General features: G+C 39.7%; 1 protein-coding gene across 1 annotated transcript; it reads right to left on the bottom strand.

Annotated features, from left to right (window-relative positions):
- Positions 1-53,281: 53,281 nt before the first annotated feature.
- On the bottom strand, positions 53,282-56,922 carry FOXI3 (forkhead box I3). The gene is made up of 2 exons (XM_090271779.1): positions 56,208-56,922; positions 53,282-53,904 (listed from the first exon to the last, which is right to left on the bottom strand). The coding sequence occupies exons 1-2, from the start codon at positions 56,920-56,922 to the stop codon at positions 53,282-53,284; spliced, it is 1,338 nt and encodes a 445-aa protein (XP_090127905.1).
- Between the last annotated feature and the right edge of the window lie 15,167 nt (positions 56,923-72,089).

Genomic DNA, 72,089 nt, shown 5'->3' with positions numbered 1-72,089 from the left:
GACCTCTATAATGTATTATAAATTTTTGTCTCGTTAACAACACATAAAAACCAGGAGGTTTTAAATAAAAATCAAAATGTCTAGCTTCTTCTAAAAATCTGGCAATGCTGGCCCCATATTCTGGCATGTAACTGTCAGGTGGGTTGGAATGGTGACTGCTCTTACTCACCAACTGCAAGAATGGTCAAGGACCTCCATGACTCACTGGGATTGATGATACGGAAGATGAGCTCGAGGCCTTTACTACACTATACTCTCTGTTTTGTATTTTTAAATGCTCATAATAAAAAGTTAAAAGCACACAAACACTGGACAGTACATATTCTCGAATTAGCCACAGTCCCTACTCTGCTTTATCATCATTGAGACAAAATAGTATTCACTGGGTTTGAGCTTTCCTAGCAGTAATAAAAGTTAACTGAACTGTTTCTCATGCCTCACCTCTTTGCCTCATCTTTGTTATCTGTGCAAGGATCCTCTGCCACTTGTGTACAGTCTGTAAAAGAAATCCAAAGGGCACAGCCCGGTGGCCGATGGCTAAACTTGGCCCACAGATAGGTTTGGCCCAGAGAATGGTTTCCTTTTTTAAAAAAAATATTTTATTTATTTAGTTTTAGAGAGAGGGGAAGGGCAGGAGAGAGGGAGAGAAACATCAATGTGTGGTTGCCTCTTGTGCATCCCCAACTGGGGACCTGGCCTGCAACCCAGGCATGTGCCCTGACTGGGAATCAAACCAGTGACCCTCTAATTTGCAGCCTGTTGCTCAATCCACTGAGCCACACCGGCCATGGAAGAATGACTTCCTTAACAAATGTTCAGTACTAAAGATGGGCATCCTTCATGGAATTGTGCTGATGATGAAGGATATATATAGATAGAATTTATATCGTCCTTGCATTGTTCCAAAAGAAATTGAACTGATTATCATCTTTCAATGAGAACATTCTCGAGAGCAGATCTCCACATTTATGTTTTACCCTGTGAAAATTATCAAATATTTACCAGTAAGTAGTACTTATTTGTTTAAAAAACCTAAGTAGTGGTTAAATTATAAAATGCATCTTTTTTTTCTCCACTTTCTTCTTCTTTGTTTATAATGAGATATCCCTGCCCAATTCATCAGTTGAAATGGTAATACATTTATCTAAGACAGTGAAAAGGAAGACGTAAGCATTACTGTACCCAATGTCAAAGTTATTGATGAGAGATCCAGATTTTGAACCCTGCTTTTTGAACTTAAAGCACATAAGAATTTCCCTCTCCTGCATTTTATTAATGGACTAGTAGGCTCATTAAAGAGTGCTGATGGCAAAGGCATGAGGGAACAGTGAGTTCTGCCACTGGCAGATGAATGCCAAAGAAAGGTCTCAGAACACTACAGAGAAGAGGCGACATTTGAACTGTGTCCTGGATAAGTGGCAGTGTGTCAATAAGACCAAAGAAAGGGGTGATTTAAGTAGAGGAAATAGCCTGGGCAAAGGCACAGGAATCTGGCATTTGGGAAGTGGTAATGCAGAAAGTAAGCAGGTTTGGAACAACAGGTTTTATTACAAAAAAAATTGCTGAACACCCCCACTCTTCCCCCTTTAATACATTAATACTAGTACCCAGGAATACCAATCTGTGATAAAAGTAATATAAACAAATATACCAAAGCTTGAATCATAGCACCCCCAACATGTAAAACAACTACAAAAATCTCTTTAGAAAAAGCTAAGAGTTCACTACCACCAAACCAGTATTATATGAAATGTTAAAGTGTCTTCTTTTAGATGAAGATCAAAAATATGAAGAACAAAATGACAACAAATACATACCATTTGCATCTAAAAAATAATGTAAATGGACAAGCAAAACAGAAACAGAACAGAACAAATGAGCAAGATAGAACCAGAGGCATGGAAACAAGGAACAGACTGACTGTGACCAAAGAGGAGGGGCAGAGGGATAAGGGGGGAAAGAAGGGGGAAAATCTAGTCAAAGAACAGGTATAAATGATACATGAACATGGACAACAAGGCGGGGGGCGGGGATTGGCTATGAGAGAGGGGTGGGCGGGGCAGGGGAGCGTAATGGAAGAAAATTGGGACCACTGTAATAGAATAACAATAAAAACAACAGAACATTTTTTAAAAATCTCTTTATTTGTTCTTTAATTATTTATAAGTGTATGTCTTGTCAGCCCAACCCAACTGTACACAGACTTCTAGGAAAGAGTGAATAGTGCTGCCATAGTTTCTGCAGTGCATAACCTACACAGTGTTCCCGCCCATCCTAATGATGGTGAGTGCTGTATGTGGAGGCTCTGAGATGCTCTGCTGTAAAATTTGTGATGAAGTTCTCTAGTGTTTCTTTTCACTTTTCAGAACAATCTGAAGTTATCCTAATGACACTTCAAGTAGACTACTATTGATTATTTAATTCATTAAGTAATTCATTTAATAAACACTATTTGAGTAACTACAGTCATGTGCCACATAATGATGTTTTCATCAATGACAAATTGCATATATGAAGTTGGTCCCATAAGATTATAAGGGAACTGAACATTTCTATCACCTAGTGACATTGAACCATCCTAACACTGTGGAACAGCACATTTCTCACCAGTTTATGGAGATGCTAATGTAAACAAACCTGCTGCACTGACAGTTGTAATATAGTATAGCATATACATAAACTGGTACAACCATTATGAAAAACAGCATGGGGATTCCTCAAAATATTAAAAATAAACCTGCCAAATGACCCAACAATTCCATTTCTGGGTATTTTTTCAAAACAAATGCAATAATTCAAAAAGACGTATGCATTCCTATATTAGTTGCAGCATTATCTACAATAGCTAATATATGGAAGCAACCTAAGTGTGCACTGATAGACAAATGAATAAAGAAAACTGTGTGTGTGTGTGTCTGTACACACAGAGACTATATATATAGTTTGTCCAGAAGGTATCCAGCCCTGTAATATTAAAAATAGAGACATTTATTGAAGAAAATACAAGATACAAGAAATATTGTATATAGAACAATGATGCCTCAGTTCTCTTCAAGGTAGGTACCTTGGGACCTCACACAGTTCTCCCAATCACCATCAGCTGCCCCGTCATATTTTCCTGAATCTCAATGATGGTCTGAAATCTGTCCCTTTCAAAGGTGATTTTAGTTTTGGGAAAATCCAAAAGTCACAGAGCACCAAATCCAGGCTGTAGTGGGGCTGAGTCACCCAGGTGATTTAATGTTTCACAAAAAAAACTCTGCACAGGACTTGATGCATGAGCAGGTGCATTGTCATGATGAAGCTGCCAATCACCAGTTGCCCATAGATGTGACCTTCTGAATCATCTGAACAGTTCCCAGAGAGAAATGTCCAAACTTAATGCAAAATTTGGTGCACGTTCATTGCTCTATTTGCTCATTTTCTTTTCTTTTCTTTTTTTAAGTATATTTTATTGATTATGTTGTTACAGTTGTCCAAATTTCTTTTCCCTTTGCTCCCTTCTTCCCAGTACCCACTTCCCCTCCAGCAATCCCACCCTCCTTACTTCAGTCCATGGATCATGCATATAAGTTCTTTGGCTTCACCCTTTCCTATATTATTCTTAACTTCCCCCTGTCTATTTTGTACCAACCAATTATGCTTCTTAGTCCCTGTGCCATTTCCCCATTTCCCTCCCTGTCCCCTCCCAGCTGGTAGCCTTCCAAATGACCCCCATACCTATGATTCTGTTCCTATTCTGGATGTTTGCTTAGTTTGTTTTGATTTTATTTTTTAGATTCTGTTGTTGATAGTTGTGAGTTTGTTGTCATTTTAATGTTCATAGCGTTGATCTTCTTTTTCTTAAATAAGTTCCTTTAACGTTTCATATAATAATGGCTTGGTGATGATGAATTCCTTTAGCTTTACCTTGTCTGGGAAGCACTTTATCTGCCCTCCCCTCCTAAATGATAGCTTTGCTGGATAGAGTAGTCTTGGTTGTAGGTCCTCGCTTTTCATCACATTGAATACTTCCTGCCAGTTCCTTCTTGCCTGCAAAGATATTTTGAGAAATCCGCTGATGGTTTGATAGGCAGCCCTTTGTAGGTAAGTTTCTGCTTTTCTCTTGCTGCTTTTAAGATTCTCTCTTTATCTATCACCTTTGGCATTTTAACTATGATGTATCTTGGTGTGGTCCTCTTTGGGTCTAGCTTGTTTGGGACTCTCTGTACTTCCTGGACTTCTTTGTCTATTTCCTTCACCAAATTTGGAAAGTTTTCCTTCATTATTTTTCACATAAGCTTTCGATTTCTTGCTCTTCCTCTTCTCCTTCTGGCACCCCTTCGATTCATATGTTGACACATTTAAAGTTATCCCAGAGGTCCCTAAGCCTCTCCTCGCTTATTTCAGTTCTTGTTTCCTCATTCTGTACTAGTTGACTGTTTATTTCTTTCTTATGTTCTAAATCACCAATCTGAACCCTAGTTTCTTTCCCTTCATCATTGGTTTTGTGTGGATTTTCCTTCATTTAATTTAGCATAACCTTCACTTCTTGCCTTATGCTTTTGCCATACTTAAGCATATCTGTCAAGTCTGTGAGCATCTTTATCACCAGTGTGTTGAACTCTACATCCGTTAGGTTGGTTATCTCCTCGTTTGTTAGGTTGGCTATTTCCTCGTCACTTGGTTCTTTCACTGAAACCTTGATTTGTTTCCTCCTTTGGGCCACACTTCTCTGTCTCCTCATCTTGACAGGCTCCTGTGTTTGTTTGCCTCTGTGTCTTAGGTAGAGCTGTTACACCTGTTACATTGTAAGGAATAGAGACTTAGGTATTTGTTAATACAGGTGATCCACTTTACCACATTGTGGTGCTGTATGTGGGGGAGGAGTCTGAGAGGGAACAATGCCTCTTGCTTAGCACTCGCCCCTTTTCCAGGCACTTCTCCCACTTCCGTATGGGACTGGCACCTCTCTGGCTGTTGCCCTGGCTGTCATTCCCAGAGTGGGTGGGTTTGCAGATGTTCTAGAACCATGGGGGCCCTTTAAACAAATGGACTCTATTGAGAGATCAGCAGTTTCTTTCTCTGCCCCAGCCCCAACTGGTTTACACAGTCAGAAGCAATGGGGCTTTATTTTCCCTGGTGCTGGAACAGTGAGCTGTGCGGTCTGGTCTGGTGCTGGGAATACTCCCCAGGTCTCCCTCTCTACTTTTTAAAATATGTGACTGTGCTTTCAGCCAGCCTGTTGCTGCTGACTGCTGCCACCACCACACCGTGTCCTCGCCACCCCAGCTCCACCCCTCCTACCTGTCTGGATGAATATTTCTCTATATCTTTTTTTGTTGGACTTCCATGTAGCTTGATTTTCTGGAACTTCTGGTTGTCTCTAGTTTTGTGGTAGTTGAATTCCTTCTTAGTTGTGGAGGGAGATGCAGCATGTCTATATAGACCTCCATCTTGGCCAGGAGTGCTTAGTCATTTTCAATGTGAGGGTCACACAGTGCTCATTCAACAGCGTCTACCACCCCCACTGACTAGTATAGTGAAGAGTTCATTGTTCATGCATGCACATTCCAGTCCACTCTCTTTGTCTGCTTGATGTCACACAAACCATTCTCACATTATATTAACAATGGATGGACTTTTTCCAGATAGACCTCATACAAATGCAGTGGAATACTACTCAGCTATGAGAATAATGGAATCTTGCCAATTGCAACAACATGAATGGATCTAGAGAGTATTATGCTAAGTGGAAGAAGTCAGACAGAGAAAGATTAAGTACCATATGATTTCACTTATATACCAAACCAAAACAAAATGAACAAACAAAACAGAAACAGACCCATAGATAGAGGGAACAAGTTGATGGTTGCTAAAGTAAAAGGGTAAGGAAATGAGTTAAAAGGAAAAAAAATGGTGAAAAGGAAAAAAACAACTCCACCTTACAGATTTACATACACATTCACTTAGAAAAAGGTTTGAAAAAGAGTTTTTACCTTTGGCTAACTTTGGGTTTCCAAAACATATAAGTCCATAGAATCATTATTTTTATAGATTTTCTAATAATAATTAGGTAATATAGTTCTCAAAGTATGATCAAGCCATAGACATTCTACATTGAGATCACATGGGGATACATTATCAAGATCTTGCAAAGGGACTTTCAAGGGTTTAAGTTATATTTTAGATCATTAATGCATTAAGGGAAATAGTGAGTGAGTGACCAACAGAACTCTTAGCTAATCAACAGAAATGAACAGTGTTCACTGTGGGCACTACTCTAGGACAATTTGGGTTGGTAATAATAGGACTGAATTAGGGGTGCAACACTTACAGCTTGAACTGAATCCTGAACTGCACATAAATGGTTTAATATACACTAAAATTTTCAGAAATGTAACTGCATTGTGAATCAAGAGAATATTGCACTTTATATATTCAGAAATTTACCAAGAACTGGACTGCTATTTTTGGAAAATCATATCACCAATGATACACATATGTTTTAATTAAATTACCATATTCATGCTGACTATGTATGGGCTCAAGCACCTGATTACTTAATTAGGCCATCTAGAGCAGGGGTCTCCAACCTCAGGCCGCAGACTGGTACGGGTCTGGACCTGGGTTAGGAACCCAGCCACACAGCAGGAGGTGAGCTTGAATATAATGAACTTGAATCATTCCCACAAACCCATCTGTAGATAAATTGTCTTCCATGAAACTGGTCCCTGGTGCTAAAAATGTTGGGGACCACTGGTCTAGAACATTACTATTTGAAATTTCATTGTATTATGAGACAAAAAAATTGTGCCAGAATATATATCAATATCTTGTTTCTTTCATTAGGAAAGTGTTGCTGTGAAGAAAAACGTCAATTAAACTAAATAATGTGCTTAGTAGTAGAGTTGATTTTCACTTCTGTTATAAGCTCTTTATTTCATTGCACATCACTAATAGTTTATGGCATATGACCTTTTTATAGTCATGTATATTAAGGGCTTTGTTATTAATGTATTTCATTTCAGTGAAAGAAAGGGGACATAATTATTGATTATAAAAAAAGAATATTTAGTCCAACATATTTGATGATCTTTGGGTCAAATGATGAGCAAGGGCAATGTTGGGTAATAAGCTTTAGTTTGCCCATAGTATCATCAGCTCCCTAACCCAGTTTTCTGATAAGAATTGAAGACTTCTTAATCTTGCAATTGCCACGTTGGCACACCTCTTTGAACCAGAATACAGTCCCTAAGTCCTACATATGTAGGAAGTCTGGAGCACACTGCTAATGTTCTCTAAGGTCTTTTTCAGACTTTTTTTTCTTAAGCTTATTACTATATCTTTCAAGCTCTGTCACCCTGTGCCTTGACACAACTGTATAGCTGCCCAAGTCACAGAATTGATGCTGCTCTATCTAGGGAGCAATTCAATGCCTTCTCTCCTGCAAAAGAGGACAATTACCTCCTTCACTGCTCTGTACCCTAAATATGTACTAGGTAACTGATGAAAGTAAAACTTCTTTGCTTCACACAGTTAATGCAATGCAGTCCAGCAGGGGTTAAAGTTGGCTTCTTTTCTCTGCTGGGGAGCCAGGCAGATGGGGTTCCTCCTGTAATGGGCACAGATGCCACCATGCTTTGTTGATTATAATCTCCCACACCAAGGAAGCTTTGACTAGGTTTGACATAATCGGCTCACAGCCTCTGCCTGCACTCTTTCAAAAACAGGCCATTTTCACATCTTTTTCATGGAATCTGACAGGCGGAAAAATAATTAATGTTACCTCAGCTCAACATTGACCCTGGCTCTGATTCAAAAAGAAGGCATGTTGCATAAACTGCCTTTTAATTAAGGGTTGGGGGCAGACCCCACATACTCCTGTATCAATTCTGCCTCCCTGGCCAAGGCTGATTAAGGCTTTCCTAAAATTGAGGACCCATTGTCACTGAGTACTACTAAGTTTCAGGTTCAAAGAGCTTCTATGAAAGAATTCTGTTCATGGTATTTAGCAAGCACAGACCTGCATGTCTGGCAGAGAATTCCAAATGGAACTCCTGGTTATTCCCATTTTATTGATAAAGAAAAAGGGACTTTCTCTTTGCAGAAAACACAAATTTAGGACCCGCACTTATTTTTCATTATGTTTCTTTTCTTTCTTTGAAAAAAATGTAAATGTATTTTTTAAGTGTATTTTATTGATTATATTGTTACATTAGTTCCAATTTTTTCCCCTTTGCTCCCCTCAACCCAGCACTCCCCCTCTCCCAACAATGACCCCCCCCAAGTCCATGCCCATGGGTCATACATACAAGCTCTCCTGCCTCACCCTTTCATATATTCTTCTTCTTTTTTAAAATAATTAATTAATTATTTTAACAATAAAAAATAACAATCCCTCCCTCTCCGACTTAAGACCCTTTATAATCTTATAAAGGACAATGGGCAAAGGTCTTGAGCTCCTCTAGCTGCTTCAAGCTGGACATGGTCATCGTCCTACGTACCCTTGGGTCCAGAAATCCCTAATAAGAGTGGGGGTGTGGAGGCAGGGGTGGCCTTCCCACATGGGGAAGGATCGTGCCGGCTCCAGGTCAGTTTGCTGTTCCTGGACAATGGCGTGCTTGGTTTAACAGGCTGGCATCCTTTTTGTATTGTGGAGACAACAGATTTGGCAACAGGGTTAAAGGACATCATTCAATTCATAACTACTAGATGACAAAAGACAGGTATTAATTTTTCAATGTCCCACATTAGGGGAAAAAAGGGCTTCTTTGGAGGAAAGTGTGCCAGGTTCATCTCACCTGTCCAAAACCCTTTTCCCCATTATACTTAGTTTGGGCTGAGGGAAATATTTTAGGTTTCCCCACTCTCAGGCCTCTGGGCTCTTTCTGCTCAAGCCTTTAGGACAGAAAAGAGAAACCAGTTTTAAAGTGAAGACAACAGACCACCCCATTCTTCACCAACCCAGCCACTTAGTTCAGTCAAACCATTGAGTCTCAGGAGGCAGCAATGCAGACAGGATTAAGTGAGGCCTATACATACAGACGATCACTCAGGTAATGAGATCATAGGCTTATGCCCTTTGAAAATAGAAAACACATGTTAATTTATGAAACATAACCCACATACAAGTCTCTAAATCTGTAGGACTGTCTTATCGGAAAGACATCCAGTTGCAAGGCACTTGACATTCTTCTTGCCTGTAAATTAAACATCCTTGATAATGCCACAGACATAGTTTAACTTTCAAATGAAAACAAATTTTAAATGAAAAGAAACCTTAAAGATGGTTAGCTGCACTACTTTACAGTCCACCACTGAGCATTGTGATTTTCCTTGAATCGCAATTTTTCTCCCTAGGATTACCCTCCTTGTCATTAAAGGGACTGCATTAAGTCCATTTTTAATTTACCCTGTTCATTTGCATAAACACAACAAGAACAGAAAATGATCAGTTATGATCTTTATTTCCACTTTGCTGGAACTTACACAAGGAACATTTAGGGTAACCTTCAGTCTTCCCTTCAAGGCCCAGAAGCAGAACCACATACCTGGCATTCAGCCTTGCCTGTACACACCTGTCTTTTCCAAGTCCTTCTGGTTTCCATTGTGCCTTAAGGTCCCATCTAGCTATCTTTCAGGAAAACAACCTTCATTCCTTCCCTGGAAAGATTGCCATGGACCGCACATCCATCCAAGGTACCAGGCCTTTTATCTCATGGAATTTTATTACCTTTGAAAGTCAATCCCAGTTCCTCAGGGCTTTTTGATAAACAACCAGAGCCCAAGCATGTCTCCTTTAGGCATGACATTCAGTCAAAGTCTTAGTTTAAAAAAAAAGAAACCTCTATTAACAACTGGTCTTATTAGTTTTATGCAAAGAAACCTATGTCATTACTTACTTCTCTAGAATGACAAACTCTGGAGGGATCAGATAGGGAGAAAAATATACAGCGTGAAGGAAAATCCTTGTCCTTCTAATATTCACTGAACTTGCATTTCCATTCTTTATATTTTCATTTTTCCCCCACTAAAAATATTTTTTTGTTTTTATTTTTCCATTACAGTTGTCCCACTTTTTCCCCCTCTTGCTTCCCTGCACCCTGCCCCCCCTTCTCCCACATTCAGTCCCCACCCAGTTGTCCATGTCCATGGGTCATTTATACATGTTCTTTGACTAGACCCTTCCCCTTCTTACCCCCTTCTCTCCCTCCCATCTCCCCCTTTGTTACTGTTAGTTTATTCCTTGTTTATATACCTCTGGTTCAATTTTGCTCATTTGTTTGTGTTGCTCATTAATTTCCTCTAATAGGTGATAGCACAAGGTATTTTTCTTTCGTTGCCTGGCTTATTTCCCTAAGCATAATTCTCTCTAGCTCCACCCATGTTGTTGCAAATGATAGAAGTTCCTTCTTTCTTTCAGTACTTATTCATTGTCATTTTCCCCCCTTGTACTCGTGTTCCTCTCTGTTTCTTCATATCCTTAAAGCAGACCGTTTAGCATCTCTTGCAATGCTGGTTTGGTGGAGATGTATTCTTTTAGCCTTCTTTTGTCTTGGAAACTCCTTATTTCACCTTCCATTTTGAATGAGAGCCTTGCTGAGTAGAGTATTCTTGGTTGTAGGCCTTTGTTTTTCATTGCTTGGAATATGTTTTGCCATTCCCTTCTGGCTTGTAGTGTTTCTGCTGAGAAATCTGATGATAGCCTTATTGGAGCTCCCTTGTATGTTATTAGTTGTTTCTCTCTTGCTGCTTTTAGGATTCTCTCTTTGTCTTTGAATGTTGCCGTTTTAATTATGATGTGTCTTGAAGTGGGCCTGTTGGGGTTCATCTTCATTGGGACCCTCTGTGCTTCCTGGACTTGCGTGACTCTCTCCTCATGTGAGGAAAGTTTTCTGTCATTAGTTTTTCAAAGAGGTTTTCTAACCCTTGCTCTTCTTCTTCTCCTTCTGGAATTCCTATGATACAGATATTATTACGTTTCATGTTGTCCTGCAGCTGTCTTAGAGCCTCTTCAGTCTTGTTCAGTCTTTTTTCAATTTGTTGCACTGTCTGGGAATTTTTTGTCTACATTGTCTTCCAGCTCACTGATCTGATCTTCTGCTTCCTCTAGCCTGCTTTTAATTCCTTCTACTGTGTTCTTCAATTCAGAGATCATATTCTTCATTTCCTCCTGGCTCTTATTGATAGCTTCTATGTCCTTTTTTATGCTGGTGTAATTCTCAGTAAGTGCCTTGTAGTTTTTCTGGAGTTCCTTGTAGTTTCCGCTGAGCTCATTGAGCTTCTCCATAATCCATGTTTTGAATTCCATATCTGATAGTTTGCTCCCCTCTATTTCACTTAGCACTCTTTCTGGGGATTCTACCTTTCCTTTCAATGGGGGGGTTGTTTCTCTGTCTCCCCATTTTTGTGACTCCTATTGTTTGTTGGTGCTTCTTAGAATGATCTGCACTTCCTGGATCTGCCTCTGGTGGCATCAGATCCTTTACCAGTCTGGGCCTAGGCAGCCTGTTGGAGACTTCCAGGGATCTACTGCCTTTGTCTGACTTCTTTAGTTGTTAATCTACTCAATCTGTGATTAGCCATCAGGCTTAAGGACCATGGGTGTGGCAGCTTAATTCCTGTAGGCTGGACTTTTGCTTCCCCTCTGGCTGTCGCCACTTGGAGGGGCGGTGGGGGGAGAATGGTCTGTCTGCAGCACTGGGTATGAGTCAGCACTGGGACCCAGTCGGCTGCTCCCCCAGTTCACACCTCAAAGCCACCACACCAAACTCTCCCCAAGTGTCTCCAGTCCTCTCTGCCTTCTCTCTGCTCAAGGCCAGGGTAAGTGGGGGCCAAAATATTTTTGTATGTGATCCGCTTAAGAGCTCTTTTTCTCCAGCTGTTTCTCTCCAGCTAGCAAGAAACCCTGTGGCTTTTCACTTTTCTCAGCTGGATACTATTTTACTTTCCACTCTGTTGCTGTAGGCTGGGAAGCTCAGCTGGGGGTTTAGACCCTGCCCTTCTCAGGGGGAATCCCCGGCTGCTGAGCTGTTTCTCAGTCCCTTCAGCTGCCACCCGTGTGAGCCCAGCCAGCCCTTCCGCGTTTCTGCACTCCCCACCGGTCACGTTGTGATGTAGCGGCCTTTTCTGTCTCTCCGTGGTTATAAGACTTCTCTCCAGCTAGTGTTCAGTTGGTTATTCCAGATGATTTCTCCAAAATTAAGTTGTAAATCCGGACTAGTCCTTGGAGGAGGTTAGTGTAGATTCCACTTACTCCTCCGCCATCTTGTTTCTCCCCACAAATGTATTTTATTATAGAAGTTTACATGGTCATTTATAGAGTTGTTGTGAATGGTACAGCCATTTTGAAAAATAATCTGGTCATTCATCAAATGGTTGTATATAAAATTACCTTTTGACCCAGTAATTCCACTCCTAGGAATCCTTCCAAGAGAATTCAAAACATATGTACACACAAAAACTTATACACAGCATGCATAGAGACATTATTAATAATAGACAGAAAGTGGAAACAACCCAAATATCTCTCAGCTGATAGATGGATAAACAAAAAAGGTATGTCTGTACAATGAAATATTATTCAGTCATAAAAAAGAATGAAGTATACACTGAGAATGAAGATACATCATGGATAAATCTTGAAAACATCATGCTATTGCCCTGGCTACTGTAGCTCAGTGGATTGAGTGTCGGCCTGTAAGCCAAGTGTCACTGGTTCGATTCCCAGTCAGGGCACATGACTAGGTTTCACGTCAGGTCCCCAGTTGGGGGCACGAGTGAGAGGCAACCACACAGTGATGTTTCTCTCCCTCTCTTTCTTCTTTCCCCTCTCTTTACAAATAAATAAATAAACAAACAAACAAATAAATTTAAAAAAACATCATGCTATCAAACTAGTCACAAACAAACAAACAAAAACACATGATTTCATTTACATTAGTGTCCAGAATGGGCGAATATAAAGAGATAAAAAGTATATTAGGGATTGCTCAGAGTTGAAGAGAATGAAGAGCTGGGAGGTAGATAGCCTAGGGTGCAGAGTTTCTTTTTGAGATGATTAAATAGTCTAAAATTGAGTGTGATGTTGGTTGTACAACTCTATAAATATGCTAAAAATCATTGAATTGTAAACTTTGTTTTAAGTTTATTTATTGATTTTTAGTGAAAGATGAAGTGAGGAGAGGGCAAGAGAAAAGTATTAATTTATTGTTTTACTTATTTATGTATTCATTGGTTGACTCCTATATGTGGCCTGACCAGAGAATGAAGCCATAACTTTTGGTGTGTTGGGATGACACTCTAACCAACTGAGTTACCCAGAGAGGGCAAACTGTACACTTTTTTATAAAGTGTGTAGTACACATAACATCTCTCCAGAAAAATGATTGTCAGTTGTGGGCCAAGGGCCCTAGAAATTCCCAAGATCTTTTTGGGGTGTCTGTGAGTCCTTACCTTTCCAACTATATATAAAATTCAGTAAAACAATATAATGAAACAGGCTAGAAAGCAGGCACAAGAATTTATTTTTGATCAATCCATAAAAAATTTTTTTTTCTTTAGGACAACTGTAATAGCATAAACAATAAAACATTTAAACTAAAAAAAAATTTTTTAGTATGTCAGGTTTTTAAAAATATTTTATTTATTTACCTTTAGAGAGAGGAGAAGGGAGAGAGAAAGTGATGGAGCAAAATATAGATGTATGAAAAGAAACATCAATCAGTTGTCCTTCACACACGCTCCAGCCAGGGACTGGCCTGCAACCCAGGCATGTGCCCTGACTGGGAATTCAACCAGCAACATTTTGTTTTGTGGGACAATGCCCAACCAACTGAGCCACACTGGTTCCAGGCTGTCAGGTTTTTCTTTTCTTTTCTTTCCTTTTCCTCAAGTTTTTTATTGTTGACACTATTACAGATGTCCCTCAATCCCCCCAATATTTTCAAAAATGTTATAAAAATAAAAGTCTACACAGTCACTTTAGAAAATTAGAAAAATTTGTGTGGCTCAGTAGACTGAGCACTGGCCTGCAAACTGAAAGGTCGCCAGTTTGAGTCCCAGTCAGGGCACATGCCTGGGTTATGGCCCAGGTCCCCAGCTGGGGGCATGTGAGAGGCAATATATCTCTCACACATTAATGTTTCTCTCCCTCTCTTTCTCCTTCCCTTACCCTCTCTCTAAAAAATAAATAAATAAAAATTTTTTTTAATTAGGAAAATTAAAAAGTAGAAGAAAGACAGCAAATATATTCCATGATCTGACCAACTACAGGTAACTGCTGCTGGTCTTTTAAAACATTTCCATCTGGTCTTTTCTCTGACTCCATGAGTTCTATAACTTTTGAACTGATGAAACTCAGAAAAGAGTCCCAGCTTTGTTGAATAAGCCCCTTCCCTCTGTTGTTCTTGATTCTCTTGGAAATAAAATGGCCAATACCCACCTTGCAGGGGGGGGTATCCAACTATACCTTCCCTAGTCCATGTTTACTTAACTGATTACAAAAGTAGCACATGATTATTATTTTAAAAATTGTGTGAATGCACATGTGTCTGTGTATCATAAATATAGAGCAGAAAATAAGATGATCTGGGACATGGACCAATGTGTCAGATAAGAATACACATTTTAAACTCTCCAACCCCATATTTCCTAAAATAACATAAAAGTGACTTAAATAAAAAATAAATTTATCATAGAATATGAGATCAGATACCACCAGCACACAAGAAATCATAAAGAATTCTCAGAAGACAGAAAAGCAGAAAGAGATGAGATGAGTAAAAGGAGAAACTCCAAATGTACTGTGGTCAAAATTACAGAGGAGAAAAAACAAATTCAAAGAAACACCAAACTATAAGTAAAATAATAAAGATTCACAATCTCATATCTGCAATCCAAAATCCAAAAATTTCTCAAAACAGAAAGTTTGTCCTAAGTTTGACACAAATTCACTTGCAGCAAAATCTAACCAAAACTGATGTGAAGCTATTTAGACTTTATCTCACTTAGTGTGAATGAATACGCATTCATTTATTTGAAAAAAAAAAATCAATGTATCTGATTACAGGGTACTGCCCAGATTCGCGAAGTCTGTTATGAAAAATTCATCAAGTACAACAAATTAACTTTCTCAAGCTCCAAAGATTTAGACTCCCAAACACAGCTGACCTCTAGGGATTTGGATGAAGAGTGTGGACTTGTACTGATGTCAGAAGAAGTACTTGTGATAAAGCAAGAGCTGGGTTCCCATCAAAAGGAGAATAAGTAAGGTGGGGCATATTCCATGAATGAAAAGAAAATTAAATGCATACAGGTTAAAAAGAAAGAAATAATCTGTTCCTATTTGCAGAGGTCATGATTGTCTAGGAAATCCCAAAGAATCTACTCACCCCACAAAAAAGACCTAAGACTAATAAATGAGTTTAGCAGATTCTCAAGATTCAAAATCAACGCACCAAGAGCACCTATGCTAATAAGTAGTGCTGGCAATAAAAAGTTGAAAACAGAAATTAAAAGCACAATCCTATTATAATTGCTATAAAAAAAAGAAAATGCTGGGTATAAACCTAACAAAACATGTATAGTTTTATATGCTAAAAACTACAAATTGGGCCTGCTCTCCCACCAAGGAGCTGGCCTGGGCCTTTCCCCTTCCCCTCTTCTTCCCCCTAGACAGATACCTTTATCTTTCTCTCTCCAAGGCTCCAAGGACCCTTTTTTAGCCTCTGTAACTTTCTAAGTAAACTTTATTCTAGAAAAATTATAATAAATAAATATAAATAAATACTACAAAATGATGAAAAAAACCTTAAATAAAGGTTTACTATGTAAAGATATATTATGTCCATTAATTAAAAGACCCAACAGAGTAAAAATATCAATTATTCCTAAACAGATCTATCCAAGTTACAGCAGGACTTTCTGTAAATGTACACAAACTGATTCTGAAATTTATATAGGAAGCAAAGTAACTAGAATAGTCAAAACAATTTTGGAAAAAGAAAAAAAAAAGCTGAATTTTGAAACTTACTTACACAGCTATAGTCATTAAGAGAGTGTGGTGTGGCAGAGGGATGGGCACTTAGATCACACCATGCAAGAGAGTCCAGAAATAAACCTATACAAAGTTTTTCCAACTGATTTTTCACTAAGGTACAAAAGCAATTCAGTAGAGGAAGAATAATCTTTCTAACAAATGGTGTTGAAAATATTAGATATTCATAGGTGAAAAAGAACCTTCACTAAAAACTCACACCTTATATAAAACTTAACTCAAAATAGATCATAGAACTAAAAGCCAAACTTGAAACTATAAAACTCTTAAAAGAAAAAAGGAGAAAGTCTTCTTTATCTAGGTTTAGGTTAAGATTTCTTAGACAACAACAAAAACATGATCCACAGGAGAAAAATATTAATAGGTTGGTCTTCATCAAAATTTAAAACTGTTGTTCTGTGAAAGATTATTAAGAGGATGAAAAGACAAGTCATAGACTATAATAAAATGTTTGAAAATTACAGATCCAAGAAAGAACTTGTATTCAGAATATGTAATGAACTCAGCAAGCTCAACAGTAAGGGGGAAAAATCTAATTAGAAAACAGGCAAAACATTTGAAAAGATACTTTACTGAAGAGTATATATGGATGGCAAAATTAGCATACAAAAAGATGTTTAACATTCTTACCAATTAGGGGAATGCAAATTAAGTCTATGATATTAATATACACTTAGTAGTATGGTTTACAAGAAAAAATACTGATTATACTAAGTGCTGATGAGGATGTGGAGCAGCTGGATCTCTTATACATTGCTAGTGGGAATGGGAAATGGTTCAACCACTCCAAAAAACAGTTTATCTGTCTCCAGTAAAGTAAACATATACTTACCTTGCTCAGCAATGGCAGACCGAGGTATTTATTTCAGAGAAATTAAAATTTACATCATATGCACACAAAAGGAATAAACTATTAATACATGCAACAACTTGGATGGATCTCAAGGGCATTATACTAAATTTAAAATGTCAATCTCAAAGGGTTATGCACTGCATGATTCCATTTAAATAACGTTCTTGAGATAACACAATTACAATGATGGGGAAAATGCCAGTGGTTGATAGAGTTGCAGTGATGGAACAGTTCTGTCTCATGGTTGTGCTGATGGCCACTGTAATATACATAGGATAAAAGTTCATATAACTATTAACACATGCATACAAAAGGGGACTTACTAAATTGGTGAAATCCAAATAAGGTCTGTACCTGAATTTATTTTATTACACCAACCTTAACTTTCTGGTTTTGGCAATGTACTGTGCCTATGTAAGATGAGGGGAAGATAGATGCATGGTACACTGAAACTCTCTGTACTATTTTTATATTTTCTTCTGGGTCTTAAACTACTTTAAAACTTTTTTAAGTTATTAAAACAAAAACAATAAAATCATCATTGCAAAAATTGAAAAAATGGTTACCTAAGGAGAGATACAGAAGAATGGAGTAGATAAAAGAACAGACTGAAACAGTAACCAAAAAAAATAAGCAAATAAAATAAGAATCAGGGATGGAATAGGGAGACAATTTCATAAATGGCAGTCAGGCCTTATCCTCACCAGTTATCCCCTCTCCTAACCCTGAATGTTCACATCTTCTCTCCTCAAAAGATTAATAGATTAAACCAACAAAATCTCTTGAATTGTATGATCATTCAGTCTAAATTTTTCCTTAATTCACTGCCCTACAGTTATCTGTTCCTGACCTCAGTGCTCCCTAGTTCTTGTAGTAATGTCAACAAATAGTCATAGTAGAGTGTGCTAACTGCTATAGCAGAGGAACATACAAAGTACAATGATAGGACAAAGAGACCTACGAAATCAACAATTTTGGTGGCAGTGAGTTGGAAAAGGCATCTTCCAGGAAATACTTGTACTAGATCTGGAAGGCTGAGTAGGAATTTTTAGGGGGGGAAAGAAAAATAAAGTTTTGAGTCCCAGACCCTGGCCAGGTAACTCCATTGGTTAGAGCATTGTCCCAATATACCAAGTTTGCAGGTTTGATCCCCAATCATGGCACATCAAGACTCAATGTAGAACAACAGACTGATCTCTCTCTCTCTCTCTCTCTCTCTCTCTCTCTCTCTCTCCCAATTCTTTCTTTCCTCTCTCTTTCTCTAAAATCAATAAATAAAAAAGTTTTTAAAGAATTTTTTAAAAAAGCAGACTGGCAGCTGTCAGAGAAGAAGGGGTTGGGGGACTGGGTAAAAAAGGTGAAGGCGTTACACAAATTATAAACAAACACATAGACACAGACAACAGTATGGTGATTACCATAAAAAAAGGGGGGTTGGAGGGAGGTTAAATGAGTGATGAAAGAAGACTTGACTTTGGGTGGTGAACACACAATACAATAACAGATGATGTATTAGAGAACTGTATCCCTAAAACCTATATAATTTTAATAACCAATGTAGCTCCAGTAAGTTCAATAGTAGATATAAGTTACTAGTTATGTTGTTGGTCTGAGTTCGCTGGTGCATTCATGGTTATTTATTGTCTTACAATGCTTTCTACAGATAGATATGGATGTAGATATTGATAGAGATGTGGATGTAGGCATAGATGTAGACATAGACGTAGCCATAGACCTGAATGTAGACATAGACATGGCTGTAGATTTAGATAACAGAGAGACAGATCTCACACATAAACATTCCTGCACATGAAAACAATATTTTAGTAGTTGATGAAGGAAAAGAATGTTAATTTTAATAGAAAGTTTTAAAATAGTATGTGTAATAGAAGCCCATTCAGATTTAAAGGGAAAATAAAAGCTCCCTTTAGATATGTACATATATGTGTACAAATGCACAGAAGAAGAAAAAAAGAGCAAATACAAGTCCAAAGATTAATAGTCAAAAAGCCCTGATGAGAGTATTGAGATTGTGCATAAACAAGGGAAGGGGAAAAGTAAGGGAGGAGAGTGAATTGAGATTTTTCCCTTTTACTCTCTATATTTTGTATTTAAATTTTTAATTTTATTGCATCACTGCCATTATATATTCTTTCTGAAATAGACACTTATTCTGTATATGGGTGTGCCTTCCTGGCCACAATGCTTCTGCTGAAACCATCACCTGTAGACTTAAGAGTGCCTCATTCACCTTTATTCACATAACGTTGCTTCTGACCAAAGAATATGTTTTACAGCAAATGAAGACCAAAATAGGCTTATGATCACAGAATTTACTTATCTTATGTTTCCTATCATTCTACATGAGAGGCTTCATACAATAGATGATGGAATTTTGAGGGCTCAGTTGTGTCATCAGCTAATTGACAACAGCCGACAGGGCTAGAGCAACATGTGCTCTAATCAGTGACCCCTGTGCTGCTGTGCCTCCCTGGGCCAGGATTGCACAGGCTGAGTGAGGGTCAAGGAAAGGACATAGGAGTAGCTCCTCCCACTATTGTCCCTGGATCCCTCTCCAGCATCTTGCTTCCCGCCCCCACAACTTTGGGCTCTGCTGGTCAAGAGGTCTTAGTCCCCAGCTGGGAACATTTCCACATTGAGAACAGCAGAGTTCCACTGAAATGGAAGATGTGACTGCCACCTGGCACCCTTGGCTCCTCTCTCCAGTGAATCAACAGGCAAAGGGGTCACTGTACTGTTTGGGGTGATTGATCCTGCCTCTCAGGAGGAAATCAGGCTGCAAGCACACAGTGGAGATCAGGATGAATATGTCTGGAATGCAAGGACTTCCTCAGGACCCCCATGTGCTGTGATAAAATTCAGTGGAAAGCCGCAATAGCCCAATTCAACCAGGTTTGCTAATGGCCGAGATTCTTCAGGAAGAAAGGTTCAGGTCACCCACCAGGTGAGGAACCAGGCCAGCCAAGGTGCATGCTGAGGGCAAATGGAATATGGGGTGGGCAGCAGATAAACTGGTACACTACCTGACACAAGATTAAGAGAAGCTGGAGGAGATCTGGAGGGAGCTGATCCAGCTGTGGGCCCTGATGCTGCCAAGTTCTTTTGGAAAAAGGAAACAATGAAACCCACTAGGAGAGTGGTTCTCAAATTTTGACATGCATCCAAAAATCACTGGAAGAAGCTGTATTAAAATTCTGGGTCTAGAGACCTTTCCTAGGCCTCCTGCTCAAAGCCTTCCAGGTAAGGTCAGGACATCTTGTATGAAGTGCTCAGACATTTCTAAAACACATCAACAGCCAAAACCATTGTGTTGAAAGGTGGGTACTTAGGGAACCATTCCTGTATGGCCGACTTGTTTCCCATGAATATATATAATGAATATATATACATATTCATTATATATGCCAAATGAATAGTTTCCCATAAAGCATAAATGCATAGATGATAACATATACTAGTTTCCCCTTATCCCCAGGAAATAGGTTCCAAGCCCTCCCAGTGGATGATTGAAATTACTGATAGTACTGAATCTTGTATATACTGTTTTTTCTTATACACATATACCTATGATAAAGTTGAATTTATAAACTAGACACATTAAAGATTTACACTAGTAATAAATTAGAACAATTATAATAACATGCTATAATAAAAGTTATGTGAATATGGTCTTTAAGCAAACTATCATGAATTTCTTTTTTCTTCTTTACAATTTTACAGATAGAAGACTCATTCTTAGCAGATTCAGGATGCAATTTTTTATTTCTTTGTTAAGTTAGGAACTTTCACCTTTTCATTTAAATGAAGCAACTGACAGCTTCTCTTTGGCATATCCAAATTGCCAGCTTCACTGCTCTTGGGCTTTGGGGCCATTATTAAGTAAAGTTACGCTGACTTGAACCCACGCACTGTAATACTATACAGTCAATCTGATAACTAGGGGGGATACCAAGGCACTAACTGCACAGGGAGTGCTTACTGCACTGAGACACTGAGCAAAGGACAGATCTACATCCGGGGCAAGATTTCGTCATCCCACATAGAACGGTGTACAGTTTAAAACTTATGAATTGTTTATTTCTGGAATTTTTCATTTAATATTTTTGGACCTCAGTTGACTGTGAGTAACTGAAACCATGGAAAGAGAAACCACAGATAAGAGGGGTAACTACTGTGTGGTACCCCAAAACTTTGGAACTCATGAATTCCTCCAATTCAGGTCTCATGAATTTTGCATCAATTAGCAAAATTAAAAAATAAATTTTAATTGTAAGAAATAGTTTCTAGGAGGAAAGGTACTTTTATCCCACTTCTGATATTAAAGCTTTAAATAACATTAAACTATCTCCTTACTTTGGCTGACTGGTTTATCTCTAGGGAGACTCACTGAGAAAATAAGAGATCTCTGCCACAGATGTGCAGATTGAGATGTGAGTAAGAGGGTCACATGAGAAAAGTTATTCTGTTTGTGCTCAAAAGCTAGCTCCAAGGCCTGGATGTCATGTGCTGTATCCTATCAAGGCCCATTGGGTGAGATCCACTGCCGGAGGCAGGAGGCTGGGTCTCTCCTGAAAGGTAGAATCCTTTCTGCAAAAGGAGGCTGCTGAAAAGTTGAGTCCTTTTATGAAAAGGTATCATTACTCCAAAGTTAGTGAGCTTATTTTGTTAAAGTCTTTCTTCCAGTACCACTACGATAAATTTGTGACCACAGTTGGCCTTACAAAGAGGCAAGTCTTGTTAATGCTGCTTTCCCATGGGACAAATTTTCACCCGTCCAATTTTCTCCCCTGTGTCTTCCAATGTCTAGAAAGTTTCCTCTGTTTTGTCAAAATTGACTACACTATTGAAATTTCCCAGGACCTGACTCTCCACCTTGCATGCAAGGTAGTCACTTGGCTGATAATTAAACCCTATTTATGTAGTAATGAATGCTAAATTAATGCTAACAGTTAATGTACAAAGTACAGTGCTTCCTGTGACATTAATGTTAATCCTCACAGCATTGTCTCCATTTTAAAGATGAGAAAACTGAGAACAAAGGGACCACAAAATGTGAAAGCAAAAAAACAAACAAACAAAAGAACAGGATTAAAACAAAGGACTGTCTGATCCCAAGTCCTCTCTTGTCTAAGTGCCCCCAGTGATATGTATTTATTCCTTGTTGCAAACAAGCTCCACCATATGTTTTATATTAGGTACCTCTGGAAAATATAATCTTAAGTCACTGTTTCCAAGATTTAGCTAACAATAAGAACTCCTAAACTTGGTGAGCTTAGACAAATTATCTAACCATTCTGTCCCCCAGCTTTTCCATCTATAAATGGGGATAATAATCATAACTACCACCTAAGTTTGTTATCTGAATTAAGTAATATAATACTTAAAATACTGTCAGTAGATAGTAACTATTCAACAAATATTAGTTATTATGGTGTTAGATAATAGTATCAGGTAGTATTAATAATAACAACATTAAAGCTCAAGTTTATGTGACACTCATAGCACAAAAGAATGTTCACATACTTTTTCTTTCTTTAAATATACCCTGTATGAACTTCTAAAAAATGTTAAGCATTGCACTAAGTGTTTTACATATAATTTTAAAATTTTATTTTGGAGTAATTTAGACTCATAGAAAGTTGAAAAACAATAGTACACAGATGCCCACATACTCTTTCCCCAGCTTCATCTGAAGATAATATCTTACATACATATTATTTTTTAAAATGAAATGCCCCAGCCCTGTCTGGTGTGGCTCTCAGTAGGCTGGGTGATGGCCTGCAAACCGAAAAGTCACTGGTTTGACTTTCGGGCAAGGCATGTTCCCAGTTTTCAGGCCAGGTCCCAGTTGGAGAGGCAACTGAGCAATGTCTCTCTCTCATATTGGTCTCTCTCCCTTTCTTTCTCCCTCTCTTCCCCTCTCTCTAAAAATAAATAAATAACATATTTTTTAAAAAATGAAACTTTCTAGATAAAGAAACTGAATCTGACAATTCAAACAATTAGTCTAAAGACAGACAACTCAAAGTCTCCAACTAAAGAAAAAAATCCTTAATTTGGGGGGGTTGGGGAGCATAGGGCACAGAGAAGGGACAATCAGAAAATAGGAAATTTTTCTTTTCAAGCAGAATGTGCTCTCTCACAAAATTCTCTAACTTTTTAAAGAGATGCCTACATATTTTGTTGCATTTAAAACATCCTTGTGAAAAAGCAGAGCATATCCTGTATTATTCCAGTTTCATGTAGGAGTAAAGTTATGTTGAAACAATTTGTTTAAAGTCCCATGGCAGACTCAGATAGAGTTGCCCTTAAAAATGTCCAAAAAATGGCTACAAAAACAAATACTGCATCTATCTTTTCATTCTGTACCCTCAATGACATCAGGAAATAAACAAGTGAGTTGTCATCTCAATGAATAGTTTAGCTTGTTGGTAGGGAGAGCAGCAGCTCTAATGTGTTAAATATATGGAAACTTTTACCTATTTCCTTCTAAACTCTTCCAAAATGATGGAAATTTTGTAATAAGACAACAGATATGTGAACTCACGCTTTCAGCCTGGAAGGCATAGATAGCACAGGGACCACAGGAAAGAGAAAAAAATGCTGCCAGCCTTTGAGGTGCCAAGACACTGCTCCAAAGAAGCCTTCATGCTGGGAAGTGTAAAACTGAATTTGGCTCCCTCTTTAACTCCCATGAACCAAATTAGATTTACTGTTTGAATGCAGGAAACTTTAGCACGATTATGGAAACAGAAAAGAATTTAGGATTAACACATACTGTACATTTCAGTACAGGTGGCAGGACAATTAGAAATCTGGTTAAGCTACGGAAAATCTCCCTAAATCTGGGAGGGATTTGTGTCTTGGTGCGCTTTGGTGTAACCCATCATCAGATGCACACTGCTCTGGGTCTCAGTGCATCCAGACTCCCCAGGTGCAGGGGAGATGATGTAAAGGGAAAGAATAAAGAAGTAATTTTTCTCTGATCCACCTTTTGTGTGGAGCAAACAATTAGGTGGCACTGGTGCCTACAAGGGGAACTGAGCGAGTCCCTAAATGCTGCCTCTCATCAGTGTTTTACAAGTTTCACATATTTCTTTTAAAAGTGACTAAGAACATTCCCACAAAATTTAAAAAACAGCTAAGAGAACAAAATGCTCAAAAGCAAAGATGACCCTTGTCCATGGCTGCTTTGGCCGCCTCATTGGTATATTCTCCAAAATAAAATAATAAAAATTTTTTAATTGACCAAAAATTGAACAAAGGCCTGCCTACCTATAAAACCTAATCTTCGATTGTGTCAAATCAAGAACTTTATTTTATCTATGATCTTGACCAACAGCATACTTTGTCTGTAAAGTGGCAGACAGTAAACATTTTAGACTTGGGGTTCACATGGTCTCTGTCTACTACTCAGCTCTGCAGTAGGTGCCCCAAAGCAGCCTTAGACAATATGCAAATAAATGGGAGAGGCTATGTTCCACTAAAACGTCAATTCTTTATACTGATATTTTAATTTCATGTAATAGTTATGTGTCATGAAAGAATATTCTTCTGATTTTATCCAACACCTAAAAGTGTGAAAACCATTCTGTACAAAACAGGCCTGGTGTGGAATTTGGCCTGAGACCTATAACTTGCTAATACTTGGTCTAAACCTACTCTGCCTCTTAAATCTCTTCTGAAGAGATCTTATTAGATTGAGGGGGATGGGGGATCCCAAGTCTGGTGGGAAGGTCTGCTTCCCAACTTACTGGGGCCCAGATCCTTTCTTCCAGATACTCTGATCTCCGCCTGTACCACCCATCAAGCTCTGAAAATAAGATGCTTTTCTCCAGTGTCACTTGAACTTTTCAATAGGATTTTCCTTCCATTCAGTGATTACTGTTCTCAAGCATGGTTAAACCATAATAAAACATGCATTTAAGGGGAGCTTATAATGCAGTTTTAAAGTCTGGACATTGAAATGGCTTCCCAACCCTTGGTCTCTCAACAGGTCATTTATTATTCTACACTGGCTATTGCCAGCTGCAATTTATATAGGATGAGGATGTTTGTTCAAAAACAGGCTCAGAGAGTGCTCAGGATGAGAGAAGTCCTTTCACCCAACCAAGACAACTGAGTAAAGAAAGCCTCCTGCCCTCTTTATCTGGGATCCCTGTTGGTGGAATGAAAGACCACTTTAGGGGACTCTAGGAATAGATATTTATCTATTTGGGCAGTCTCCCAAATGAGACGCTGAAAACACACCTTGAATGTCAAAGAATGGAGTTTCCTCCAGGGAGAGCTTTGCAAATCTTCTGAAATTCCAACCAAGCCCTGGAGATTCAGCGCTATGCCTTAGAGCAGAAATATTCCTAATCCTGGAGAGTCTGGACTAGCAGCAGCCTCCCCTTTACTTTCCAAGGTCAAACCTAGGAAAGAAGATAGGGTTTTGCCTTCTCTGTGGTTGGACCACCAATGAAAGGAAGGCCTTGCATAGGGAATGAATGAAAGGGACTTCGGAGAGACTGCCTAGATACCCATACCTCAGTGCAGACAGAGGCAAATGCACTAATGAGAGGGCCTACTCCCAATCAATGAGGGCACAAACTTAACTGGGAGTTGCTTCCAGAGTAATAATTCCAAATTCCTGTGCCTTAAGGTGGAGCTCAAGGCCACATTCCCTCTCTACCTGCAGGTGAAGACATTTGTGCCTCTAGTCTAGACAGAGGATGAGAGCAAGGAGAAGCAAGGTCAAGGTAGGCCCTACACTACCAGGTGAACTGAAGTATAGGGTTGAGCCTTGCAAAGAAGTAGTTGTATCCAGACTCTGGTACTGCTCTGACCAGCCCTGAGCCCTTCTCAGCACAGGTTTGCCAGAAGTTAGAGGATTTTGTCTGGTTGGTTAATTGGGTGTTGTCTAGTTGTTCCAGTTCTAGAAAATGTTTACAGCCTCAAAAGCAAGCTGAACTGTGCAGTCCTTTTTTTCTTGCAAAAGCTGGGCAGGCAACCAATTTAACAGCAGAGGGCAGGCAGAAGCCCAGAGGGAAAGGGGTACCCTGCTCCCTAGAGGAATGAAGAAACTGAATTCAGGACATGAGAAAGAATTTAGCCTAGTAAGTTTTCCTAAAGAGCTGGCAGGAGAAAAGATGAGAGCCAGCAAGAGAGCAAACAAATATTATGCTTTTTATTTTGCAGAAGAAGCAACTGAAACCTCGAGTTCAAGCAGCAGAATTGAATTTGGATCAATAAGCAGAGGGAGAGGGGAAAAAAAAAAGAAAAGAAATTGCAGTCCTTATAGTAAAATGTAAAAATGAAACAGAACAAAACAGCAAAGAAAACTAATTTAGCAAGATGACAGAAGTTAGATCAAACCTATCTGTGTAGCAATGAAAGTGGATGTGATAAGCTCACCCACAAAAGTGCCAGTTTTTCAGAATGCCTCAAATACTAAGCTCCATAATATACTGTGCAAAAGAAACCCAACTAAAACTGACTTCAAAAGATAATAGTTTAGAAGGCAGGTAAACAGACACTATGCAAATGCTACTAAGAAAGTAAAAGGTTATTATGAATAAATACATACTCGTATATATTTGTGTGCATTTTAGAGTGACTTAAAATAATTTGCTAGAAGTGGAATTTCTGGGGCAAAATAAGTGTACTTTAAATTTTGATATAGCTACTGCTGTCAAAATTGCTAGGTAGTGCAGGTAATTTATATTAACCCCCAAAATATGTAAAGAATACATCATCACCTACCTTGGAAATTATTAACCTTGTTCTATTTGTTAATATGAGAAGTTTAAAAAAGTATTTTTCATTTACATTTCCCTGACTACTAACAAGGCCAAGCATCTTTATATGTATATTGGCATCTTATATTTCTCCTGTGAATAGCCTGTTCTCTATTGGTGTTTTTTAAGGGTTTGTAGCTGAAATATATTGAGTTATTTACCTTTCTTTTTTAATTATTATTTACCTTTCATATGCAGATATTTCTAAAATTATAAAGATATTCTTCTAATATCTTTCTTATAATAATTTTATACTTTTGTGTTTGTTTTCAAATATATCTCCTAAACCATCAAGAATTTATTGTGTATGGTGTACACAGAATTTAACTTTATGTTTTCTTTATGACTATCAATTGCCCTAACTCCGCTTTGGGTTTTTCTTTTTTCCCATTGTTTTGAAGTGCCAGCTTGATGATGTTTTTAATTGAAATATGTAGATGTATCTGTGTCTCTTTGACTCATTTGTATTTTCCTGCATTGATACATAATGTTTAGATTTTGTAAATATTATATCTTAATAGCTGGTAAGAGATGGGAGAGGGGAAACATATATTTATATTATGTAATATGTATTTATAATTATGTAAATATAATTATATACACATATATTATGTATGTATGTAACATGTATTTATATTATATGTAATGTATATTCATTTATATATTTTTTATTTATACACATATGGTTATACACACCCACATATGTTCTTTTTTAAAACTGTCTCGTACATTTTTTTACTTCAGATAAGTTTTGGGATTCATTCATTATATTAAAAAATTATTTTAGGGCCCTGGCTGCTGTGGCTCAATGGATTGAGCATCAGCCTGCGAACCAAGTGTTGCTGGTTTGATTCCAAGTCAGGGTACATTACTCGGTTGCACGTCAGGTCCCCAAGTGGGGGCGCATGAGAGGCAACCACACAGTGATGTTTCTCTGCCTTTCTTTCTCCTTCCCCTCTCTCTAAAAATAAATAAATAAATAAACAAACAAATAAATAAATAAATTACTTTAAAAAAATATTTTAGGGCTTCTATTGGAATTACAGTAAGTTTAATTGTTTGGGGAAACAGTGACATATATTGAATTTACCTATTCAGGAACATGGGGTTTTTTTTTGTTGTTACATTCAGTAAAATATTATGGCTTTTATAAAAGTATTTATGTATAATGTGGAGCTTGCCTTTTCCTTGGTAAGTTTATTTCTAGGAACTTTATAGATTTCATTGCTATTAAGAATGGCTTTTTTTTTTTTAAGCCAAAGGTTGTTGCAAGCTAAGGACCCCATCATTTGTCTCAGATCTGTCTCTTACCATGTAACCTAGAAAAAGTCACTTGAGTGGAGAACAATGGTGGAAAAATTGGGACAACTATAATAGAAAAACAATTCTGAAGAATAAATTAAGGACTTCAGTCAAAATAGAGGCGTAGACAGACACGCTGCATCTCCCTCCACAACTAAGAAGGAATACATCTACGTCAAAACTAGAGACAACCAGAAGTTCCAGAAAATTAAGCTGCATGGAAGTTCCACAAAGATACACAAAAGAAATACTCATCCAGACAGGTGGGAGGGGCAGAGCCAGGGCAGAGAGGACATGCGCGGTGTGGTGGTGAAAGCAGCAACGGCCGCAGTGGCGGAGAAAGTGCAGTCACATGCTTTAAAAAGTCAGGAAGGACACCTGGGGAATGTTCCCAGCTCCTGACAAGACCACACAGCTCAAGGTCCCAGCGCCTGGGAAAATCAAGCCACATTGCTTCTGACTGTGCAAACCAGTGGGGGATGGGGTGGAGGAAGAAACTCCTGGTCTCTCAGAAGTCTGTTTGTTTAAAGGGCCCCAATGGTCCTAGAGCATCTGCAGACCCACGCACTCTGGGAACAACGGCCAGGGCAACAGCTAGTGAGATACCAGTCCCATATGAAAATGGAAGAGGTGTCTGGAAAAGGGGTGAGTTCTCAGCAAGCAGAATTGTTCCTTCTCAGATCCCTCCCCCACATACAGCACCACGACGTGGTGAAATGGTCCACCCTGTACTGACGAATACCTAAGGCCCCGCCCCTTACAACATAACAGGTGCGACAGCTCTACCTAAGACACAGAGGCAAACACACACAAGAGCCTGTCAAACTGAGGAGACAGAAAAGTATGGCCCCAAAGGGGGAACAGATCGAGGTTCCAGTGGGAGAACTAAGCGACCAGGAGATAGCCAACCTAACAAACGAGGAAACAGCTAACCTAAACACTGGTGATAAAGATGCTTACAGACCTGACAGATATCCTTAAGTATGGCAAGCACATAAGAGAAGAAGTGAAAGCTATGCTAAATGAAGCAAAGGAAAATCCACACAAAACCAGTGGTGAAGGGAAGGAAACTGGGATTCAAATCAATGATTTCGAACATAAGGAAGAAAAAACAGTCAACCAGTACAAAATGAAGGAAAAGAATTGAAAAAAATGAGGAGAGGCTTAGGAACCTCTGGGACAACTTTAAATGTGCAAACATCTGCACCATAGGGGTGCCAGAAGGAGAAGAGGAAAAACAAGAAATTGAAAACTTATGTGAAAAAATAATAAAGGATAATTCCCCAAATTTGGCGAAGGAAATAGACATAGAAGTCCAGGAAGCGCAGAAAGTCCCAAACAAGCTAAACCCACAAAGGACCACACCAAGACACATCATAATTAAAATGCCAAAGGTTAAAGATAAAGAGAGAATCTTAAAAGCAGCAAGAGAAAAGCAGAGATTTACATACAAAGGGGTGCCTACAGACTTTCAGCAGATTTTTCAAAAGAAACTTTGCAGGCAAGAAGGGACTGGCAAGAAATATTCAAGGTGATTAAAGGCAAGGACTTACAACCAAGATTACTCTATCCAGTGAAGCTATCATTTAGAATGGAAGGGCAGATTAAGTGCTTCCCAGACAAGATAAAGCTTAAGGAACTCATCATCACGAAACTATTATTATATGAAATGTCAAAGGGACTTAAGAAAAAGAAGATCAAAATTATGAACATTAAAATGACAACAAACTCACAACTATCAACAACTGAATTTAAAAAATAAAAACAAAATCCAGCTAAGCAAACCAGAATAGGAACAGAATCATAGGTATGGGTCATTTGGAGGGTTATCAGCTGGGAGGGGGGAGGGGGGAAAATGGCGAAATGGTGCAGGGATTAAGAAGCTAATTGATTGGTACAAAATAGATATAGGGAAGTTATGAATAATATATGAAAGGATGAAGCCAAACAACTTATATGCACAACCCATGGACATGAACTAAGAGGGGTGGAATTGCTGGAGGGAAGGGGGATATTGGGCAGAGGAGAGCAAAGGTGAAAAATTTTAATACTGTAACAACATAATCAAAATATACTTAAAAATGGCATTTTAAAATTTGTATTATTTAATTGATTCTATATAGGAAAGGCATGAATTTTGTGTGTAAATCTTGTATCTAGTGATAGAATTATATCACTAAACTATCTCATTAGTTTCAAGGTTTTTTAGATGATTCTCCTGTATTTTTTAAAGGAAAATATTGATCTCTTTCTTTCTCTCCTTCACTCTCTCCCTTCTTTTTTAATATTTATGTTTCCTGTTTATTATTCTTACTGATTAGTTAAGTCCACTACAGTATTGAATAGCATAAGCAATAGTGTGAAATTTTTCCTTATTTCTGTCTTTAATGGGCATGCTTTTTTTTCTTTTTCTTTTTTTAAGATTTTATTTATTTTTAGGGAGTGGAAGGGAAGGAGAAAGAGAGGGAGAGAAACATCATTGTGTGGTTGCCTCTCATGTGCCTCCAACTGGGGACCTAACCTGACCTGCAACCAAGCATTGCCGTGACTGGGAATTGAACCAGAAGCACTTCGGTTCACAGGCTTGCCTCAATCAACTGAGCCACACCAGCCAAGGTGGGCATGCTTTTAAAATACTGTTGTTGGTTGCTGGTGAAAACTTCCTAGATTAAGCAATGTGTCTTTTATTTCTAGCTCATTAAGAAATATTTTGTTGATGTTCATTGTTTTATTTAGTTTTAATTATAAATAGGTGATATATATTAAATAATTTTCAGCATATGCTTTGTTTTCTTGCTCTTTTAATATAGTCAATTACATTAACAGATTTCCTGATGGTGAATCATCTTTGAATAATTAGAATATATTCTATTTTGCCATGATATATGATTGCTTGATACATTACAAAACTCAATCTGATAATAGTTTATTTAAGACTTTATTAAGAACTGTGAGTGTCAGCCTGCAAACCAAGTGTCGCTGGTTCGATTCCCAGTCCTGAGTAGGGTGCACATCAGGCCCCCATTTGGAGGCGTGAGTGAGAGGCAACCACACAGTGATATTTCTCTCCCTCTCTTTCTCCTTTCCCCTCTCTCTAAAAATAAATAAATAAACAAATAAATAAACAAATTATTTTTTTTAAAAGAACTGTGAAGAGTCAGAGATTTTTTTTTCCTCTTGCAAGCCAACAAGCTAGCCTGCCATAGTGTCATATATGCAGACAGAATATACAAGACTCCTAGGTCAGAGATGAAGGACTTTATTATTTAAACATAGCAGGAAGCATAAGCATCATGTTCCTGTTGGTTTCCATTGCCCCCCAAGTCCCACAGGGTCAGCACAGTTGGATGCTTTACCTTCAGTGGACATGCTTAGGGAAATTGAATCTTTTATAAAGAGAAGTAAGCTATTCGTATTATAGTTAACAATAAGCAAACCTGCTCAATATTCTGGATGGAGGTTCTATCACCATCTCCCACTGTTGTTCACTATACAAACATCCTTGAAAATATAGTCTGGATCAAAAGAGAAGTTAGTACCTGTTTGCAAGACATGCAGAAACATAAGTCCCATAGAGTTTGTCTCCCAACAGAGTTCTGTATATATTGACATATATTTGTAAGTAATACTTATCCACAGTTTTCTTTTGGAGAGCTACCCAGTTTGTGATGTATCAGGATTTTGTTGGCTTCATAGAATTGTTACAGAACCCCTGGGCTTCTCCAATTGAAAACAAACCCACGGGCTCTTTAGTTAGGGGCCCGATTGCCCGCTGCCAAAATTATAACTCTCAATACCAGAGTTTAGTGAAAAGAAAAAGAATTGTTTATTTAACAGTTACATAGATTTAGTTATTTGCAGATTTCTGTTAAGTCTTATATTCTTTAAAACACCTATAAACACATATCCTTGCCTCCCCACTACCAAACCAGGCTAGCTTTAGAAAAGTTAGAGAAACCGTTTCCCTACTTTCCAAACACAGTTCAGCTTTACCAGCAGCTGCCAATCACTCAATTCTGATTGGGGAGGTCCTTTCTGTGCTGTGGTGCCCTCCAGCTCTCAATGCAGAACCGCCTGGATTCTCAGCCTCCTTCCTGCAAACCGCATGGATCCTCTCTCCTCAAAACCGCATGGCGAGAGCCTCTTAAAGCAGCCTGGAGACCCCTTCTCCAAGCCACATGGAGGGAGCCCACAAGAGAGCGAGAGAACGAGGCGAGCGCACGCGAGAGAGAGAGCTAAAATGTCTGCAGCTGCTTATATATCCCTGACTGCGTCCTCTGACGCAGTGGGCGTTGCCAACAGTTCTGACCATTCACAGAACCTCACGCAGGCTCTGTGTGCTTTCTCCATACCTTCCCCTGGCTCAAGACTCCTCCCATCTACCTGAGGCTTTGGATGCATTAAAGCCATTTTGCATAAAAAAGACACTAGCCACCAGCCTCAGGCATGTGGAGGCATTCTTAAAGCTGCTTCCTTCTCCTCATCCCCCAGCCACAAACTCTGGGGATTTTTGGACTCCCCTGTTTCTGTAACAGAACAAGTCAATAAATTTTTATACTTTTACATATTTAAAAGTAACATTGGATAATGGATCTTTGAAACATTTGTACTGCTTTCTCATAAATCTTTCTTGGCCTAGTGCCTTTCTTAGGTGTAGAATTTCTACTACTATTTAAATTTCTTCTACGGTTATTGATCTGTTTAGGCTTCTTCCTCTTCTGTTTCAGTTTTATGACTTGACATAATCCTAGAAATTTTCCATTTCATGAAGATTTAATTATTTACTGCTATATAGCATTAAATATGCAGAACTTAACTAACTTATGTTAATTTTTAATAGAGAACAATGTAGAATTTATTTTCTGAGTAGGGCATAATTTTAGATCTGGTTTAATTTACTGATAAGCATTCAGTTCTAAAGGAACTTTCATTCCATGTGTTAGCTTGGCTAGCTGGCTGAAACTATAATAATTTACTAGGTAGACACATGCATACCTGGGTTTGATTCTAACTCACACTAAGCAATAATGACATATCAGAAAATTCACATGAAAGATGCAAGATTGAGAATTTCTTTTATATTTACATTTAGTTTTTCAGTTAGGCAAGTATAAAAAGTGAACGGCTTAAAAATAGCAATATATGTTTATAAACTGATTCTGACAGTAACTTTAATAATAGTAATTACTATTCTAGATGGGTCTCTCTACCAGAGAAAAGGAATATAGGCACACCTCAGATTGTGTGGTTAAGTTCCAGACTACTACAATAAAATGAATATCTTAATAAAAAAAGTCACACAAATTTATTGGTTTCCCAGTGCACATAAAAACTATGTTTGTACTATACTGTAGTCTGTTAATGTGCAATAGCATTATGTATAAAAATGTACATCTCAATTAAAAAATATTTTATTGCTACAAAATGCTAACCATCATCTGACCACTCAGTGAGTAATAATCTTTTTGCTGGTGGAGGGTCCTGACTTAGTGTTGATGGCTCCTGACTGATCAGGGTCATGGGTGCTGAAGGTTGGTGAGGCTATGCCAATTTCTTAAAATAAAACAGCAGTGAAGTTTGCCACAATTGTCTCCTCCTTTTGTAAAAACTTTATCTGTGGTATATGATGCTGTTTGATGGCATTTCACCCACAGCAGAACTTCTTTCAAAATTGTCCTCTCAAACCCTACTGCTGCTTTATCAACTAAATTTATGTAATATTTTAAATCATTTGTTGTCATTTCAACAATCTTCATGGTATCTTCACCAGAAGCAGATTCCATCTCAAGAAACCACTCCATAAGAAGCAACTCCTCATTTATTGAAGTTTATTAGCCACTTCTTCAGTATCTGCTTCTAATTCTATTTCTCTTGCTATTCCACCACATCTGCAGTTACTTCCTTCACTGAAGTCTTGATCTCCTCAAATTCGTCCATGAAGATTGGAATCAACTTCTTCCAAACTCTTGTAAATGTTGAAATTTTGACCTCTTCCCATGAATTATGAATGTTCTTAATCACATCTAGAATGGTGAACCTTTTCCAGAAGGTTTTCAATTTACTTTACTCATATCCAACAGAGAAAACAGTGTGTATGGCAGCTATAACCTTACAAATGCATTTTTAAATAATAAAACTTGAAAGTTAAAATTACTCCTGTACCTGTGGGCTGCAGAATGGATGTTATGTTAGCAGGCATAGAAACAACATTAATCTCATTGTACATCTCCATGAAAGTTCTTAGGTGACCAGGTACACTGTCAAAGAGCAATAATATTATGAAGGAATTTTTTTTTTTTTTTTTTCTGATCAGTAGGTCTCAGCAGTGGGCTTAAAATATTCAATAAACCATGTTGTAAACAGGTATGATGTCATCTAAGCTTTGTTGTTCTATTTCTAGAGCACATGTAGAGTAGATCTAGCATAATTCTTAAGAGCTCTAGCATTTTCAGAATGTTAAGTGATCATTAAAGTCACAAGTTGCATTAGCCTCTAACAAGAGAGTCAGCCTATCCTTTGAAGCTGTGAAGCCAGGCATTGACTCCTCTCTGGCTATAAATGTTCCAAATGGTATCTTCTTTCAGTGTAAGACTGTTTTGCCTACATTTAAAATCTGTTATGTAGTGCAGGCACCATCATTAATTATCTCAGTTAGATCTCCTGAATTACTTGCTGTAGCTTCTATATCAACACTTGCTGCTTCACCTTGCACTTTTATGTTATAGAGATGGCTTTTTTCCTTAAACTTCATGAACCAAACTCTGCTAGCTTCTTCTTTTCTTCTGAAGCTGCCTCACCTCTCTCAGGCTTTCTAGAATTGAAGAGAATTAGGCCCTAGCTCTGGATTAGGCTTTGGCTTATGGGAATGTTGTGGCTGGTTGGCTCTTTTATCCAAACCACTAAAACATTTTGCATATCAACAATAAGGCTGTTTCACATTCTTATCATTTATGTGTTCACTGGAGTAACACATTTAATTTCCTTGAAGAACTTTTTCTTTGCATTCACTTGGCTAACTGTTTGGCATAAGAGGCTTAGCTTTCAGCCTTTCTTGGCATTCAATGTACTTTCTTAACTAAGCCTATTCATTTCTAGCTTTTGATTTAAAGTAAGAGACTTAGAACACTTCCTTTCACTTTAACACTTAGAAACACTTAATTGGCCTAATTTCAACTTTAATATTGTTGTGCCCAAGAGAGGGAGAGACACAGAAGGATAACTGGTCAGTGGAGCAGTCAGAACACACACAACATTTATCAATTAAGTTCACCATTTTATATGGGCACAACTCGTGGTGCCCCCAAACAATTGCAATACTAACATCAAAGATTATTAATCATAACTTATAATAACTATTGTAATAATAATAAAGTTTGGAATATTGTAAGAATTATCAAAATGTGACATAGATAAAATGAACAAATGCTGCTGGGAAAAAAAAACTAGTAACAATAAACTTGCTTAATGCAGGGTTGCCATAAACTTTTGGTTCATAAAAAAACACAGTATTTGTGAAGCACAATCAAACTAGGTATGACTGTAGTGCCTTTGGTACCTGATATGAATGTGTTTATTGTATAATTTATTTTTTTATTTTTCTTCATTCAATAAACAGAAAATGAGAAGTGGTTTGCTTTCATCTGTTAGGGGTAGCTATATTTACAACTTGACCTAGAGGATATGTTAACTCTCTCAGTGCATTTTACAGGTTTTATCTGCTGATAACTTTACTATTTTATCATTCCACAGAACATCATGCTAGTACTCCCCATAAGTGACAATAATTAATAATAATAATAATAATAATAATAATAACAATAATAATGGAAAGCAAGAAGTAGCTATCCATACATATCTTTGTAAGACATACATATTAAAAAAACAAATCTTCAAAAACATATAGGGCTGTTACCTAGTGACATTTCTGTAGATCACATAATCTGGAGCATGACAAAATATTTCCTCCAAAGGGGCAAATTCTAAAAATCTGCACTGCCTATAACTAAGAAAGAAGCACAGTGCTTGATGCTTATATCAATATACTGTACATGTGCTTGTCCTGCTCCAAGGGTGAAACTACAATGTAACATTATTGAGTGGAGCCCAGAGAAAGAGAAAATTTCTCTGGTTTACCCCAAAGTACATAAGTAGCTCTACTACCCTGTCTCAATATATATGTTGTGCTTGATGTGTCCAAAAACACTTAGACTGCTTTATGGAGCCTATGGTAAGCTTTAGCAGGAGAATGATTGTGGAAGTCACTAAAATTTTAGAACATCCAGTATGTAACACTTTCTTTTAAGATGCAGTGCCTGTCTTAAGGTTAAAATTTAGTGGGCCTCAAACATCCAACTAAATCATCTGTTGAGGGTGGAACCTTAGTTACCTATCATTGCTTGGGCGCTATCAGATCTACCTAACCTAAGTGTTGTTAGGCTTGCTCAGAAGCAACCGTTCATCAAGTCGATATGAGAGAGAGAGAAGGAGAGAGAGCACACTTGAGCACACCAATGTGGTAAAATGTTAATTGGGGAATCTGGGTGAAGAGTATAAAAAAGCTTTTTGTACTATTCTTGTCACTTTTCTCTACATATAAAATTATTTCAAAATAAAAAGTTAAAAACAAGCAAAAAGGTGAACTGAAATCAGATTAGGGAACACTAAGTAAGCAAGTGCAAAAGAGGAATTTGACCTGAGGGCAAATACTGAAATTTACACCACACATTTAGCTAGGCACTTGACTTATAGGCAGCAGTAAGTGGGGATGCTGACTGCAGGGAGTCCTGAAGTAAGCTGGGACCTTCAAAAGAGTTAAAATTTTCACATGTTGATAGCACCCCCATCTGGTAGCAGAAGCTCACATAAACCCTCTTTGGCAGAAAGCCGTAATTCCCACAGATTAGAATCAAACAAATATGAATTACAATAAAAGAAATTGACACATAGAGATATGTCATAATTAATGAGTAAAGCTGAAACAATCAATAGATTTATACTTCTAAAGACCTCATGTATTGGAATTATCAGATATAGAATATAAAATATGTACAACATGTTTACAGAATAAAAGATGGATTGTGAAGCTAAGCAAGCTATGACTATCTAAAAGCTAAGGTAGATTTTAAAAAGAAATACATAGAACTTTTAGGAACCAAATATATTGTTCAAATTTAAAAACTAGTAGTGGGAAAAGTTAAACAAAGTGAAGGGAGAAATGAAAAGGAAATTAATGACCTAGAAGATGGAGCTGATAACATTATGGAAGATGCAACTCAGAGAGACAAGGTGATGAAATATATGATAAACAGGTTAACAATGAGAAATGTGATATGCATTTAATCATAGTCTCAGAAATAGAAAATAGTGGAGAAGCAATGTTTAAAGAGATAATGGCTGTGCGCTCTGGAAAAGAGTATGGAATTTCCCAAAAAAAGTTAAAAATGGAACTGCCTTTTGACCCAGCAATCCAACTTCTGGGTATACATCCTAAGAATCCCAAAACACTAATTCAAAAGAATATATGCAGAAAAAAAACAATATGACGGAAGAGTAAGTGGAAGCTACACTAACCTCCTCCCAGAACTAGTCTGGATTTACAACTTAATTTTGGAGAAATCATCTGGAATAACCAACCGAACACCAGCTGGAGAGAAGTCTTATAACCACGGAGAGACAGAAAAGGCCGCTACATCACAACGTGACCGGTAGGGAGTGCAGAGACGCGGAAAGGCTGGCTGGCGTCACACAGGTAGCAGCTGAAGGGACTGAGAAACAGCTCAGCAGCCGGGGATTCCCCCTGAGAAGGGCAGGGTCTAAACCCCCAGCTGAGCTTCCCAGCCTACAGCGACAGAGTGGAAAGTAAAATAGTATCCAGCTCAGAAAAGGGAAAAGCCACAGGGTTTCTTGCTAGCCGGAGAGAAACAGCTGGAGAAAAAGAGCTCTTAAGTGGATCACATACGAAAATATTTTGGCCCCCACTCAGCCTGGGCTCGAGCGGAGGGAAGGCAGAGAGGACTGGAGACGCTTGGGGAGAGTTTCATGTGGTGGCTTTGAGGGGAGAACTGGGGAAGCAGCTGACCAGGTCCCAGTGCTGACTCATACCCAGTGCTGCAGACAGGCCTTCCCCCCCCTCCAAGTGACGTCAGCCTGAGGGGAAGCAAAAGCCCTGCCTACAGGAATTAAGCTGCCACATCCACGGTCCTTAAACCTGACAGCTAATCACAGATTGAGTAGATTAACAACTAAAGAAGTCAGACAAAGGCAGTAGATCCCTGGAAGTCTCCAACAGGCTGCCTAGGCCCAGACTGGTACAGGATCTGACGCCACCAGGGGCAGATACAGGAAGTGCAGATCATTCTAAGAAGCACCAACAAACAATAGGAGTCACAAAAATGGGGAGACAGAGAAACAACCCCCCATCGAAAGGAAAGGTAGAATCCCCAGAAAGAGTGCTAAATGAAATAGAGGGGAGCAAACTATCAGATATGGAATTCAAAACATGGATTATGGAGAAGCTCAATGAGCTCAGCGGAAACTACAAGGAACTCCAGAAAAACTACAAGGAACTTACTGAGAATTACACCAGCATAAAAAAGGACATAGAAGCTATCAATAAGAGCCAGGAGGAAATGAAGAATATGATCTCTGAATTGAAGAACACAGTAGAAGGAATTAAAAGCAGGCTAGAGGAAGCAGAAGATCAGATCAGTGAGCTGGAAGACAATGTAGACAAAAAATTCCCAGACAGTGCAACAAATTGAAAAAAGACTGAACAAGACTGAAGAGGCTCTAAGACAGCTGCAGGACAACATGAAACGTAATAATATCCATATCATAGGAATTCTAGAAGGAGAAGAAGAGCAAGGGATAGAAAACCTCTTTGAAAAACTAATGACAGAAAACTTCTCTCACATGAGGAGAGAAAGAGTCACGCAAGTCCAGGAAGCACAGAGGGTCCCAATGAAGATGAACCCCAACAGGCCCACTTCAAGACACATCATAATTAAAACGGCAACATTCAAAGACAAAGAGAGAATCCTAAAAGCAGCAAGAGAGAAACAAATAATAACATACAAGGGAGCTCCAATAAGGCTATCATCAGATTTCTCAGCAGAAACACTACAAGCCAGAAGGGAATGGCAAAACATATTCCAAGCAATGAAAAACAAAGGCCTACAACCAAGAATACTCTACCCAGCAAGGCTCTCATTCAAAATGGAAGGTGAAATAAGGAGTTTCCAAGACAAAAGAAGGCTAAAAGAATACATCTCCACCAAACCAGCATTGCAAGAGATGCTAAACGGTTTGCTTTAAGGAGATGAAGAAACAGAGAGGAACACGAGTACAAGGGGGGAAAATGACAATGAATAAGTACTGAAAGAAAGAAGGAACTTCTACCATTTGCAACAACATGGATGGAACTAGAGAGAATTATGCTTAGGGAAATAAGCCAGGCAACGAAAGAAAAATACCTTGTGCTATCACCTATTAGAGGAAATTAATGAGCAACACAAACAAATGAGCAAACTTGAACCAGAGCTATGTAAACAAGGAATAAACTAACAGTAACAAAGGGGGAGATGGGAGGGAGAGAAGGGGGTAAGAAGGGGAAGGGTCTAGTCAAAGAACATGTATAAATGACCCATGGACATGGACAACTGGGTGGGGACTGAATGTGGGAGAAGGGGAAGCAGTGTGCAGGGAAGCAAGAGGGGGGAAAAAGTGGGACAACTGCAATGGAAAAACAAACAAACAAAATTTTAGTGGGGGAAAAAATGAAAATATAAAGAATGGAAATGCAAGTTCAGTGAATATTAGAAGGACAAGGATTTTCCTTCACACTGTATATTTTTCTCCCTATCTGATCCCTCCAGAGTTTGTCATTCTAGAGAAGTAAGTAATGACATAGGTTTCTTTGCATAAAACTAATAAGGTCAGTTGTTCATAGAGTTTCTTTTTTTTTTTTTAACTAAGACTTTGACTGGAATGTCATGCCTAAAGGAGACATGCTTGGGCTCTGGTTGTTATCAAAAAGCCCTGAGGAACTGGGATTGACTTTCAAAGGTAATAAAAGTCCACGAGATAAAAAGCCTGGTACCTTGGATGGATGCGCGGTCCATGGCAATCTTTCCAGGGAAAGAATGAAGGTTGTTCTCCTGAAAGATAGCTAGATGGGACCTTAAGGCACAATGGAAACCAGAAGGACTTGGAAAAGACAGGTGTGTACAGGCAAGGCTGAATGCCAGGTATGTGGTTCTGCTTCTGGGCCTTGAAGGGAAGACTGAAGGTTACCCTAAATGTTCCTTGTGTAAGTTCCAGCAAAGTGGAAATAAAGATCATAACTGATCATTTTCTGTTCTTGTTGTGTTTATGCAAATGAACAGTGTAAATTAAAAATGGACTTAATGCAGTCCCTTTAATGACAAGGAGGGTAATCCTAGGGAGAAAAATTGCGATTCAAGGAAAATCACAATGCTCAGTGGTGGACTGTAAAGTAGTGCAGCTAACCATCTTTAAGGTTTCTTTTCATTTAAAATTTGTTTTCATTTGAAAGTTAAACTATGTCTGTGGCATTATCAAGGATGTTTAATTTACAGGCAAGAAGAATGTCAAGTGCCTTGCAACTGGATGTCTTTCCGATAAGACAGTCCTACAGATTTAGAGACTTGTATGTGGGTTATGTTTCATAAATTAACATGTGTTTTCTATTTTCAAAGGGCATAAGCCTATGATCTCATTACCTGAGTGATCGTCTGTATGTATAAGCCTCACTTAATCCTGTCTGCATCGCTGCCTCCTGAGACTCAATGGTTTGACTGAACTAAGTGGCTGGGTTGGTGAAGAATGGGATGGTCTGTAGGCTTCACTTTAAAACTGGTTTCTCTTTTCTATCCTAATGGCTTGGACAGAAAGGGCCCAGAGGTCTGAGAGGGGAGAAACCTAAAATATTTCCCGCAGCCCAAACTAAGTATAATGGGAAAAGAGTTTTGGACAGGTGAGATGTACCTGGCACACCTTCCTCCAAAGAAAACCTTCTTTTCCCTAATGTGGGACATTGAAAAATTAATACCTGTCTTTTGCCATCTAGTGGTTATGGATTGAATGATGTCTTTTAACCCTGTTGCCTCCAGAATACAACAAGGATGCCAGCCTGTTAAATCAAGCATGCCATTGTCCAGGGACAGCCAACCAACCTGGAGTCTGCACGATCCTTCCCCATGTGGGAAGGCCACCCTCCCCTCCACACCCCCACTCTTATTAGGGATTTCTGGACCCAAGGGTAGGTATTACAATTACCATGTCCAGCTTGAAGCAGCTAGAAGAGCTCGAGACCTTCGCCCATTGTCCTTGATAAGATTATAAAGGGTCTTAAGTCGGAGAGTGAGAGATTGTTATTTTTTATTGTTAAAATAATTATTTATTTATTTATTTAAAAAAAGAAGAAGAAGACTATATGAAAGGGTGAGGCAGAAGAGCTCGTATGTACGACCCATGGGCATGGACTTGGGGAGGGATTGTTGGGGGAGGGGGCATGCTGGGAGGAGGGGAGCAAAGGGGAATAAATTGGAACTATTGGAACAATATAATCAATAAAATATACTTTAAAAAAAGATTTAAAAAAAAGGAATATATGCACCCCTAGGTTCATGGCAGTGTTATTTACAATAGCCAATATCTGGAAACAGCCCAACTGCCCATCAGCAGATAAGTGGATAAAAAGCTGTGGTACAGTTACACAATGAAATTCCATGCAACCATAAAAAAGAAGGAAATCTTACTTTTTGCAACAGCATGGATGGACCTGGAGCATATTATGCTAAGTGAAATAAGCCAGTCAGAGAAAGACAAAAACCATGTAATCTCATTCATATGTGGAATCTAATGAACAAAATAAAACCAGAGGCACAAACACATAGAACAGACTGATAGATCTCAGAGAAGAGGGGGTGAGGGAGACTTGAAGAGATTAGCTAAGAAGCATATATACATATATGCAAAGCCCATGGACACAGACAACAATGCAGTGAAGAAAGGGTAGAGCTTGGTGGAGGAGGGGGAGAAATGAGGGACATCTGTAATAGTGTCAACAGTAAAAAAAAAAAAAAAAAAAAAAAAAATTTTTCCCTGGCTGGCGTGAATCAGTGAATTGAGTGCCAGCCCATGAATCAAAGGGTCGCTGGTTCGATTCCCAGTCTGGGACACATGCCTGGGTTGCAGGTTAGGTCCCCAGTTGGGGGCACATAAGAAGCAACCACACATTGATGTCTCTCTCACTCTCTTTCTCCCTCCCTCCCCCTCTCTTTAAAAATAAATAAATAAAATATTTTAAAAACTTTTTAAAACAAAAACAACTTAAAAGAAAAAAGAAGATAATGGCTGTGAAGTTTTCTGAATGTATAAAAGGCAATAATCCACACACATGAGGACAAATACACCAAACAGAGTAAACAGAAATAAACCCATACCTATACATATTTTCTTCAAACTGTAGAACACCAAAGGAAAAGAAAACATATTACAAGCAGCCAGAGAGAGAAGACAAACCCTCTCCAGAGGAATGACAGCTATTCAGATAGCTGATAACAGAAGCCAAAAGATAAGGAATAGCACCTTTGAAGGGTTTAGAGAAACAATTGTCAACTTAGATTTCTGTATCTTGAAAACACACTATTTTTTCAAGTACAAAGGCAAAATGAAGCATTTCTATGTAAATAAAAACTGAGGGAATATAAGGCCGAAAGAACTCCACTAAAAGAAAATCCGTATGATTTATTTCAGCAAAAAGGAAAATGTCTTTGAAGAAATGTGAGAAAAGATGGTGAGCAAAGAAAGTGATTAACATTTATGTAAATTTAAACAAATATAATAAAATTACTGTTTAAGGACAAAGACACTACTTCTTTTCCTCCCTACCCACACTTAGCATTCATGAACTCACGACCAAATTCTGCATTGGAAGCCACTAGGGCCAAGATTTCTTCAGAATCCTGAATCATCTAGACCTGAACATGTCAGGATCTGCCCTTTCTCTGACCCGATCTTATCCTCCTTTCTCCTTAGACCTTAACATTTCCTCCACAATTCTTACTTGTATTCCTTGCTTTCAGTTAGTGACCTGAAGAGTTCCATCTTTTCCTCATATGCCATTTCCAATACATCAGCAAGTATATTAGTTCTCCCTCAAAAATGTATCAAAATTCTGTTGGATATAGACTGCTTTCCCCTTTGACTGCTGCCACCCTGATCCAAACCACCACCACCACCCAACAGCCTCCTGACTATTAATTCCCCTATGTCAGCCCTCACGTCAAACTGTCTGTTCTCGACACAGGCCTCCTAAGACTGATTTATTCTCTAAAACGTTAATCAGATCCTATCTCTCTCATTAAGAAATATCCTACTGTCAAGCTTCATTACCTGTCCTCCCCGAATGCCTCTCAGATCTCATCCCTTACACGTATTCACCTTGCCCCATCCATTCCAGCAGTCTAAGGATGCTTTCATCTCAGAGCCTGTGCACTTTTTCTGCCCTCTGCCTGAAATACTCTTCTCCCAGACATCCACATGAATTTCTCTCTTACTCCCTTCAGGTCTCTGTGTTCATATCGTCATCTTATTGTTGAGGCCTTCCCTGACCATACTATATAAAATAAAAACATCCTCACATTCTCTCACACATCCATACTCAGCACTAACTAGTCACCCATTGCTGCTTCTTTTCTTTTTTCATAGCCAGCACCAAGAGTGTAGCCAAGACCAGGATCCCCGATTCCCACAAAAACCGATGCAGTCTCCCTTGAGCACAAATACAGTCCACCAGTGGTTAAGGGCTGCAATCCTACAATCGCATCCATTAATACTTGTGCTGTCAAATGTGTGAGTGCTTTCACTAACTGGGATGGATAAATACTTAAGTGTTCAAATGTTTCACATTCATTCAGATCAGGTTTTGCTGCCAAATCAGTTTATATCAAACCCACAGCCCCTCCAAAAAAACTTTGGTTTCCAGACCTCTTTCAATTTTATCACTGGAGATAAAGAATTGTAGAGTTGTATTTATTTTCTGTCAAAACTCCATCAGAATGTACACTCTATGAGAACAGTGTCTCTGGTCGGTTCATTGATTACCTGTGCCCAGAAATGCTTGGCATGTAGAAGGACTCAATGCATTGATTAATTGAATTCATGTGTTGTTTATCTGCAGAATCCACCCCGATGTAACTCTACCCTGTCTGTTCAGATATCCCACCCTCCTCCTAGTCCAGGAGTCAATCAGACATTTCCCCCATGGAATCTGCATCTTCAGAGTGACACAGACACTATACATAACTGCAGTTTCTTCATCCCAGTGATGGGCCCAGAGCTAATATGAATCCCTTACCCACAAGACCAAGTTCTTCAGGTTTTCGTTAGATTCTGTGAGCTACTTCATACTTTCCTAATACATTCCTTTTATTCTCTAAGTTAGCTGGTGTTAGTCTATCTTGTTTACCATAAGAAGTCCTCAGAGGATCCAGTTTTGTTGAGGAGAAGTCTGCTGCTCATCTGATTCTCCTTCCTTAGAAGGTATTACCTGCAAAGTTTATGAGTTTTACAAGAATGTCCATATGTAGATCTTTTTAAAAATCCTACTTAGCTCTGGGAGGGCCTTTTCCATCTGAAGCTTATAAAGTATCAATAAATTAATTTTTAGAAAATAACAAAAGGGGAGAGGATGAAAACTAAAAAGAAAAGTCTTTTTTTTAACCTCTGGAATTACTTCTTCTATTCTTTGATTTATCTTTTTCTGTTCTCTATTTTAAAGCTTGGGTTGCCATTGTGTATGATTTTTTTTTTTCAGTTCACTTTTTAATTTGTTAATACTGTTTATTGAAAAGGAAATATGTTTTCCATATTTATTTCATAACCAGCAACTTTATTGGATTCCCTTACTATGTCTCCACACTGAAGTCTAAATGTGAATCTTGTGAACATGGAAATCTAGTCATGCCACTCCTCTGCTTAAAACCTTTGGATGGCTACCCAATGTTCACAGAACAGTGTTCAAAATTCTCCTCCAGTGCAGCATGTGATTTGCCCCATCCGCCTGGCCTTGTCCCTTACTCAAGAAACTTGAGTCCCACTGAGCTATTCCCTGACCCTTCTCACCTTGGTGCCCTGCCATGTTCTATCTTCTGTCTGGAATGCCTTCGTCTTATCCATTTGTCTGCTCAGCCTTTAGATGAAGTCTAATGGTCTTCAGTGACTCCATAGACGTTGGGCTATTCCCTTGTTGTATTTATAGTTATTTATACAACTATTTGTTTTAATGACTATCTCCTGTTTTGGACTTTTTTTTAAATTTAAATTGTGTTCATTTATTTTTGAGTAGATAAAACATTTACATAGCTCAAAGTGCAAAAGCACAAAAGATTCTGCATTGAACTCTTCCTTTCATCTCTTCTTCAACACTCTAACTCACCACTCCAGGGTTTCCATATATCCAGCTTATTTTGTTTCTATCAGAAATACTTTATGCATTTATAAACAAAAACACACTATTGTTTCTCCTTCCCACCATTTTTTACATAAATTGTTCTATATTATATACACTTGTCTGCTTATTGTCTCCTCCCTCCCATTATTTTCTGCCTTTTTAAATTTTTTACTAATTTTAGTGATGTTTCAAGAGAATAAAAATAAACCTTCATTCAAGCAGTCTTGTGTATAACTGGAAACTGAATTAGTTTGTTTTTTTTTTCTCATTTCTTTTTGTAATCATTTTTGGGCAGTATAAAAAAGAATATTAATTTATATGTGTTTATCTTCTAAGATTGGCAAAAATAAGACATTTATATCACCTACTGTTGGTGAGAGGATATAGGCACTTACATAGACAGCAGGCAAATTTTTAGGAAATTGTTTGGTATTCTCTTTTAAAATGAAAATGAAAAACGTGGCATTACACTTGAAGCACCGGACCAAACTAACCATCCTTTCTTTGTTTTCACCCAGTGCCTTTGGTCTCTGGGACATATCGATCTCCTTTGCTTCCCTTCTGCTCACTCTTTCTGTGCCACTTTGGTGGAGTCATCCTCTTTTACCATTAAGCCACGAAGGGACTCCATGCAGCTGTGATACCCGCTTCGCCCCTCATTTCACAATTATTACTTTAAATAGTTTTCCTGCTTCTTTCTCTCTTCTTTCTGCTATTCTTATCACATGAAGTTACACCTCTTGTATTATCCCACAGTTCTTGGATATCAGTTCTGTCTTTGTTATCCTTTCTCAGTTTTTTCTTTGCATCTCAATTTTGGAATATCTTTAAACTCACTGGTCCTTTCCTTGTCTGTTTGTATACAGTGTATTCATGAGCTCATCACAAACTTCCTATTTTTCTGTTATAGTGTCTTTGGTTTCTAGCATTTCTTTTTTATTCTTTTTTAGAGTTTCCATCTCTCTTCTTACATTACCCATCTGTTCTTGCACGGTGTATACTCTTTCCAATAGAGCCCTTAGCATATTAATCATAGTTATTTTAAATCCCTAGTTTAATTGCAATATCCCTGCCGTATCAGTCTGGTTCTAAAACTTGTTTTACCTCTTCAAACTATATTTTTGGGCTGTTAGCATGCCTTCTTAAAAAAAGTTTTTTTGTAAGCCAGTCATGATGTATTGTGTTAAAGGAACTGAGGTGGATGGCTTTTAGTGTGAGGTTTTTTATGTTTATTTGGCTGAAAGTTATGTTTACTGTTTGCTATAGCTGTATGTGTCAAAGAGTAAGATTTCCTTTAGTGTCCTCATATTTTACATCTCCTGTTATCTTTTGGGTTCCCTAGAGACTCTTCAAAACAGAGGCTGATCCTAACTGTTCTTTTAACTGTAGTCTGCTGTTACTGGAGCCTGATTGATATGGTGAGGTGTGGGGGAAAGGAAGCATTCCAGGTCTAGGATTCTGTCTCAGTATTTCAGTGACCCTGTGCTACTGGCCTCTGGCCTTCACAAGTACTTCTCAACTTTTTGTTTTGTTTTGTTTTTGTTTTGTTTTCATTTAGATGAGACAGGAAGACTAGAGAGGCCTGGAGTTGGGTTGCTTCCTTTTCCCCAAGTTAGTTAGGCTCCAATAAAATGAATAGGGTAGACTTTTGTTATGGCAAACAGAATACTTCGGTTTATTTCAAAATTGTTACTTTACCCCTCCCCCTGTCAGAAGCAGGAGAGGATTTTTTCCCCCCCCCTATCTTGAGCCTGAGAACCTGAAAGGGCTCCTAGAGGTAAAACTCAGCACAATTTGGGACCCCCTGAGACAGTGCTCCCAGTGTGGGTTCTTTGGGTTTTTTGTTTGTTTGTTTGTTTTTGTTTTAGAGAGAGAGAGATCCCTTTTAGAGCAATCTTACCATGTAAGAGGAGGACTGCCACGCCAGTGACAGCCTCACCACTACTTTAGCAATGGCCATATTTCTGTAGTGATAAGACATATCCATTCTCGGCCATTGCAGAATTAAGAAACATCATGTAGGAGACCTGGCACATCCCCTGAGCAAACAACAGAAGAGGCAGGGTCCTGGGCTGACACTGTTCTGACGTGTGGTGGGAATCCTTGGCTGCACAGCAGTTAACCCCATTGAAGGAGGATTTTAAAACTCTTTCCTGAAGTAGCAGTTCTTTGGCTCTTACCACCATTATGCAAAGAAAGGCACAATATAACAGCTGCTATGGTGTTTTGTTCCTTTCCCAAAACTTAAAGAGGGAAAACTTGAAAGTCTTCTAGCTGAGCACTGGGGGGCAGCTGATGGGTTGATGATCAAAGACTCCAGGTGTTTGGCTGAGCCGCTCAGTTTCCAGGAGAACTCAGGGGAGGTATGAGTGTGGAAGAGGGGAGTGATGTGTGGGGAAATAGGGACAGCTGAGTTCTAAATCAAGGCTAAACATAGCAAAAATTCTTGGGCTTTTGCCCATTTAAAACTGAAAGAGAAACATAACTTTTTGTTTTATGTACCTAGTGATGGCACAGTTAGTATATCACAAGTGAGGTGTGTCATAAATAAAAGTCTTGGGAAAATGTATATACTGTGCCTCAGTTTTCCCAAACAGGGAGGAAGAACGATGACCTTTTTCTTAAGATCAGTAAGATAATTATTTCAGTTGTACATCGGCTTCCTTTCTGGAATCAGAGAAGGTGGGCATGAATGGGGTCACCTGAGCATGCAGTCAAGTGAATCTCACCACTCTCCTTTGACCCTGTTCTCCTGCTCATCCTTCACCATCAAAAATTATCCCACTTAAATAACTTGTTTTCATTTAAGTCAGAGATTTAGTTAACGTGGGAAGAAGACTTTGCAAAAGGCAGTTTGAAGGGTGTTGGTAGAAGTGGGAGGGGTTGCAGTACTCAGGGACAGCTGCTCCAAAGAGGGGCTTCGAGGGGAAGCCTGGAAAATTCAGGGACTGAGCTCTCATGGCAGGAAGGCAACTGCAAAGGTGCTAGAACAGGAGGGTTTGAGGGGGTGTAGGGCAGTGAGTGGCTAGAGGCAAGCAAAAAAAAGTTGGGGATGACAAGGTTAGATGCAATTTATGCAGGGCCACAGAAGACCTTTGGCATTTGCTAGTAAAAGAAGTTACCAAAATATTCTAGCAGAAAAGCTATATGATTGTAGGTATTGTTTAAAAGATTGCTCTGGCTTCCAGGTATCCAGTTAGTTCAGGACGGAAGGGAAGAACACAATGTGAACAGCAGGAAGCCAGGAGTTGAGGCTGTGGCCCTCCTGGCAGAGGGTTGGTGATGGCAGATGAGCTGGTGAGATGTCAGGAGATGGAGACCAATTTTGGGTACTAGAGCCAACAGTCCTTCCTTCGAGCTTGGATGTGGGGTGTGAGGGAAAGAAAGGAAGCAAAATAAGAGTTAGTAGGTATCTGGACTCTCCCGCTAACCAGATCAATGAGTGAGTGCACCTCACTTTCCTGTGGGACTTCCAGGGCTCCCTAGTGGTTGTGTGGCTGGCTGTTTTTACTTTTTTGTAATAGGAGGACAAAATACTCACCCTCTAAGGCTGTTGGGAGAACAAAATGGATAATATCGACATCAGATTTTCTGAAGAAACAAGTGGAGGCTCTGTGAGTGGATATAGGGCACTTCTAGATGTTACCATCGGACGAACACAGAGATTCAATGTAAAATAGATACATTAATCTTCTCAACAGTATTTTGAGGTAGAGATTGCTATGACCCATTTACTGAGGAGAAGACTGAGACCTGTGGAGTTTGTATGACTGGGCCGTAGTCACAGCAGCTGTGCTGCATCCAGGTGTGGAGAGCTGGAGATGAACAGTTACAGAACAGGGTCAGGTGGCATCATCCTCGAAGATAAGAGGAAAGACAGGAGCTCCTGGTTGTTAACGCTCAGCTTTAGTAACTCAACACGGAGCAAAGGGTTCCCTAAAATGTCATTTGCTTAATGCACTTTAAGAGGGTAAACTGGGGAGGACAAAATCCCAACACCCCTGTTGCCTCAAACCTCCTCTGAAGTGCAGTACAAAGATGTCAGTCTCCTTGCCCCCCTGGAGCGGGAACTGGAAGCTGACAGCCAGTGTCCCCAACCTCTGGCTTCCCTCAGCAGCTTCATTCAGAGCCTGAGATCTGGGGCCCTGGCCTGACTGCTGGCTGATCCTGTGAAAGAGAACATTTCAAAGAAAAGTGACTTTCCTCCCCACTGCTTACCTTCCTATGTCCTGGAAAAGGAGCCCCAGACATAAAAATATCAGGGAATATACAAAGAAAATGCCTGAAGGAACATCACTGTAGGGGAACAGCAGAGCAGGAGCCCGGATCTAGGCCTAAATCAGCAACCAGCAAGCTGTGTGGCCATGGATAAGTCACTTAACCTGTCTGGGCCTCTCCTTTCATCTCCAAAATGAAGAGGCAGTATAGTAGGTACAGGGCAGGTAGGTTTTGATATTGAATGGCCTGATTTTGAATCTTAATTCAACCACTTACCTTCAATAACCACTTGATTTTTGACTAGTGTCTGGTTACACAAATGTGTCAGGCTGCAGTATTCATTCGTGAAATGAATAAAAACAATATCTAATTACCAGTTTTGGGGGGCCTTAATGTAGTTATTTTATATACATGTTTTAGGACAGTACCAAGAAGTGAGTGATTGTTATTGTAATGTTTCCTTTTTTAAATGATAAAGGGCTGCTCTCCAGGCCTCCTAGGGTTTTGGTGGTGATGCTCTGGCCTCATGAATAAGAAAGGTGGGAGGAATGCAGTAGATACCTGGTATTTTTTTGTTTTCAGATCTGACTGGAAACTCCTTCTCTCTCCAGTGGTGCCAGCCACCCAGCCACCCACCCCAGCTGACTGCTTTCCATAATAAAAGACAAGGAAGGCCACGTTGGGCCACCGGTCTCTACCCAGAAACCAGTAAATCCCTGCCTGCCTCAAGAAACCACCTAGTGGCTTCTTTTTCATTAACAACCTCTCAGTTTCAGCTACCAGATCATCTAAAGAAAACAAGACCCAATTAGACCCTAAAGATTTAGGCTCTTTCCAAATTCTAGGAATTTCAGAGAGGAAGGGAAAGAAGCACACGTTTGAAGTTCCCTCCAAAGTTTAGTGACATTCCTTATGGCCAAAGTTTGGTTCAGTTTGCCCTGGGAGGAATTTGTGAGCACTCCTACGGGCTCAGGAACAAGTTGGGGTACAAAAGCACACAGTTTTTCAAAGCCTTGTTCCATTAAGTTCAGAATGGGATGACAAGATCTAAATGTATTAAAAAGAAAACCTGAAAACTGCTTACTAGTTTTTCAAATTCTCCTTTGCCCCTGTCTTATTTTGAATGGTGCACTAGGTCCTAGGCAGCCACAAGACAGGTGCATTAAGTTATAAATGTGCCTAACTGGTCTTAGCCTAGGCTGCAACTTGACATCAGCCCCTAGTCACTGGGGAAACCCCAAAGAAGAGTGCTTAACTATATGCCGCAGGTCCACGTTTTCCTCTGCTTTGTTCTAAACACAAGTGAAATTGAGCTCAGGTCCATAAGGAGAAACCTTTCCATCACATTTCTTTCTACAACAGACATCATCTGGTGCACCGAATCTCATTTTAAGTGACAGAAACGTTACTTGGTAATAAAATGCTCATAGGCCTGTAGACCCTCTCCAGAGTAACTGCTTCGTCCAGCCCCTTCAGATGTGGGTGGGTGGAACACCAATGAAAAATCTATCGCTCCCCTTCTCAACACGAAGACCCTGTAGTGGTTTTCACGCCATGCCACTCACATGTCTATTCTTTTAGGAGAAAGAAACTGAAGACAGAAACACAGTAATGCTGAAAAATGGCCAGAAGTCATCCCAATTTGGGTTTATTTCATGTGATTCTCAGCACGCAGTGCACTTTCTCGGGGGAAATCTGTCTCAGTTCACATTATAAATTATTTTACAAATACAGAACTGTGTTAGAAATAGTATTTATAAAAGTTCATGAGTTTTCACATGGAATAATATCCACTGAAACTGGATTTTTATAAACACAGTATGGGAATAGGTAGTCTCTTTGGCTGTCTTGCTACAGGCACACCTCAGCAATATTGTGGGTTCAGTTCTCGACCATCCCTATAAAGTGAGTATCACAACAACGCAAGTCATCGTCTTTTTTGCTGGTGGAGGGTTTTGTCTGCAATTTGTAAAAAAGTGCAACCTCTGTGAAGTGCAATAAAACCAGACACACCTGTTTATAATATTTAAATAACAGTGATGTTACTTATACCTCAACAAACTGTTTTTAAAAAGTTTTCTGTATTTCAAAATAAAAATGTAAGAGCAATGCTGTGAGAGTTTCAAGAGAATACACAGAAAAAACATCTAAAACTTTTTTTTACAATGTACTTGATTCTTTTTTAAAAAATTAAAACCCCAAACCAACACTATGGTACAAAGGCAATTCATAGGACATTATCTTCATCGTAAGTAACATTGTTTCTGTACAATCAGCGAACACTTTGCAGATGAGTTGAAGCAATGACTACGTGTCTGCCTTGTATTGGGTATTCAACTGAGTACTGGGAGGGTGGCCATAACAATTACTCAAATGAAAATACCTCTTGAGGAGTAAAAGGGAGTGCTAAAAATAAATTATATATTTTAAAACTTTACCACAAATGATTTTTTTAATTATAAAAATTCCATTTAAAAACTATTTTAATAAAAATTATAATGCTTTGTTTTAAAAAAAGAAAGAAGAAAAATCCAGGATAGATGTTAGAAGAGACAGAATGTCAAGTTAGCTAGGACAACCGTCACCCAGGCCTCAGGAATACAGCCAAAGTAAAGCAGAGGTGGTCATCCTTGCTGCTCAGCAGGACATCTCAAGTAATAGTTATTTCAACTGAAATCTTTGGTCAACTGTGATATAGCTCATTCCCACCCTCTCTACATTGTCTGCCTTTGCTTTTCAGGAACTAGAACCCAAAGTTACAAGCTCCAGCTCTGAAGCTAGACTGCCTGGACCTAACCCTGGCTCCACAACTTCCTATCTGTATGGCTTTGAGTTACCTGACATCTTGGAGTTTCACAGCCTCATATGAATATGAGGAATAGTACCTATCTCCCCAAGTTGTTGTGAGAATTAAATGAGCCAAGTACCTAGAACTTTGCCTGGCACACAGGGCTTGCTTGGGTAGTTTTATGGTTAGTAGCTACCATGTTTCAGACACTGAACATAAGCAGAGGTGATTCATGAGCTGGATATAGCTCAAGGATTTGTGGGGTTTCCTAGTACAATATTTTTAAAATTTGCTATAAAAATATAGCTCTGACTTTTCTAGGAAAATCAGAATGCTGCCAGGCAGGAAGGAAATAACTAGCTGCCCATAGCAGCCTTTGGCTGGTTAGTCCCAACCACTCCCTACTGCTTCAATTGACAATTGTTACCTTTTCCCTTCCCAGTAACTTCATTTACTTGCTTTTTTAGCCAGTCCATGTACACATTTTAGCTTATAACCCTGATATACAGTAATGAACAAAACAGATATGGTCCCTGTCCTCACAGAGCTCTAGGTACTATCCTAGAACAGAGTGGGTGTGTATTTCTCTCCAGGGAGGCCCTTATCCAGAGAAACCTGTAAAAGCTTGCTGGGTTGTAGAAAGAGTTATCTACTACACCCAGGCTACTCCCAAGTGTGGTCAACAAACCGGAAGATCAGCCGGGAACTCCAGAGAAGTGCAGAACCCACCCAGCCCTACTGCCTTAGAACCTGTTTTTCATAAGATCTCGGGTGTGCACGTTCAGCTCTACGTTAACGTTGTGCTCTATACCTCAGAGCCCTCCCGAGGGTAGATAAGGCTGTTGACCATACTGAAGTTGTAGAAAGGAGGGCTGAAGGGACTGCTCTGCCCCCCACTGGTGCTGGCAGGGAAAGGGCTGTAATAGGAAGATCTTTGGCTGCTGCTGCTGCTGCTGCTGTTATTCAGCTGCAAGGCGTCTGATGAGGCTTCTGGCATGGTGCTGGCAGGGAATGTGCTGCTGGAGGGCAGGTGGGCCCCCTGGATCCCTAGGTGGTGGCTGCCAGGGACAGCTCGCTGGGTGCTCCCACTGCTGCTCACACTTAAGGTGCTGAGGCTGCTGAAGAAGGTGTTGAGGCAAGGGGTGGAAGTGAGCACGGGCCCTCCTGGGGAGGAGACAGTACTCTTGGTGCTCTCAGGAGGCTCTGGGGACTGGGAAGGCCTTAGCAAAGCTGAAGAGCTGTCGCTTTCTGGCTTCCCACCCACTCCAGACCCCAATCCTGAGGAAAGACCCTCTTCTGATTTTGATGTCCCCGCAGCCACGGTGGAGCTGCTGCTGGCCTCAGAGCGGCGCTTTCGCTTCCGGCGGAAGTTCCCGTTGTCAAACATTTTCTCACAGTTTGGATCCAGGGTCCAGTAATTACCTTTCCCTATGAAGATGAGAAAGACAGGTGTTAGAAAAGAAAACGTTTATGCCCACTCATTCAGCCTCTGTTTTCGGAGGAAGTGGGCAGACTTTTATTAAATGCTGAGAAAGGTGCTCAGTCATTGTGCTGTTTAAAGTTATCCTTATTTTATTTACCTTTAAGGGAAAATGTGGAACAAAGATGTTCTGGCCACTTTTATGTCTTCCTGGCAGTGTCTGCTACTTAAATTTTAAGACCTAATTCTACTCACAAGACACTTACAAGTTACCCGATATCTTCCCTTCCAGACCCAAATGGAATGCTCTTGTAAAATCCTGGCACTTACACTTGATCTCCATTTCTTTATTTATAAAAATAGGGATAAAGAATGGTCCCCACCTCATAGGTTGGTTGTGAGGGTTAAATAATATTTTTGTATAGTAGCTGGCATGCAGTAAGCAGTGCAAAAACAGTATCTGTTGTATTGTACCCCCCTCATCCTGGGCAGGAGGTGCTCCTGCATCTCTACCAAGTTTTCCCTCCATTGGGCAAATCTCAGCAATCAGGGCCCTATTTAATGCATGTAATGCTAGTCTCCTGTTTAGAAATTTTCACTCACAAGTTAACTAGCACCACTGAGATAAAAAAGATCTATCATCTTGGAGGATTTTATGTCCCAACAGCTCTTTTCACTTTGGTAAAAACAACTGAGGGCAGTTAAAAAGTACCCTTAAGCACTTACCTTGCAGTGAGTGCTTTACATGAATAACCTGGGTTATTCCTCACAGCTCTTATAGAGACAGGCAATATTATCACCTCCATTTTTCAGATGGGGAAACTGAGGGTCAGGCTGCTTAGTTACCTGCTATATTTCGAGTTCACAACAGTGGAGCCCGGAATACTCTTCACTAATTGCTGTGTTATACGTGCTTCCTCCACAAACTAGCACTCCCCACACCCATTTTTTTCACTGACACATCTGCAAATAGTTGCAGAAAAATTTATTCATATAGTTCAATGATAATACCTGCATCTATCAGATTAATTATATTGTGCTACCTTGATATCAAGCACTTTGACAAGACACTAGATCCCTTAACTTTCTAGGAAGTCTAGAGAAGTGTACATGAAAATTTACATGGACCATCTCAAGTCAGAGGCTGAATGTAGAAGATGCACATTCTAGAACTGCATGCCTGGTCCAATCCAGTAATCACTAGCCACATATGGCTGCTGAGCACTTGAAAAGTAACTAGTCCAAAGTGAGATGTGGTGTAAGATACACAAGATTTTGAAGACTTGTACCAAAAAAGTAATGTAAAGTGCTGCACTAATAATTTTTATATTTGTTATAGTTTGAAACGATATTTTGGGTTACTTATTTGGAACTCTGGAGTTTTTCTCTTCTCCTTTTCCTGTCACAATTCTGCCTCCACCTCCCCTGTTCTAGTCTCCTTCTGAAAAACTCGGGTAGAATTATGTTCCTCTCTAGTTTATCAGCTTTTTTCCACCTCCACTTCCCAGCAGAGGGAAATCCCTAACAGAACTCCACTGTAATGCAGCCTTCCTCACCCCAGCGCTTAGACCAGAAAGAAGCAAATTCGGGGTTTTCATTTTTACACTTTCAATACGTTAAGGTACCAAGACCAGTTTGCAGGACTAAGCTAAAGTTCTCTGGTTCCTCTGCCCCTGTTTCATGTCTGAGTCCCTTATCCTCCAATCATCTCTCTCAAGGTGTGCAGAGTACCTGTTTTACGAAGGACACAGTGAATCTAGGACCCTGATGCAGGAGGAAGTGCATCTATGAGCAGCTGAAGAGCCTAATGTTCCTCTCGGTCTCTCAGCACCGCTTTTGTGATACGTGATGGGAGTCTCAGTTCATACGAATACTTATCTGAGAGCTCACCGCGTTCTTATACCTAATTTACCTACTCGTAACTTGACCCTCCCCCCTTCAATTGGCGCGGGGATGGCTTCCCGAATAGGAACCCCGGCTTTTTCCTTTTCCTCTAACTGGCCAGCCTCTGTGTGGTAGGAGTGGGGAGGAAGGGTTGCGAGAGAAAGGGAAAGGAGTGAGGTGTAAGAAACCAGCTCCTCCCTTACCGAGTCCTCGCTCCAAGGTCCTCTGATACTTCTTTGTCCTTTGGGTTCCCCTCACCCTAATTAATGGTTTGTGTGGTCCTTTCCACTGCCTCTCATCCCGAGTTAGAACCAGAAGACTCCCCGTGAATCTCAAGCCAGCCACGCCAAGACCACCCACACACCCACCCTGCCACCACTTCCCCGCGCTCCGCCCAGAAAGAGGCACCTGGTCCCGCTGCCCTCACCTGGGTCGTCTTCGTCTCGGGGCACCTTCTTGAAGCAGTCGTTGAGCGACAGGTTGTGGCGAATGGAGTTCTGCCAGCCCGCCTTGCTGCGCTGGTAGAAGGGGAAGCTGTCGGCCACGAACTGGTAGATGTGGCTGAGCGTGAGCTTGCGCTCAGGAGCGCTCTGGATGGCCATGGCGATGAGCGCCGAGTACGAGTAGGGCGGCCGCACCATCTTCATCAGGTCTTCGCGGCTGGCCATGGACAGCCAGCCCAGGTCGCAGGGCGCAGGGGGCGCGGCGGGCGCGGCGGGCGCGGCGGGCGCGGGCGGGGCGAGGGCCCGCTGGGCACAGGCGAAGGTGCCGGCGGCGGGCGGCGGCTGCAGGAAGGGCCCGGCTGAGCCCCGGGCGGGCGGCGGCGGCGGCGGCTGGGCGCCCAGGTACGCGGCTGCTGCGGCGGCGGCTGCGGCGGGCGGCGCGGCCACGCTCGGCCCGTTGAGCCACAGGTAGGGGTTGGCGGCGGCGGCGGGCGGGGCGGCGTAGTCGGCCAGGCCGTAGGGCGCTCTGGCGGCCGGAGGGGCCCCCGGGGCCGCGGCGGCGGGCTGGGGCAGGCCGGACTGCGAGTACACGCCGAAGTTGTCGCCGCAGTAGAGAGCCATGCCGGTGGCCGTCGGCGGGTGCGGCGCGGCGGCGGCGAGGGGCGAGCGGGGCTGGCGTCGCCGCTCGGGCGAGAGCATCCCTTTCGGAGCCAACCCTGCGGCGCGTCTGCTCTCGCCGGGCCACAGACACCGCGGGCGGGATCGGGCCGACGCGCACAGGGCGCCCGCAAGCCGGCTTCTTATACGGGTCTGCGCGCGGCCCCCGCCCCCCAGGGCCGGGCTGGGAGGTGGCCCCGAGCGGGCTCCGCACGCCCCGCCACGCCCCGCCTGCCCCGCCCCTGCAGCCCCTCTGCGCCGGACTCCTGAGCCCGGGAATCCCGGGGAAGCCGGGGCCTCCGGGTTTAAGGACAAGAGCACCCCTTCCCAGCTAACGTAGTCTGCACACAATAATGAAATAAAGTGACGAATATTGAAACAAATACGTGATAACCAAAAGAGTACAATACTTCTCAGAAGTGCGCGCGTTTGACTATGGGTGCCGCTCGGGCCGCCGGCCTAGCTCCCCCGACTTTCCCACCTCCAGCCTCTGCCTCTCCTGTGAGGGGTGTTCCAGTGCAACGGACCCGCTCGCAGGGGAGCATAAGAAACGGGATTTACAGCTCTGCGGTGCATGGTGGTTTGTATCAACAGGCATGCCCGCTGTATCTCCTTCCAGGGCACTCTGATCGCAGGGACCGAAATAGGGTTTTAATTTTTCTAACCACGTCTCTATAAACATATAACTATTTGTTGGTTCCCATTCGGAAAGTATTTATTCACTTTTACGTCCTCTGTGTGCCTTCTTTCGCTGTGATTCGTTGTCTTCAAAAACAAATGAACGTTTTCAAAGACATTTAAATAAGTGGGTTCGAAATTAGCATTTTAAAGCCAAGTTTAATTTAAGCTGCGTGCGAGAAGTGCTCATTAAAAAATATTTTAAAAAGAAGGTCACAAATTGGGGTACTTTCGTAAATAGTTCTTTCACAAACTACTGTAAGTTTTCAAATGCAGTTCCTACCTGGGAAAACAAACAAAACCAGGAAAATTCTGTAGCGACACCGCATGCCACGCAGTTATTATTAATTCGCTCTGAACATTAATAAGAAAGTGGTTTTCTACAAATTAAAGCTGTCCCTAAATATGTTCTTAATAAATGACAGGTCTGAGATTCTTGTTTAAGGGAGAGGGGAGAGGAAAACGCTCCCCCCCATATGCTAATTACAGCCTGACAGCTCAGGGTACTTAATAATTTGAAACCCACCCACCTCCCGACCCTACACCTATTTTCATGATAAAGTTAGTTATATACTTGAGGGAAAATTGTCATCTTCCGTATATAACTTCTTTAAAAAATGAGATCTAGAGCTACTTAACAAGCAAATTTAAGTACCTAAGATGCAAATCACACTTAATATGTGTAACTATTTTTCTCATCTTTTCTGGAACCACTCTAAAGTATACTATTTCTTTCCATCTCCTGGCAAATACTATAGAATGAAATAGTGTTTGCCTTCATTGTATTTTGATTTCAGGATCTAAATGTTTCTCAATTTAGATAAGCACAGTGCTTTTTTTTTTTTTTTTTTTTTGCACCGCTCCCAAATAGCCCCAAACGAAGTTGTTTTGTTCTATTATTCTCGTGGGGTGTTAATAAAGATGACAACTATAGCCGAGGAAATTAGAAAGCAATTTTTAATGAGTTATATTGCCCACGTTTAATTTTTTTAAAAAAGATTTTTATTTATTTATACAGGGAGGGGAAGGATGGGAGAAAGAGAGGGAGAGAAACATCAATGTGTGGTTGCCCCTGGTATGCACTCAACTGGGAACCTGGCCCACACCCAGGCAGATGCCCTGACTGGCGACCTTTCGGTTTGCAGACAAGCACTCAATCCACTGAGCCACACCAGCCAGGGCTAATATTTTTTTCTTAAACAATGGTCTAAACTAAATAGAAAAAGTACAAAAGAAAAGCTGGAAACATAGATAGCGATAAATTAGGAAAAATCTGAAACCATCTTTCCCTTAGTAATTGATTTCCTTAAGAATATAATTAATACCTTCCCTTATTTTTTAGCAAATTGCTTACCCATACATACTTTGCCATTTCACAAGGTGTTTTTTTAAGGCTAATTCTGAATTTAATAGCTCCAAATTATTCTGAGAGGCTGTAATTGCAGACTTTTGTTTCTTGCTTTGATTAAAGGTTCCGCCTAGTAGAGATATTTTGTTCCTTAACTATATATCTTGCTTGATCTTTTGCAGACTTTAGTTTTATTTTAAAATGGCAGAGCCCCCTAGTGGCTCTTTGCTTCTGTTACAGCATCTATCTGGACAGAGATCTGTGAGGTGGACACACCCTCTAGGGGTTTGGAAGTTACCCTTTTCTTTTTTCAATCACATCTTAAGTAGATAAACTTATTGCTATTATTGGTTCTAGCCTGGATTTTTTAATGCCAAAATTATAATAATGTTTTTTAGTCTTTATTTTTAAAAGTTAAACAATTTTTTTAAAAAGTTCCTAAATGACCCATGGACATGGACAACAGGGAGATTGACTGTGGGAGAGAGGGTAGGTGGGCGGGGCAGGGGAGAGTAATGGGGGAAAGATGGGACAACTGTAATAGAACGACAGTAAAGAAACATAAAAAAAAAAGCCAAGTTCCCCATAATAATGTTTTGTCAAAATGTCTTTTCACAAAAAAATATAATCAAGGCAATTGATTAGTGTATCTGTGGCAGTATAAAATAGGAGAGACTGTTACATGTTTTCATCACTAGAAAACAAACATTTTGGGATATTATTCTAGCCAAAGAAAATATCTCATTTATTTTTTACTAACATTTGGTAACATTCTTGTTTCTTCTTTGAAATAGCTGAGTGATGACAGTGACTTATAATGGAATGTTGTCATTTTTAATAAATAATGTAACAATATAAAATTTATTACATTCATTAATTTATAGCATTGTAGAAACATTGGCACTTTAATGTTTCCTAGTATTTTTACATATTTCCAGAGAAAGAAAAAGGTAATATAAATTGGAAATAGACTCAGTGCTCTTCACTTCTAATGCCTGCCAATTTAGAGCAACATTGAGCCATGCACAGAGTCAGTCCTTCCTATCTCAGCATTATGTTTACCTTGTATTATCTATGGAAATGCCACAGATGGCAATAATGAAATCTTCTCGTGTCTTCTACCTGACTTTCTACTGGATTATTATGATGCCCATCTGACCTCTTATAGTAAGTCAGAGGCTTTTGAAGGCAAATCCTTTTATGAAATTCAGTTTTTTAAACACCTTGCCCATCATAACATAAATAAATGTCAATTGTTTAAGAATTAGTATCTGATTAATTAATGAATTACTTATAAATGCCACATTGGAATATACATAAGCCCATTCAAGGATAGGTAAACACACACACACACACACACAAAAAAAAAAAATAGGACCTAGGAAAATTTTCTATAGCAAAAAAGGATAGAGGAGATTTCCAACCAGGATGGAGGCCTAGACTGACACACTCCATCTCCCTCCACAGCTGGGAAGGAATGCAGCTACCACAGGACCGGAGATAGCCAGAAGTTCCAGAAAATAAATGGAGGTCCAACGTATAAAGTTATGAGGAGGTGGTGCTCATCCAGATGAGTAGGCGGGACGAAGCGGGGGTGGAGAGGTCAAGCTGTGCTGGTGGCAGCAGCAGCGGCAACGGCGGCGCGACAGTGGTAAGCACAGACATCCGTATTTAAGGGGAGGTGAGAAGCACCTGGGGAGCACCCCTGACTAAAGACCAGACCTGTCGTCTTGTGATTCCAGTGTTAGGGAAGGCAGACCTCCATGGCCTTGGACTACGAGGCCTGGAGGAAGTGGGGACGGAGGAGGAGGTTCCCAGTCTCTCAGTGGAGAGTGAATGGCAAGAATCCATCTTGGACCCCCCACCCCCACAGAAAACGCCACAGCGTGGTGAGAAGGGTCATCCGGTTGTGACGAGTGCATGGGGCTCCACCCTCTATAGAGTAGGAGGTGTGACAGCCCCACTCAGGAAGCAAAGATAAACACAAAATGGTCAGGATGGCACAGATCATGATAGAGATCCTAATTATGCAGCTGCCCAGATAGCAAATATATGATCTGACGGACCAGCAAATAGGAAATCTTTCTGAGCCACAGTTCAGAGCTTTGGTTATAAAAATGCTTACAGACCTAACAGCAGATCTTAAACAAGACAGGAAAGGAATAAAGGCTAGTCCTGCTGAAATGAACAAAAACACATGTGAAACGAGTGGTGAGGGAAAGAAAACCAGGGATCATATCAACAAATCAGAACATAGGAAAGAAACAGTCAACCAGTGCAGAAAGAGGAAACAAAAAGTGAGGAAAATGAGGAGAGGCTCAGAAACCTATGGGACATCTATAAGGGGGCCAACATCTGAATCATAGGGTTGCCGGAAGGTGAAGGAGAACTAGAAATTGAAAAATTATGTGAAAATAATGAAGCAGAATTTCCCTAACTTTGGGAAGGAAATAGACTTACAGGTCCAGGAAGCACAGAGAGTTCCAAAACAACTGGATGCAGAAAGAACCACACCAAGACACATTATAATCAAAATTTCAAAAATTAAGGATAAAGAGAGAATCTTAAAAGCAGCAAGAAAGAAAAAGAGAATTACGTACAAAGGGGTCCCAATAAAACTATCAGCTGATTTCTCAAAGGAGACTCTGCAGGCAAGAAGGGACTGGCAAGAAATATTCAAAGGAATGAAAAGCAAAAACCTACAACCACAATTACTCCATCCAGCGAAGCTGTCATTCAGAATAGAAGGGCAGCGAAAGTGCTTCCAGGACAAAGTAAAACTGAAGGAGTTCATCAGATCCAAACCACTGTTATATGAAATGTTAAAGGGACTTGTTTAGGAGAAAGAGGATCAAAACTATGAACATTAAAATGAAAACCATATCACAACAACCAACAACAGAAGCTGGGGAATTGAAACAAAGGCAGACTAAGTAGGCAAGGAGAGTGGGAAAAAAATTATACGTATGGGGAACATTTTGTGGCGAGGTCAGCAGGGAGGGGGAAGAGGGGAAAGGGAGGGAAGTGGTACAGGAATTAAGAAGCATAGTAGGAGGGAGTGGAGTAGACAGGGAGATGTTGAGAAGAACTATATGCACAACCGATGGGCATGAACTAAGCAGGGGGACAAATGGAGGGAGAGGGGTCACTGGGTGGAGGGAAACAAAGGGAAAAGAAATTGAAACAACTGTAACAGCATAATAAATAAAGCATATTAAAAAATAAAAATAAAATAAAATTTAAAAGAAAAGAAACTGCATGTTAAAAAAAATAAATAAAGGATAGAAGCATTACTTAGAAATGCCCAACTCTGAAAATAATTTACTAGAGTAATGGGAAAAACATTTTAGAAAATATCAGTTTTGTTCTCAATGGAACACAAGCAAGGTCGGCTCTTATGAAACAAGAGGGCAGAGTGAGATAAAAGGTAAACACACTCTGGTACAAGTAGGGATGAAAAGAGAACTAGAGAAAGTGAGAGAAGTATACAAGATAACTAGAATTGTAGTTGAAGAGCACAGTTTAAAGTAATATAGTAAGACCTGACTGATGTGGTTCAGTTGGTCGGGTGTCATCTCACAAAGCAAAAGGTTGCTGGTTCAATTCTTGGTCAGGGCAAGTTTCTGAATTATGAGTTTGGTCTCCTTTGAGGCAACTAGTCATTGTCTTTTCTCTCTCCCTCTCCCTCCCTTCCTCTCTCTCTAAAAGAAATAAAATCTTTTAAAAAAATAAAATAATGAGATGAGAATAACTACCAAATAGGCCAAATATATATAAGATGAATTAGTGCGTTTTAAGAAGTATCGAGCTTAAGTGTTCATGGGAAATCAAAGCAACTCTTTTCTCCCTGGGACAGCAAGGTTTCCACCAACTTGGGATTTGTCTCCTGTTTCAGCACACTTCCCTAGGAAGCCCTTTATGTTGATGTTGCCAAATTATCCCTGCCAGTCACCCCACTCAGCCCCCTGGGAGTCAAGGAAGACCAGAGTGAGCCACAAATACAGAGTGGGGCAAAAATTAAAGCCAGGGAGGCTCAGAAGCAGCAGTATGGCCCAGGGAAAATCCAGCCACATGCCTGCTGCCCCCCAGAGCTCTTGCCCCCTCTTCCCACTGCAACATTAGGCACAGGAAGTACAGCAAAAAAGATAAATCCTGATGATTGTAGAAGCCTAAGGCATCTGAGGATACCTCAGAAGTTCCATGTACTTAAACCAGAAAAATAAAAGAAAAAAATAGCGAAATCAGTGGGCTTCAAACAATTCTAGGAGAGCTATTGATCTGTGACCTCCCCTGCTTGAACCTCTGCTCCTTGCCTCACTCTCTCCTCCCTGATTCTCTGGAACACTTCCTGGCCTCTGGCTCTAGCTAATTAGCCCTATTCCTGAGCTTCCTCAGCTAACTTCTCATACTCTTTCTTTTGCTCCCTACCAGGCTTCCAGAGTCCGCAGCTCTTCTAGAGAACTTGCCTTCCAAAGCCTGCCTGCCCTGAATGCATCCAGGCTCCCCAACAGCCCTCCCATCATAGCCTGGGGCCATCTCAGTGCACCATTTCTTCCTCCTCTGGACAAGGAGGCCTTCCAGCCCTGCTATTATGCTTCGTGGTGCCCACTCATGCCCGGACGGCTCATCCAACAATCTGGCCCTTTATTTCCAAAAACCAGCTCCTCTTCTCCAGGTCAGCCACTCACCGTACTGGGTGTTCTACCAGATGCAGACCTCTACTTTTTTAGTGCTAACAATTAAGGAACAGGTACTAAATACCTGGCATTGTGGTAAGCACCTTACATGCATTATCTCATTTAATTCTCACAGGAATCCTATCTTACAGATGAAGTAATAAACATAAAGGTTAAGTAATTTAACTGTGGTATCCCAACTTCTAAGTATGCAGTGGGGATTCAACCTGGGGCTGTCTGGCCAGGAGCCTATGCTAGAGTTTTAGCTCTAATTGTCTCCTCCATTATTTCCCAGTGCCTAGTCCAGTTCCTGACATTACTGCATGCTCAATTATTGCTTGTTGCTTGAATAAATTAAAAAGCTAAAAAGTATAAAATGGAAAAAGTCTCACCCCTACAACCTCCTGCTCCTCTTCACCTCTGACTAAAAGCAGCTGCTTGCTCTCAGTGGCTTATGTTTTCCTACAGAATGTTCTGCGGTGCTTAGCCACACAGCTTTACGCATTTTAAGATGTACAAAAATGGAATACATGTTATTCACATAGCTCTGCACTTTACACAACATGGATTCACTAATATATGTTGGAGAACTTGCCAAAGCAGATGTCCTTATGTCTACCTCATTTTATTTACCTGGAGTTCCTTTTCCTTGGATATTCAGGGAGGACCCACCTGTGTGGCTATATGTGAGTGATTTATAGCCAGTATCTGTTCCAATTTGTTTGTGTTCCTCCATACTTGTTGGGCAGTATTTTGAATTTAATCTATTTTTGATGTGTCTTTGGATTATTTCCTTGGTTTAAAAGTATGGCTTAATTTATTTATGACAATAAATTCCTAGCTGGGATTTTTTGGGTCAGTGAGTATGAGTGTATTTTTAATGTTTGATTATGACAAAGTGCTCTGCCTAAGGTGCCCATTTCTACTACCAGCAGATTCACCATAGTTGCCTATTTTCCTTCACCTTTGCTAACACTGGATTTGTTCGGTTTTTTTATTTTTGCCAATCTTAAAAGCACAAAAAGATATCTCAAAATATTTTGATTTGTTTTTCTTTATGAATGAATTTAAATACATTGTCATGTGTCATTTTAATTTCTTTTTTGTGAATGACCTTTTCTGATTTTCTGCCCATTTTTCTACTCATGTATCTTTTCTTTAATTGTTATTCAATTACAGTCGTCCCAATTTTTCCCCTGTTGCTCTCCACTGCCTCACCTACCCGACACCCCCATCCCCATAGTCAATCCCCACCTTGTTGTTTATGACCATGGGTCATTTACATATGTTCCTATGTGTATCTTTTTTTTAACTGATGTGTGTAAGCTCTTCACAATTAAGCATATTAACCTTTTTCTTCAAGTTGTTGCAGATCATGGCTTCCATGTTAAAACTGTCTCTTAGGATTTGTGGTAACACACTGTACTGATTGTTTTCCTTTCTCTTCTACATCTTCCTCAAGGACATCCGTTTCTCATGTTATCGATTAAATAGTGTTTTTTCTTTCAGGTTCCTAACTTCAGCCCTCTTATTTTTCCTCTACATGTTCTTTATGGCTTGCCACGTCTACTCCCGTGGCTTTGGAAATTGTAGTGGACATGGTTTGTTGTAGTTGTTATTGCCTGTTTAACAACTGTATAAAGAAACATGCTTTTATTATTCCCAATTCTTGAGGGACTGGCTGGAGATTCAGACTTGCTGTAGAGTCAGACTTAGAGTTTCAGACTTGGCCATTGCCTGGGTTGCTTTTCCCTGCACCAGTGATTTATTTGAAGTATGTGAGTGATTTAAGACAGGTCATTTAGGATCTTCAGGACTTCTGCTAGGATGATGAGGAAAAAGTTCCTTTCTTCCCTGGAATTGGTTTCTGTGCAGGATTGTAGTCCCAAAATGGCCATCTTTGGTGCCATGAGGGAAGGAGAGCCTGCCTAAGGATACAGATGACACCATGGAAAGTTGCGTGACAGAAATAAAAACACATACTGGCTCCCACATTTGAATCCTTTCATCCATAACCCTCCTTCATGCCTCCGCCTCTTGAACTTCTTAGTTGCATTAGCCAACAAATTTACTTTTGATTTACTAAGTTAAGGATGGTGTTTGTTATAGGCTAAGTCATGTCTCCCCCACCCACACCCCAAAATTAATATGTTAATATACTAAGTCCAGGTAGCTCAGAATGTGACTATCTATTTGGAGATATGGTCTTTAAGGAATTAATTAGATAAAATTAGTTTATCAGGATGGGCCCTAATCCAATATGACATGTTTTTATAAGAAGAAGAGACCAGGACAAACATGTACACACAGAAGGAAGACCACATGAAGACACTGGAAGAAGATGGCCTTCTACAAGCCAACAAGAGAGGCCCTCAGAGGAAACCAACACTGCTGACACCTTGATCCTGGACTTATAACCTCTGGAACTACAAGGCAATAAATTTCTGTTATTTAAGCCTCTCAGTCTCTGGTACTTTATTTTGGCAGCCTGAGCTCACTAGTTGATACAGGTAGGTTTTTGTCTCTTTCTAAAGAAAATGCTGGTGACTCCAATCCAGATCTTTCCAATGAGCGCCTGGCCCAGTAAGCAACTCCTACTGGACGTGTCCTCATTTTCTTATAAGTTACCTCAAATACAACATGTCTAAACAGGTCATCATAATTCTACTAAAATCCACTTCTCCTTCTGTATTCCATATGTCTCTGCAGGGCCCCATCCCACCACTGATCCAGGTATCTAAGTCAGAAACCAGAGGTTCTTCTCCCTCAGTGACCATGTCATGAGGTGGCTCTTCACTCTCTGTCCTACTTGCAACACCAAGGTTTAGGCCACCATCATCTCTCATCTGGATTATTGAAGTTGGCTCCTAATTGGCCTCCTGCCTCCTCTTGTCACCCTCCAACCCGTTCTCCACACCTTTCCCATAATGATTCTGTAAAGGTCATGACCATCCCCTGCTTTTAGCTCTTTAGTGGCTCTCACTGCTCTTAAGATAAAGTCCCAACTACATAAGTGATTTTAGGAGAGGCAGCTTACTTTGTTAGTTCACCTGTCTTCACTCTGTGTTTGATCTCCACTCCCTCACATCTTTTTCCCCAAATCCAGTCATTCTGATATTGTCTTCATGATTCTCTATATTACTTGTGCTAATCATTACTTAATATTTTTAATTCAACTTTTAAAATTAAACTTTGTTATTTGGAAAGATAACTGTAGAGCACTACTATAAATTATATTTTTATATATAAATAATATAAAGTATATAATAGCCATCTCACTTATAAATAGAAGGTAAATAATTTAAATGGATCATTAATATTGCTGAAAAATTGTTCCATTAAATGTTGAATTTCAAAATTTTTTATTTTATTTTTTATTCATTTTTTAAAAGATTTTATTTATTTTTAGAGTGAGAGGAAGGGAGGGAGAAAGAGAGGGAGTGAAATGTCAGTGTGGCAGAGAAACATCTATCAATCACCTCTCATGTGCCCCATCCATGCTGAACCCACAATCCAGGCATGTGCTCTGACTTGGAATTGAACCAGAGACCTTTTGTTTTGCCGGACAATGCCCAACCAACTAAGCCACACAGCAGCCAGGGCTAAGAAATTTTTTTTTAATGCAAATACGAATAACAGCATATAAGTAACAGTATGTTTAACTTAATTAACAAAGATAGAAGCCTGAAAATACATTCCTCAATAAGATCAGCACTAATGATCAATTTAGTAACAATGATGTTCAGCTTAATAGTGCTTATTTGAAAATTAAAATTAAGACAAAGTTCTACATTAGTAAAACTTTTATTTTTAAACTATTTTTAACCAGCAAGAAGAATTGCAGCTTACATGTGTCTACCTGGGAATGGAAAAAGGCACTTAATTGCCCACCATTTGATAGGTTTGGCTAACTATTATTCAAAATGGTTTGATTCAAGAAGCCATCTCTAGCAATCCTTAGGATCTGCTGTAAATTTGTGAAGATATAATTCCAAGTTTATATTCAAAAAATAATAGATAAGGCATTTATTGTCCCCTGACTACTGTCACTGGGTAATGCTTATGAATTTTTTTTTCTTAATCCTCATGTGAGGATATGTTTATTGATTTTAGAGAGCGAGGGACAGACAGACAGACATTGACCTGTTGCCTCCCGTATGTGCCCCAACAGGGATGAAACTCATGGCCTAGGTATGTGCCCTGACTGAGAATCGACATTTTGATGTATGAGATGGCACTCCAACCAGCTGAGCCACTTGGCCGTGGCTGAAATATTTTTCTCAATTCTGCCAAGTGTTTTATCATGCCCTTCAAAATACTTCCAACAAATATTTCAGGTGAGTTTATAACCACATTCATTTGTGAATTCAAGATGTGGTTATTGAGAAGGGCAGACCCTGTCCCTGGCTCCAAATAAACATGGTAAACCTGCTCCCATATGGCTTCAGACAGGAGGAGTTTCCCACTCCAAATGTCCCAGGGGAATGAAGAGATGGACCCAAAGGACCCAGACTACAGGTTTACAATCTTCAAGGTCACTTTATCTTGCCTGGGAATACTGAAATAAGCTTGTCTTTTAAGGGTAAATTAGGCTTTCAAATGAGCAAGATATCTATAAGCTATGCTAATTTCCAAATCCTCATTCAGTGATGCATATGATGTCCATGAAGATAGAAGTTTTCTTAGAAAGACTTAACCCTTTTATCTTGAGAGGACAGGTGTGGAGCTTCATTATGAATCAGTAGTCACTGCCCAACATTTAACAAAACTGAAAAGATTGAGAATTCAGTGGCCTATGCTTAACAATTAATAATTTTAACTGCCTCATGGAATCTTCCTGTCTATCTTCTGTGGCCAAGACTTCCCAGTGTACACAGTGGAAGGTCTTGGCTCTCCATCCTGAATGGAGTTCAGTCCTCTTCTGAACCAGCCACCACCCTGGCACCATCCATGCTTTTCCGGGGGCATTGTTCCCACATCTTGTCATACTTTGCCATGAATGAATCAGTAAGTTCAAAAATCATCTCCCTTCTTTAGATGGACAAGTCGGCAGGTCAAGATATAGGTTATGATCCTAATTCAGCCTATCTGACAAACAGAATGAGAAGATTTTATAGTATTCATGACTTCATGAGTTTGCTAGCCTCCATTACACATAAAACCTTTGGATAAGCATTAGATGCATTTTACTGATTTACTGTACCACTTCTTAACCAATCTCCAGTGGAATCCAGATTCATTTTTCTAAGTTCAGTCCCCACAAACTTTCTGTCCTGAGGCCCTTTACTTCTTTCTACTTTTTAAGGTTGGTAATTGCCTTTCATATAATTGGCACTCTGGAGATAGTTTTTGACGGTAATGATGATGATAGTCTTGACCCTATGGCTATTTACTGACTCTATGACTGCTTGGATTAATTTTCCAACCAGCATTTCCCAATCTGTCGTAGAGTTGCACAGCAAGCTTGTTAAAATGCAGATTCCTTGGCCCAACCCCCATTGATCTGAATCTCTAGAGTAAAGTACCTCAGGCTATGTACTTGTTAACCTTCATCCCACCCCCACCCCATTATCCTGACACTTGAGTTTGGGAGCATAGTTATCTATTCATAACTTTAAAAATGAGAGGAAATGTTGCTTTATAAATACACATACATGATAAAGCAATGATTCTCAAGTTGGGGAGATCAGAAAGGGGCATCAAAAATCCAAGTCTTAAGCTCTGGCTGTTGTGGCTCAGTGAATTGAGCACCAGCCTGTGAACCAAAGGGTTGCTGGTTCGATTCCCAGTCAGGGCACATATCTGGGTTGTGGGCCAGGTACCCAGTTGGGGGTGTGGGAGAGGCAACCACATATTGATGTTTCTCTTCCTCTCTTTCTCCTTACCTTCCCCTCTTTCTAATAAATAAATAAATAAAATCTTTATTAAAAAATTCCAAGTCTTTTTCAAGCTGTAGGAGCCCTGCTCCTTGTCCTTGTCTCCATTTGGAGATGATTGTCATGGAGAGCCATGCCCAGCAGGTATGTGCCTGTAGCATCCCTCAGAAGCATAGGGGCAGAGAGACAGTTGACAGCTATGCTGAGGAACAAAGGGTATACAAGAGGTAGAAATAACCAAGGAGCACTTCATATAAACATGTTTATATGTATAAATTTTTTTAAAGAAGGAAAGTTTTTTCAGCGGAGGGGATATTTTTTATCCCAGATTGAGTGTTGGAAGGTGAAAATGAAGTGAACTTAAACAGTTAGATCTACTCTCCTAAAGCAGAGCCTCCCACAAACTACTGACAAAGAGCCTCAGAAACATTTTGGGTAATAGAACATATATGTTTCAGTTCTTTGGATTCTGTAGTCGAAGAGACCTGGGTTCAGGTCTCAGTTTTGCTTGCTTATTAAGCTTATAGAAGAGAACCAATAAGAATCTCTGAATCTTGTTTTTCATATATAAAATGTAGATGAAAATGCTAAGATTATTCAAAAGATTAAATGTGATAATGTGTATAAAGCACTAAGCAATAGTTTTTATCATTGCCTATTTTTTTATTTTTTTAATTGATAAACCTGGAATGAAGTGTACTGCTTTTGATCCTAGATAAGGCATGGATTAAGCTCTTATTCATAATTATTAGTAATAAAAATTATTACTAATTCTTAGTAAGAAAAAATGGTAATTTTTAAATCAATTTCCAGAGCTCCTAATATTGGGGGAAGATTGAGCCCCTTGCCTATAATATGAATTATAACACTTTTTCCCAATATTCTCTCTTGACTTTGTTGCAGTATTTTATTTTGTTGTTGCTGTTGTTGTTGTTTTACTATGCCGATATCATTTTATATCATCAAGTTTATATCTTATTTAAGGGCTTCTAGGCTTTGCATCATAGTTGTCAGGCTTCTCCATCCAGAGATTATAAAACAATTCTCCCATGTTTCCTTCTAGTTCTTTTACAGTTCCACTGTAAAAGAATCACTGTGATTCATCTGAATGTGAGATAAGGCTCCAACTTTATTTTCCAGAAGGCCACCTGGATGTCCTAACATCATTTACTGAAGAGTCCCCTTAATTTGTTTACAGTTGTAGATAATATAAAAGAGTTTGGTGTTGAGTTCTGATGGCAGAATAATTGATGTTCAATAATGATGACCCTGAGTCTTAAATTAAAAAATTAAATCATGTTTTGTAACTTCTTTTAAGAGGAAAGAGATGTAAATGATTTATTAACATATAAAGTGATTTTAAATATTCATGTTACCATTTTGTTGTTGTTTAAAGGCAACTATTTGAAAGGCTTGCATCTTATCACCCAATAGCCAAGATAAACCTTATACAAAGTATAAAATGAAGCACTCTTTTTCTTATTGTTAATCCCTGAGACACTAAAAATGTCTTGGTAACTGAAATTAAAATAAGTGAAAAATCTCAGAAAACCTGTTTGCAGTGACAAGCTACTGACTAGCCACAGACTGCACATGTCCATGTCAGCTGATTATTCAAACACACCACAGTTTTCCTAGATCAGAATTCCTGAATATTTAAGGCATCATCACATTTGGGATTTGGTAGTTAGTTCTGAAACTGAGTAGAGAGAAGCAGCAAGCCAATATGTAGGTCTAACAATAGTATGAAAGACTGTTTTCTCTCAGCCCTTATCAAGACCGAATGTAACCAAAATTTGCTAATATGATTAATATCTCATTTATTGTTTTAACTCACTTCTTTAATATTAAGTAATTTTGTATATCTTTTCATGTGTTGTTTTTTGGTGAACAATGTCCTTTATAGATTATTATTGGATCTCTTGACTTTTTAAAAATATATTTATAGGAATCTTTGCATTAACCCCATGATAGACAAATCACTTAGCTTCTCTAAGCCTCCATTTTCGCATCTGGAGAATGAGAACAATAATGCTAATGTTAATGATCATTGTTAACTCGTATTGAACACTGACTGCAGACACTTTGCTAAGTAGTTATCTCATTTCAGGACTGCTAGTTTATAAGGTGCCTTTGTGAAAATTAGAAAAGGCACCCTTCCTAAGGCTGACATCACTCTGCACTAGGGCCTATGGCTTGGAGAGCAGGCAGTGAATTTCAACCCTATCTATTGCCATTGTTGTGTGCCCCTATCCAGGACACAGCTGGTCACAGTTACTCTCTCTCATTTAATTTTCATAAACAATCCTAGGAAGAAGTTATTATGATCCTTATTTCATTTTATTTTTTAAGTATGTTTTATTGATTATGTTGTTACAGTAGTTCCAATTATTTTTTCCCTTTGCTCCCCTCTGCCCAGTACCCACCTTCCCTCCAGCAATCCCACCCCCTTAGTTTGTGTCCATGGGTCGTGCATATAAGTTCTTTGGCTTCACCCTTTCCTATATTATTCTTAACATCCCCCTGTCTATTTTGTATCAGCTGATTATGCTTCTTAGTCCCTGCACCATTTCTCCCCCTCCCCACTCCCAGCTGATAACCCTCCAAATGATCCCCATACCTATGATTCTG

Source organism: Furipterus horrens, unplaced genomic scaffold, assembly GCF_987537825.1.
Source record: "Furipterus horrens unplaced genomic scaffold, mFurHor1.1.pri manual_scaffold_3, whole genome shotgun sequence".
In the NCBI taxonomy this organism is placed as follows: domain Eukaryota; kingdom Metazoa; phylum Chordata; class Mammalia; order Chiroptera; family Furipteridae; genus Furipterus; species Furipterus horrens.
Note: the sequence above shows the minus strand (reverse complement) of the source record. Positions and strands in the feature narration are given on the sequence as shown.

Excerpts from the sequence above, each read along its gene's own strand:
- FOXI3 (XM_090271779.1), bottom strand. The coding sequence starts at position 56,922 with ATGCTCTCGCCCGAGCGGCGACGCCAGCCCCGCTCGCCCCTCGCCGCC. Across the intron at positions 53,905-56,207 it reads CCGAGACGAAGACGACCCAG|GGAAAGGTAATTACTGGACC; the intron begins GTGAGGGCAGCG and ends TCATCTTCATAG.